The sequence below is a fragment of the Tripterygium wilfordii genome, chromosome 9 (assembly GCF_013401445.1).
Source record: "Tripterygium wilfordii isolate XIE 37 chromosome 9, ASM1340144v1, whole genome shotgun sequence".
Lineage (NCBI taxonomy): Eukaryota > Viridiplantae > Streptophyta > Magnoliopsida > Celastrales > Celastraceae > Tripterygium > Tripterygium wilfordii.
In genome coordinates, this window is record NC_052240.1 from 10,144,812 (window position 1) to 10,205,759 (window position 60,948).

At 36.2% G+C, this 60,948-nt stretch overlaps 2 protein-coding genes across 9 annotated transcripts; one reads left to right on the plus strand and one right to left on the minus strand.

Annotated features, from left to right (window-relative positions):
• The first annotated feature begins 24,202 nt into the window (after nt 1-24,202).
• On the plus strand, nt 24,203-45,317 carry LOC120005737 (stromal processing peptidase, chloroplastic-like). 4 transcript variants are annotated; one of them, XM_038855535.1, is made up of 26 exons: nt 24,203-24,393; nt 24,633-24,826; nt 25,575-25,818; nt 27,316-27,551; nt 28,020-28,218; nt 29,688-29,732; nt 31,344-31,451; nt 31,591-31,779; nt 31,861-32,160; nt 33,402-33,503; nt 34,344-34,478; nt 34,684-34,908; nt 35,886-36,089; nt 36,212-36,382; nt 36,871-37,020; nt 37,959-38,096; nt 38,266-38,493; nt 38,582-38,734; nt 38,885-39,011; nt 40,455-40,587; nt 41,184-41,304; nt 41,390-41,470; nt 41,900-42,001; nt 42,157-42,307; nt 42,660-42,810; nt 44,876-45,317. In XM_038855535.1, exons 2-25 carry the CDS (start codon nt 24,639-24,641, stop codon nt 42,749-42,751), a joined length of 3,822 nt encoding a protein of 1,273 aa, XP_038711463.1. In that variant the 5' UTR covers nt 24,203-24,393; nt 24,633-24,638; the 3' UTR covers nt 42,752-42,810; nt 44,876-45,317. The 4 variants fall into 4 exon arrangements, with proteins under 4 accessions (XP_038711463.1, XP_038711462.1, XP_038711461.1 ...); XM_038855534.1 differs by having other exon boundaries at nt 24,204-24,393; nt 42,157-42,319; nt 44,887-45,317; XM_038855533.1 differs by having other exon boundaries at nt 24,205-24,393; nt 42,157-42,319.
• A 323-nt stretch (nt 45,318-45,640) lies between these two features.
• Nucleotides 45,641-59,908, minus strand: LOC120005854 (BAG-associated GRAM protein 1-like). Of its 5 annotated transcripts, none has more exons than XM_038855708.1 (18): nt 59,560-59,908; nt 58,456-58,506; nt 58,189-58,286; nt 56,868-56,943; nt 56,348-56,476; nt 56,205-56,251; nt 55,257-55,377; nt 55,017-55,133; nt 52,999-53,028; nt 52,775-52,874; nt 52,103-52,209; nt 50,428-50,571; nt 50,242-50,346; nt 49,597-49,743; nt 49,383-49,436; nt 48,574-48,637; nt 46,225-46,286; nt 45,641-46,090 (listed from the first exon to the last, which is right to left on the minus strand). In XM_038855708.1, exons 1-18 carry the CDS (start codon nt 59,758-59,760, stop codon nt 45,971-45,973), a joined length of 1,773 nt encoding a protein of 590 aa, XP_038711636.1. In that variant the 5' UTR covers nt 59,761-59,908; the 3' UTR covers nt 45,641-45,970. The 5 variants fall into 5 exon arrangements, 4 of the variants coding, with proteins under 4 accessions (XP_038711636.1, XP_038711638.1, XP_038711640.1 ...); XM_038855710.1 differs by having other exon boundaries at nt 58,456-58,525; nt 59,560-59,695; XR_005469923.1 differs by lacking the exons at nt 45,641-46,090; nt 46,225-46,286 and adding exons at nt 46,295-47,313; nt 47,446-47,639.
• Between the last annotated feature and the right edge of the window lie 1,040 nt (nt 59,909-60,948).

Below are 60,948 nucleotides of genomic sequence, written 5' to 3' on the forward strand. Positions count from 1 at the left end.
GTCCCAAAATGAAGTAATTTGGGGGGAATGGATTACTAATTAAGTTAGTTAGAAGTTTAAAACATATGCTACAATTGTTCGCTATATGTATCAAACAATTATAGCTCCTCTACATATATTTTATTATTACTGTTCGTTTGTTTTTCGGAGTGGGGTGATTGGAGGTGGTTGATGTAGAATATGAGGCCCGTATAGGAGCCCAATATATTGGATTACGATGGATTATACAATAAACAGGGTACGTATCTATAGACCGTCTGAGATGAGGTGCATCACAGGGGACGCTCTCTGGTGTAGGCTATGCTATCTGGATATCCGATCCTCATCCAGTTTCGGTGTGGACCTAGACTGGGAGACACCCTACGGGGATTAGGGTGGGTCCAGGGGTGGATTATGGATCACAGATTATGGATTATGGATTTTGGTGTACGGATTATGGATTTTCGGAGGCTGGGGTTTGTGGTTACGGTACTGTATAGCTTTATCGGTTACCATGTTACTTGATTGGGTTGCCAATGATTGTATATTTATTGTACTACATATTTTGCATCATATTCCTGGATTTCTTATTTTTTTGGATATCGGTGTTTCCTTTCTACGCTCTACTGACCTTTGTGGCTCACCCCTCTTCTTTATTCCCTTTCAGGTGAGTTTGGTGTGGGTGATGGTGGTCAGGGACGGGTTGCATGAGCTGATGTGTAGCCTCGAGCCGACTATTCTAGCAGGGCATGGATTTTGGTATTGTATTTTGTGTGTATTACACGGTTTGGTATCGAGTAGATATATTCTGCTGATCTGTTGTTGTATATTTACTCCGGTGGTTTAGGTGGTTATTACTATTATTATTACATATGTTTATTGGGTTTAATTATCGGTTTGAGAATTGGTTCGGGGGATGGGGTGTCCCCTGCCGGTCACGTCTCTGTGGGTATAGTTACACTTCAGTATACCTTAAGAGAGAGGGGTGTGACAAAACCCTTGAGAAGGAACATCCAATTTCAGATTCTGACGACTCTGATGATAGTCCTAGTAGTGAATCTGGCAGTTCTGAGTCTGCAAGCCATGCTTCAAAGTCTAGTGGTACGCCAATCTGTACCAAAGATAACACTCCACTTATTGAATTGATATCATCCGGTGAAACAATTGCCAACAGACATGAGGAGAGAAAAAAGAAGTTAGTTGAAGCCTAACTAAAAAAAGGCTCAAGACTTAAACCACATTAAATTTAATGAGATTAAAAGGTGATTTTGAAAAATTGAGGGGCTAAATTCAAATTTTGTAAAACCTAAAAAACAACGTGTAAATCAACTTGCTATTCTCTCTCACAAAACAATAATTTTCTCAATCCCCGATAGCAGCCGCTCAATTTGACTATCCCAAAAGCACCCAAAGGTGACAAGGAGATTGTTGAAATTATGGATTAACCTGGAAACACCGCCTCAAAAGAGGAAAAACTAGGTGAAATGTTACGATCGAGAGCCGGAATCATGGAGCAATCCAGCATCACTACAAATCATTGTTGGAGTCATGAGGAACATGGGTGTTGTGAGCTTCTCTATACTCTCTCTCTAACCGACACGATAGCCAAGACAGTGGCTATGTTGTTCTACTATATAAGTAACCGCGTGGGGGAAAGGTGGTGATTGAAACTAACCCAAGCGATACCCAACCTAGTGGCTTGATTGTGCATGTAATCTTGCAAATGTTTGGCCTAAATTGACACACTATATCAATTGAGATAATTCACCCTAACGACGGGAATGGACACATTTTGACATTTATCTATTGTCCAATGGCGACTCCTTGAGAAACATGGGAGTTTGCGCTTGTCCCAAACTTGACATTTGATCATAATTTGGTTTTTGACCTAATTAATTATTTCGGCCCTGACCTGCTTAAATTATCTTGGCGCAATAATAAAATTTCATTATCCTGAATTTTTATTCAACAAAAAGATAAGGTTTAGTAGCCCATTTCTTTCGGCTCGAATAAGGACCCAAAGGGCAAGTCTTACACGGACTAAGTTTCATTCAGTTTATTCATTTGACTTAGTGTAATATTGATAGTGTAACATATCATGTAGATAGGTTGGGATAGGAACATGAATAAGTCAAAATGATAATTTTATTAAATAGAAGACTTACCACAAGACTCATTCAAAGACCCACCAAAAGACAAACATCCTAGCCTACACTCCAATAATTCTTCTTCCGACACCCTTTAGTACTGTTTGGACGTGGAGTGGTGTTGCTATGAACCCGATCAAACATACCCATTGATGTAAGATTTTGAACCACTAATATTATAGGAATTCCAAAGTCAATTTATACTCACAAGTCCATGAATCAATACTAGTACCGCATAGCAAATACGAGTATCATACTCATGGGGATTGAATATTAGTCTATTCTTATTCAAAAATTCACTACAATTATCATCGAAATAAAAGACTAAAAAATTTACGGTTATCAAGTTTTGAAATTCAAAGAATAAATTTAAGGAAAATTATGAAAAAAATTTGAAACCACAAAGCGGAAAGAGTTGTAGGAGAAAATGAAACTGATTGAAGTACTAGGGTTATGATTTCACGATCTTTATTGTATTTAAATTACTTTGTTGTCAATTATCAATTCCTTCATATGTGTCAAAGATCAAGTCCCCTGATTCATGTAGTAGTCATGGCATCTAACATACTACGTCTCTTCTTAATTTATAATTATCCATTGTGTCTAGACCGAGTTTAGCAAATAAGAACGCAATTACATTAATGGCAACCTATATAGTGATCACGTGAATCATAGCATATTGCGTCTATGTCTACGCAGTCATGGTATTAAAATTGTAAGATGCTCTTCCGAATTTGAGCATGACATATATAAATATGCTTATGACATTGTATTACTATTACAAGTTTTATTCAAATTATCATCATAAAAATTAAACTTAGGACATTAGACTTTCGTTTAATTATCAATGAAAATGAACATATACGTGGTCTGGTAAGTTATGATGTTCTGTTTTTCTGATGTTATTGAAGAGTTTAAAGCAGTGTCAAAACAATTTCTTGAGAGTTTAAAAATAGTTTGTCAAGGTTGTTTTCACAAATCAAGCATATCATTAATTTGACTGCACCAGCTATTAAGTTGAAAAGCGTAACAACATCAATCACGAAGAAACATGTTCAGCATTAAAGGGTTAGAGGATAAGAAATTTAATAAATAAAACAAAAAACTCGAATATAAATATTTCAGTCATATGTGACATATATATTTCCACAAACCGAGTTCTTTTATCGATTTATTCGAAGCATATAAGCTTACATGCATGTGTGTAGCATGTATATGGAATTTTTTCCAATATCAAACTTTATATTTACATACGCACTCAACAAATGGCCTTTTGTCGTAATCACATAACCCTTCGCCACTGTATTTTTGGTTACAATCAGTTTGACACTTGTTGAGGCAAATGTCGTAGTCGTTGTAAAGCCAACTTGCATATTTTTCTTTGGTCGCGAATATTACCTTTTTGTCTGCAAAATTTATCAATGCGTATCGCAAAGTTAAAAAAAATAAATTCACACATATAGTGATTGATAGTAGGAAAAAAAATAATACTTATCAATAAAAATTTAACAAGCTAAATTATTTTAAAGATTTATTAGATCATGTTATTCACCATATATTACAAAAAAAAAAAGTAATCTCACATACCAAGTGCAACCAACAAAATGAGTAGAACAAATATGGTAGCAGTGAATTTGGTCATATTTTCAATTTTTTCTAATCACTTTATGTTTTCAAGTATGTAATTTGAAAGGAGTTTGTTTTGCTCTATATATACGAGGCATATACATCTATACGAGACAAAATAATTAAATAATTTTAGATACTTACTTTATTGAGTGAAATACATGCATAGATATATCAATCAAATTAACAAATTCAATTTAACTACTTACCTTATTATGTGAGATAAAATTTGACTTCACAAACAAATTTTGACTATATAAAATTAATAAAGTCAATAAAATAGTTACCTTATTAGTGATAAAAAATTTGACTTTATAGACCTACTTTGACTATATATATATATATATATCTATATATATATATAAAAGTTCAAACCTTTTTATTTTTTTTAAATCTCCAAGCTATTTGTTCGTCTGTGTATATATTTATATATAATAACTAAATGGGTATATTTTCTATTTTGTTGGAAGATTTACTCTGTCAATCATGTCATACATTAATGTATTATTGTTATTAGAAATCTTTTATGAATAAAATGTTTGTTCTTTTCATATCAATCTATAATTAGCATTTTTATATATAAATATTAATATACCTTATTCAAGTTAATTACATTAAAAATAAGTAAAATTATAATATTAACATGTGTGTATATAAATAATATAAATAGCTTGTCTTTTCGCATTAGTAACACTTTGTCCGCTAGGGCCAGCTCATATTGGCCCATATGACTTTTTCCTTCAGGCCCAATACCATCTCATACTATCTTGAAATTCGAAAAACAAATTGTTATTAGTCTCGAAATTCCACATGTTATATTATTCACTTTGCTTCTCTCTATGTGAATTGAGATTTAGAGTTTTGTCCTTGTGCCCTCACAAAGGCTCACGTCCTTACGAGTTCCACACAGTGAGCACTATGACCTTGACTTTGATATTAAATGTAACAACACATCTCTTCTTACTAGTTATGTGAGATCTTGATTTTTCATGGTACAATTAAATCTAAGACGCAATTTGAAAAAACTAAAATAAGGCTTAAGACTTAAACCACATTAAATTTAATGAGATTAAAAGGTTCTTTTGAAAAATAAAGGGGCTAAATTTGAATTTTGTAAAACCTAAAAAAAATGTGTAAAACAACTTGCTATTCTCTCTCACAAAACAATAATTTTCTCAATCCCTGATAGCAGTCACTCGATTTGATTATCCCAAAAGCACCCAAAGGTGACAAGAAGATTATTGAAATTATGGAGCAACTTGGAAACACCGTCTCAAAAGAGGAAAAACTGGGCGAAACGTTACGATGGAGAGCTGGAATAATGGAGCAATCTAGCATCATTGCAAATCATTGTTGGAGTCATGAGGAACATGGGTGTTGTAAGCTTCTCTATACTCTCTCTCTAACCGACACGATAGCCAAGACAATGGCTTTGTTGTTCTATTATAGAAGTAACCGCGTGACGGAAAGGTGGTGATTGAGTCTAACCCAAGCGATAGCCAACCTAGTGGTTTGATTGTGCGTGTAATCTTGCAAATCTTTGGCCTAAATTGACAAACTACGTCAATTGAGATAATTCACCCTAATGACGGGAATGGACACATTTTGGCGTTGATCCACTGTCCAATGGTGACTCCTTGAGAAACATGGGAGTTTGCGCTTGTCGCAAAGTTGACATTTGATCATAATGTGGCTTTTGACCCAATTAAGTATTTCGGCCCTGACTTGCTTAAATTATCTTGGCGCAATAATAAAATTTCATTATCCTGAATTTTCATCATCCTGAATTTTTATTTTGGCCCTGACCTGCTTAAATTATCTTGGCGCAATAATAAAATTGACTTAGAAATTCCTGGGTCTACATATGGAACCCCTCCAAAATGTGTTGGTACAAACAATTATGGAAATTTATTGGCTTGATTTTTAGTGTAATAGAGGTGTAACTAAGTATTGATTTTTGTGTAGTTGTGAGTGTGATATAAGTGGGGCCCATGTGTTGGAGCCAACATGGAGGCCACCCTTGTTCTCTTCTCTCATGTTGTTTCCATGAAAATTGGGGCAATAAAATTGCATTGTTATGCTCACAATTGATGGCTCAAATGAGCCTACTGAAGTCCCTGCAGTAGATTTTCTACTGCAGGGACCCCCATTTGCATTGCAAGTGCTCTTCGGATTTTGAATAGGTTAAAGTTTAGAATTTTTCGACTTAAAGTAGTCACTACTTCATATTTAAATAGGTTAAAGTTTAGAATTTTCCCACAAGCTAAACATTTAATTATTGACAAAAAATATTTAGAGAAATGATGTCTATGGACTTACTGTATAGGATTACCCAATAAATGTAAATAAAAACTTGATGGGGCCTATAAAGTTGTGGATGCTATTAGATGGTAAGATGTGTGTTGATTTTCCATAACTAAAGAGGTTACGAGTTCTAACTCTGAGAAAGGCGAGAAAATAATTATATTTTCTAGATAAAACTGTGAGGGGAGGGTAAGAAAACCCACATCGTACCCCCATAGCGGACAATACCTAGATGTCGGAAATAGCATCCACAAAGTTATATACAACCTGATTCAGAAAAACCATTCAATTTGAGGTAGAACCGTCTTACTATCTTCATTGAACTCTATGCAAGAAAATGTATCGTGATAAATAGATGCTAGAGATTCACATACTAGGAGTCCGACGAATTTTTTAGTGCATCCATTAATAAATGTCCTATTCAAAGTCTAGTGATGTATCAACACAAAGTAATAAATCTACAATTCACGTAGACCAAGTTATAGTGAAAATAAATTAAATATTGATGCTCAACACAGTATTTTGTCACTATCATGAAATATGTGTTTTCCCCCCTTTTTCCACCACTTGGAGAAGAAAGGCGAGCAGAGAGAGTAAATTCAGAAACAAAAGATTACAACAACTCAGAAGATCAAATCAACCACCAGGTTAGATAGCTGAAGCATGGTTAACCTTTTCCCGCATGAATTGCAGTATGTGCTCGCATTTCCAATTATCAATTATGCAAAGTGGAAATGGAAGCACTACACATCCATAATATAAACATTCATAAACTTACATAAACATGTGGCATGCCAAGTAGACTTTCCAACAGGACAATTTCAAATTTTAAAACAAATCAAAAACCCTTTTAGACCCATTCTCTCTCTGTATCCCTCCTCTCATATCTCTCTCTCATCTCACGATTCTCTCTCTCTATTCCTCCTCTCATCTTTGTCTCTCTCATCTCACCATTCTCACTCTGTATTCCTCCTTTCTCTCTCTCTCTCTCTCATCTCACCATTCTCTCTCCATTCTCCTTACTCTTAGTCTTGCCACAGCGCCAAAGGATGCCAGCGTCAATGGTGATTCCGGTTATTCTTCGTTCGTCAGCTTCGTTTTGTGTTTCGATCTATGTTCTTCAACTTTGCTGATGGCGTGCGACTCTGGTTCTTTGTTGCAACTCATGTCTATCATGAATCTGTCTAGTTTTTTGCCCTACTGTTAAAATTTTGGAAGAATCTAGAAATCCAATTGTATAGGAACCATTTGTATTGATTTGTAGTTTATGACAGTGTATTTATATTGAATAATGTAATTAAATTGTGTGTGGGACAATGTAATTAGGTTTTGTAACTCATTTGCTGAACAACATGTGACTTGAATATTTTATTGCTTCATAACTAGTTGTTAACGTAATGTAAATAATAAGTTAGACCTATTTAAATTTGGCAGCACTACAACAAAAATAACCTATAGCTGCGGTTAAAACTGTAGCTATACGTACACAAAACCGCGGGCAAAGACTTTACCCGTGGTAGACCTTCCGCAGCCTAAGCGTGCTCGCAAGGTAAGGACCCGTGGATTCTACGATCGCGGGTAAAACATATGGTACCGCAGCTGTAGAGAAAACAATACCAGTGTCACGCCTCTCTCTCCTAAGGTATACCGAAGTGTACCTATATCCATAAGAACATGACCGGCAGGGGACCCCATCCCCCGAACCAACCCTTAATCCAATATGTAAATTATATAAAATGGTAACAACTCCTGAAACATAATGTGGAAACAGTCTCTCCAAAATACCACCTATATACACCCACCCAAAACAGTCGGAGTATCTATACAACAGCGGAAATAAGAAAACATATTTACCCAATATCAGACTGAGTAAATAAGTAACACATATACAAATACAATACCCAAAATCCTCTAAACTCGCTAAAGAAACAGCTTGAGACTATACACCAGCTCATGCGTCCTGCCGCTGACCAGCATCACCTAAATCCAACTCACCTAAAAGGGAAACAAGAAGAGGGGTGAGCCAAGAAGCTCAGTAGGGCATAGAAAGGGAACACCGATATCCAGAAATAAGAAATCCAGGAATATGACGCATAATATGCAGCGCAATAAATATACAATCATTGGCAATTCAGCCACGTAATATGGTAGCCGATAAGGCTATACAACACCGTAACCACAAACACCAGTCTCTGGTAATCCATAATCCATAATCCACCCTTGGACCCACTCTAATCCCCGTAGGGTGTCTCCCAGTCCAGGTCCACACTGAAACTGGATGGGGATCAGATATCTCAATAGCATAGCCTACACCAGAGAGCGTCCCCTGTGATGCACATCACCACAGACGGTCTACAGGTACGCACCCGATTGATTGTATAATCCATAATAATCCGATATATTGGGCTCCTATATGGGCCCCACCGTTTACATCAACCACCTCCGATCACCTCACTCTTAAAAGCATGCCAATAATGATAATCAACATAAAATACGTATAAAACATACAAACAGGTTGAATTTCCACCCCTAAAAACCGACAGAACCACAATATAGTAAGAGTCCATGAAATCGGAACCCTAGAATCACACACGAGAGACACGGAAACCCCTACCTGGAAATCAGGATGCAAATATCAATCACGCGTCCCTGATTAGCGCCTGACTCCGAATCTCAACCGGGATCACCATCTATACCGAAAAACACGATATACGAAAATACAGTTAAAATACGGTCGATCAACTATGGTCAAAACCAGGTCAAATTGTCAAAACCGGGTCAAACTAGGTGCAATAGGTCAAAACCGAGTTAAACCGGTCAAATTGGTCAAACCGGGTTAAATGGGTTAAACCGGTCAACACATCAGTCAACCGAGTCAACTCGGCCTGACTCGGTCAACTCGGCCGAAACCCACTCAACGTCAACGCCAGCGATCCGGCTACCCAAACCTGCCAAATCTTATATCAAATTGAAGAGCTCGATGAAATTAACTCATAGATACCTGAATCAAACCAAACCAAACCGTCGCGGGAATCTACCGGATCGACCAAAGAAAGTTTACGGTGGCCGGAACTTCAATCTCAGATTTCTCCCAAACTGGAGCTCCGTTCGACGTGATTCAAGTTGGGTTACACTCGTCTCGTCAATACGCTTCTTTTGGTACCAACCACGACCACCACCGTCGCCGGAATCAAGAAATCACCGTTGAACTTGTTTTAGAGAGAGAAAGAGGAGAGAGAGAAGAAATCGTGAGAGAAGAGGGTATTTTTGAAATAATTTTTTTATTTTTTTAATTATTTTAATTTTTCTTTTATACAATATTTTACTTATAAAAACACTCATCTTTCAAAAACACCCCTAAACCAATTGTTCCAATTAACTTCAAAAATTCATAACAAATCCAATTTAAATCCGATTTAAGTAATTCTTGTGCCAATAATTTCCTTTTAAAATCCTCTATTTATTAAAAATATTTTGATAGTTTGATCTTGATTTAATTTTTATTCTCCCAAAATCCCGATTCACGATTACCGAGGTTCACTCCACCTCGATCAGCGTGTCAAAATACTATGAGTAGCGTATAATCGGATCAGGATATTACAACCAGCGCTTTTTCTACTGTAGATCATTATTACCTGCGTTTTCGTAACCGTTGTTATGATAAAAAACATAGCAGGTAGTTTTTTTTTACTGCAATTTTGAAAACCGTAGCTAAACTATACCTGCGGCTAAACACTGTGGCTAAAATATTAAACCGCAGCAACAACTGGGTAGTGTGCATATTTGTTGATATTAAACCGCGGCTAAAAATTCGAAAACCGTAGGTATAAGTAACATTGAGCGAAGGTAAATGATTGATAATTTCTGCATTCCACTGGTTTTTGTGATTCCTCTTTGCATATAACAAGCTATATACCATTACACTTCCACAAAATATTCATATACGAAATATACTCCAAAATGCGATCCAAAACCTCCAAAATAGTTTACTAGAATAATCCAAATTAAGCATCCCAAATTTGTCCACTACAACAATCCAAAATTAGTCAACTCCAAAATGAGTAACATGAAGTACTTCAACTTCCTTAACATTAGTTCTCAAAATAAAGTTAACCAACAAGATTTAATAAGGATGACCTGCATTAAGAAAATTCTTTATCAGCTTTAAAAAATATATGTAATTAGTTGACATTGCATAATAAAAATGCATATTTGGCTTACTTACGTCGGTCACTAGACATCGGAGGATCATGGCTTGAAGAGGACGAGCATTGATGAGGATTCAGTGTCTTCGAGACATTATGATGGTCACTAGGTGATGAATGTGCCTATTTGTCACCAGAACACGTCCACATATATTAAATCCTCATATATTATATCATAGGTCAAGTAAAAATATATAGACATAACATAAGTAATTACCTCTCTATTCCCAGATCCACGAATATGTGCCAACAAAGTGCTCATTTGAGATTGCAACGTCGATGGCTGGACATTGTATTGAGCAATCTACATCTTGAACTCCTCCACCTCTTCATCTCTATTGTTTAACCCATTATCAGCCATTGCAAGGCCTTGAAATTGTCGAGGTACACTTTGTGTTGTCTTTTGAGAGGGAGTTGGGCCACTGCCCACACCTCAAGCACGACTATATCTATCCGGGCCAAACACTTCCGTATAGACATCATTGTTACTCCATCCAATGTCCTCATCCATAGAGATGACACTATTTGGGTTTTCTATCATCTTCTCTTGGAGCACTCCCTATTAATATAAAACGATCATGTAATTAATTTGTGATGTTCACTATGTACATATGCTAAGATAATATATTAGAAAAAACTTACAATTTTATCTTGTACGTCAGTATTGATGTAAGTCCCATCTTTCCTTATATGAGTGTTAATGTATAACTTGCCACGACTTGGTGCAACCCATCTTCCTTTGCCTATAAGAATGAAGTAATTATCTTAAATTTTTCATTATACTATATATGTAATCATTGATAAAGAATACTAACAATCTCTGCTGCCACTCTTGCAAAGCTTTTGGTCCAGGTAGTATGAACCATCCTCCATTTCTGACGATTGGCCTTATTTATTTCACTCATGCGTTGTCATAATAAATTTAGGTCATTTTCAAACATCAAATTCAGGTCTTATTTATTTATTTCATAGCAAATCTAAGGTTGTACTACAATAATGACAGCCACCTCCACTAACAGCGCCTACCTCCTCTGATATATATGTACTTACCACTTCCAGCCATCATGATAGGGAACGAGATAGATTTTCAACAGGCTAAACTGAGCAAAGAACAAGATTTTCGAGACAAAACAACTTGATTAGTGATACAAAATATAATCATTACTAACATAAACAAGAGTTAAAGCAATTAATCATCAGTTATCAATGAAACTAGTTTTTTAATTTAAAGACATATAGGCTTCATAAGCATTTACCATACTAAGACTAATATCTCATTGTTTCATTCAAATGTTCTCAAGATTTATTTTCAATGAAGAATAAATTCTCAAAAGCTTATATATGGTGGAAGCATATAAGTTTTAGGATGATGAGAAAAAATTATAGAACTTTAGAAAAATCATGAGCGCACAATTCTCATAATATAAGAAATGGCAAGGAATGCAGAGGACTATAGTAAGAGAAGAACTAAGGCTCGCATATATATTTTGGCCATGGAGGTGATAAGTTGAAGGAAAACAATCAATTAGGTAAGGAAAGGAAACGTGAAGGATGTTTCCTCTTGAAACATCATTTAAAATGATGTCTTTAGTCCACTGATACACTAAGCAGAGGGACATCTAAGTCACAATAAATTCAGGTCATTTTCAAACATGAATGATAGAGCAATTGATAAAATTACAAGTACCTGACTATCCGTAGAGCACTAATGAGTGATAACACTACTCCACTGATCCTTGTTCACTCTTCGAGGGACCAATGCAACCATTTCTTCTTCGGTCATGGCTTCAGGAATATAATGACGTCTTCGAAGATGGGACTTAAAAGCTCTTCATTTCTGCCCAAAGATTTTTAAAGTCCAGTTCTTTATGGTACACTCTCTCTCAGGTGGAATTGTGAATTGTTTCTGTGAACATGTAAAATTTAAGAAAATGTAAAGATGAAATCCATAGTTTTTCAAATAAAAAAGGCAATTAGAATCTTTTTTCCTAGCTTAGGAAGATCCCAAATTTCCTTCATTAAAGAGTAACCACGCCCTTGTTTTGGTTCCTCCGATGCATCATCTAGCAAAGACAAAACACATGCATTATCACATCAAACCAAATCATAACAAATAATATTAAAAATATTTCACATTTACCACTCAAAGGAATTTCTTCATCCTCCACATCTTCATCAATTCTTTGTGAGCTCGATCCTCTACGTGGTTGTGTGCTAGATGAACCATGCGGTCCTCCTTCACTTCTCCTCGAAGTCATTTTAAATACAAACTGCAATGGTAAAGATACAATATGTAGAAAACTAATTGAATTAATGCTAAGTTTAGTATATGTAAAGGCATACAATCTATACATAATTAAAGTTGAACAATACTACCATTGTCTTGATAATTCCAACAAACCATTATCTTGATTTATAATTTTACATTTGTATCAACTAATATTCCTTCAATATTGTCCCTAACATATTGAATATCTCCCATTTCAATGTCAATAATTGACTCTGTCTCTATAAAGCGTGATTCTTCCCCAACGTCAAATAAGTCACGTGGTTTTGTTTTGACAACCACGTGCCATCCTTTACTCAATCCGTCTTCAACATAGGACACTTGTTGCACTTCAGATGCAAATACATATGGGTCATCACTATCACGTTTGCCCGTGGGGACAAGCCTTGAAAGGTTAACGCATGTAAATCCAAATTCATCTCCCTTACATCCCCTCTTATCATGAACATCAACCCAATCACACTTGAACAATACTACCTTGCTATCATCAAAATAAGACAATTCAATGATATTTGTTAACACGCCATAGTGCGGTGCATCTCCCTCTACATCAACATAGATTCCACTATTTTGTGTTTTACGATTCTTTTCACTATCTTTGGTGTGGAATCACATTCCATTAATTATGTATCCAGAATATCATTTTACAATGTTATCAGGGCCTTGAGCAAGGGATTTTATTCTTTCTGATACAATATTTTCATCAGCTTCTTCCATCCTTCCAACCTAACACATATACATATAGTTAGGAACCACATATTAGCTCTATAACCCTCAATGTCAAAAATAAAATTTCAAACACTTATATAAATGTGAAACCGTCGAATAAATTCTTTACTTATAATTTTCTGGATCTTGTGCTCAAGCAGCCGACGACCACGAGTTCTTCTTATTATCTCCTTATGTTTCCTAAGTAATTTTCGATAAGCACAAGGATGCTAAGATTGAATCAACCACTTCTAAGTTCCTCAAAAAAATCGAAACATATTAAAAACGTATAGGATATTAGGGTTGACTTCCTCATAATTGAATAAGACATATCGATGAACCATCATATATGTTCTATTATCCAACTCTATGTGGTAAACCTAAATGGTGTCCTCGCATTAACAAATTGGAATTTTCCTCACAATGGTTATTTTGTAGCGGTCGATTAAACCTTGTCTCCACATCATAAGTATTGTGAACACAAAGTCATATATTCATTTGCAACATATGCTTCTGCAATTGAACCTTCTAGGCAAACTTTGTTGCCTATATAAGACTTTAATGTGTGGAGATACCTGAAAAGTTTTCTAAATTAAAGATTTTGGAAGATTTCACATGATTAAGAAGAATTACATAATGACACAAGATATTTACCTCTCAATAGGATACATCCTTCTATAGTGCATTGGTCCACAAAGTCTTGCCTCGGTGGCTAAATGGATGATCAAATGGATCATAATTATTAAGAAAGATAGTGGAAATAATCTCTCTAGATCACATAATATAAAGACAATTTGTTTCTCAATTTTCTCCAGCTCCGTGGTATTCAAAACTTTTGAACAAACCATGCGAAAGTAGTTGCAAACTTGGATCAAAGTCATGCATACATTACGAGGAAGGACACCTTGTAATGCTATGCCAAACAGCTCTTGAATTAAAATGTGTCCATCGTGGCTTTTTAACCCCATAATTTTGCATTGATTAGGTTGTACAGATCGTGAGATGTTAGATGAATAACCATTAGGAACTTTCAAATTTTTTAGCACATTGCAAAAGTTTTCTCTCTTTAGAACTCATCGTGTAACATGTCAGTGACAAATACATCCGACCTGAACCTTTTTCTAGTGGATGGAGCTCTTTTCTGATATTCATTTGTACAAGATCTAATCGAGCATCTAAGTGATCTTTTGACTTTCCATCAATATTCAGTAACTTACCTTAGATATTGTCACAAACATTTTTTTTCTATATGCATTACATCCAGATTATGTCTTACGCACAAATGTTACCAATATGGTAATTCAAAGAATATACTTTTCTTCTTCCACTGTTTCTTACCACGGTCACAATCAGTCTTCTTTCTCTTTTTACCAATCTCAACACCATTATCTAGCAATTGTTTCAATAAATCCATTCCGAAAAGGGTTGGAGGACAAGGTCTAAGTTCTTGTTCACCATCAAATGTTTTTTTATCATAGCGGAACTTTTCATTTTCATCAATGAACCTACGAGAGCCCATATAACACCATTTTTTACTGTATTCCAACCATCTAGATGTGGTCTCATAATTACATGTTGGGCATGCAAACTCTCCCTTAGAACTCCATCCAGACAAATTAGCATACGCTGGAAAATCGTTAATGGTCCACAATAACGCTGCACGTAGCTTAAATGTCTCACCAGAAAAACAATCAAAAGTATCCACTCCAACTTCCCACAACTCCTTCAATTCCTCAATCAATGGTTGCAAGTAGATATCAATCTTGTTTCTCGGTTGTTCTTTGCTTGGGATTAGCAAGGACAACATAAATGATGTTTGTTTCATGCACATCCACGATGGTAAGTTGTACGACATCAAAATCACAGGCCACATACTATAGTTAACATTCATATTTTCAAACGGATTAAACCCACCAACAGCTAACCCTAGACTTACATTGTGAGGGTCCAAAGAAAAATCAAGGTACATACTGTCAAAGTGTTCCCAAGATAAAGAGTCAGCTGAATGCCTCAATATATCATCTTTTTACGCTCATTATTATGCCACCTCGTAGACTGTGCAGTCTTGGAAGACATAAAGAGTTTTTGAAGTCTTTCTTTCAAAGGAAACCAACGTAGTACCTTTACGGGTCTTCTACATTTACATTTCATTGAATTTCCAACAACCGACGATGTTGAGGTACCTTGGACAACAATTTCACCATCATTTGATAGCCATCTAGAAGCCCCACACACATCTTTATCTGCATTTGATATGGTAAGTCTCAACGCTACTCGTATAGAATCGCATTTGTTCATGATCCCATCAGACCCCACTTTCTCGCCACCAAAAACAAGACGTAAGAACTCATCTCTTTTGCTGGCACAACTAAACTTTTTTTTTGATTTCGATTAATACATAAAATCATGAAAATAGATATGTATAGATCAACTTAAAAGGCCTTCATTCTCTTTCACCATTGTTACAGATCTAGAGAGAACTATAGAAGAAGAAAGGTAATAGATTTTGATCAAGAAAATTGATAAAAATAGATCAACCCAGAATCCCTTTCACCACTATGTTTCTCGTGAAATACATATTTGTCAATAGGAAGAAAGAGATATAATGATGGAGAGAGGAAAAAATGAGAGGTGAAATTTTATAGGAGAGAGAATTGGGAAGAAGGGGAGAGAATGATGGAGACAGAAGAAAGATAGATGAAAATTATTAAAGGAGAGAAAAATGTACCTGCCATGGTTTTTTTCATGAAGTTTTTTTTTATTAATCTACGTGGCTTGCCACATAGATTATGTAAGTTTATGAACGAGAAAATTATGGACATATATCATTTTGGTTATTATAATACAAAAAATACATTTGATGGAGCTAGAATTCTATACAAAAGAGGGGAAAAATCATAAATAATTTAATAACTTTATGTGATATGATTACTGTGGAGTTATTCGGTTTGTTGTGCAACATGACATACATATTATATCGGCAAAAAGTTTATCCAAATCCTTAAAACTATCACATTTTTCTCGATTCTATCTTTAAACTACAAAAATTCTTGTATCTGTCCTTAAAGTATCATTTTGTGCATCGTTTATGTCCCGAGTCAACATTTCAGTGCTAACTCCAATTTGTAGAGAACAAGTATGTTGAAAGATCAACACGAAGAACACCATAAAAAGAGAATAGAAATGGGTAATCTGAGGCTTGCAAAAAACAATGTCCTAAAGACAAACTTGCACTCTGGTCTCAAGATTGCTTAGCAGTTTCAATGGTGATTGTCTGGTAGGATACAATAGATTCTTGATTAAAATAGAAACAATCTCAACTCTTTTAATCCTTGTGAATCATTGTGTCTCTCTCAAAAGAACACTTTATTTCTCTAATCATTGTATAGACATGACTTTCTCTAAAACAATCAAATTGATAAAAACCACTCGAAACTGTCTCTCACACGAGACAATCGTTCAAAACTACACGAGTTATGCACGGTTTCACTTGGTTTTAATAATTGTGCATGCACTTTTTCAATTTGATTTAATAATTGTACACATGACTATAACACAAACAAAAGAGATTGAAGCAATAGTATGAATCCAACTTAACTTTCAATATAGTACAATACAAGATATATATGATTGAAGGATGTGGGCCCACATTACACAAATATTATACAAATACTGAATAGTACATTATACTATATCAATACGCCCCCTCAATTTGGAAGTAAGGAAATCACAGACAAATTGTTACGAAGAAATTGAAATCTTGGTGAAGAGATCTGTAAGTTGATTATGAGACAAAACAAATCGAACAATGATGTCCCTTCACAAAGCTCGTTCACGAACAAAATGGTAATCAACATCTATATGCTTTATGCGCTCATGGAGAATTGGATTTGCAGTTAAATATGTGGCACTCACATTGTCACATAATATCTTCACTGGATGAGGTAGGTAGACTCTAAGATCTTTGAGAAGCTGCGTTAACCACACAGATTCAGGCACAACATATGCTACAACACGATATTTAGATTCAGTTGAGGATCTAGAAATAGTGGGTTGTTTCTTTGCTCTCCAGGATATAAGGTTTGAGCCAAGAAAAATGGCATAACTTGTTGTGGAACGACAAGTATAGCGACAACCCGCCTAGTTAGCATCAGTGTAAACAGTGAGTGTGCAATCAGATTGAGCACGCAAATAGAGGCCATAAGTTTGAGTGCCTTTCAAACAACGGAAAATGCGCTTGACAGCTTGTAAATGGGCAGTGCATGGAACATGCATAAATTGCGAAACAACATCGATAGAGTGAGCTATATCAGGGCGTGTCACAGTCAAATATTTGAGATCACCAGCCCTACTCCGATAGGATGAGGAGTCAGAAAGCAAATCACCACTCAGAAGAGACAAGAAGACTTTGCTAACACTAGGTGTCTTAACACTATTAGCTGAAGTGAAAGAAAAATGATGGAGAAGATCTACCAAGTATTTTTGTTGGCTTAAGAATAGTCATGTAGGAGTACGAGTAGCTTGGATGCCAACAAAATAAAGATCCCCAAGGTCTTTCATGGCAAAATTAGTGGAGAGGATAGAAATGAAGTGTTTAACATGAAAAGGATTATCACCAGTGAGAATGATATCATCAACATACAAAAGCAACATAATAATGCCAAGGGTGGAGTGATGAACAAACATGGAGGAATCAAAGGAACTACAATGGAAACCTTGGGTTAGTAAGAAGGAACTAAAATGAGTGAACCAGGCTTGTGGGGCTTGTTTGAGCTCATAGATGGCCTTACGAAGTTTGCATACATAAGTGGGAAACTTGGAGTTGACAAACCCTGGAGGTTGTTTCATGTAAACATCCTTGGTAAGATGACCACGTAAAAATGCATTTTTGACATCCAATTGACGAATAAACCAATTTGAACTAATGGCAAGGTATAAGACAAGATGAATGGTAATGGATTTGACGACGGGACTGAAAATTTGATGAAAGTCAATACCTGGACGTTGATGAAAACCTTGAGCTACAAGGCGAGCCCTGTAACGGTCCAAGGAACCATCAGATTTGTACTTGATACGATAGATCCACTTACAACCAATTAAATTTGTACTTGCATTCAATGGAACAATATCCCAAGTGTCATTAGCTAATAAGGCATTGAATTCATCAGCCATATCCAATTGTCATTTGGAATCCTTAGTTGTGGAGACTAAAGACAAAATCTTGCGAGGTTTTTGTTTTCCAGCTTTAGACCTGGTGACCATGGAATGAGCATTAGAAGTGGATAATTGGGAGGAGGAAGTAATAGTGGAGGTCGATGTCAAAGGAGGTGAACTAGAAGGAATAAGAGGTGAGTTAGAAAGGTAGGAATTGTTGAAGATGACAAGATGGGAAGAACAGGCGCGGTATAAGAGATGGTGTTGAATGTTAGGAAGATGTGGTAGTATGTGATGGAATGGATAAGGGGCTGGAATGAGACAAAGATATGGTATGGAAGAGAAAAGAGAGAAATAGTGGGCTTGCTGAGTGACTGGGGAAGGAACTGTTGTTGGTGTAGAAGAAACAATGATATGGTATGGAAAAAGATTTTCGTGAAAGATAACATGACGACTAATGTAGACTCTTCTAGTGACAGGATCAAAGCACTTGTACCCCTTATAATTAGAGGCATAGCCAATAAAAATACAATGAACAAAGCGTGGAGTGAGTTTGTGAGGGACAATGGCACTAAGATTATGGAAGCATTCACAACCAAAAAGGTCTAAGATTGTCATAAGAGGGAATTTTTTGAAATAGTTTCTGAAAGGGTGAACAACCTTGTAGGATAGGAGTTGAGAGCCTATTAATAATAAAAGTGAGGTATAGACAACGTCAGCCCAAAAGGACAATGGAAGAGAGGAGTCGATCAATAATGTGCGAGTCATGTCAATGAGATGACGATGTTTGCACTCCGCAACTCCATTTTGTTGTGGAGTATGTGGGCAGGACTTGCGAAAGACAATTCCACAGGTAGTAAAATGTTTAGTTAAGGCAAGATTATCAAATTCTTTGCCACCATCGCTTTGAAAAGTTTTGATTTTACGATTGAACATATTTTCAACAAGACATTGAAAATTGAGAGAGTGATGATGAACTTCAGACTTAAACCTCATGAAAAAGAGTCAAGAATATCTTGCGTAGTCATCCACAAATAGAAAGTAGCGAAAGCCAGTATTTGACAAAACAGGTGACTGCCATACATCAGAATGAATAAGTTACAAAGGTTCAATAGTACAATAGTGACAACTCGAAAAGGCAATTGACAAGATTTGTCAAGCCTACAATGACTACAGTTAACAAAAGATGGAAAAATTCCTAACGCAGGACACAACCGACGTATGGTTTGCAGGACAAAAGCACTGACATGACCAAGACAACAATGCCAAACATCTGTAGAGGAAGTGAGAGCAACCAGAGCTGAAGTAGAACAGCTGAAAAAAGGTATGAGGAATAGGGTAGAGATCTCCGCTACTGTTGAATTTGAGAAGAGTGGTCCCCTTGATCTTGTCCTTAAGACAAAAAGAATTACTATAAAAAATGACAATACAGTTATTATCACGATAGAGTCGTTTGATGGACAGTAAATTATGGGACAAAGCAAGAACATGATAGACATTGGAAAGATGAAGAGGGCGAGACGGGGTGTGTAGCATAGCAGAACCAGTTTTGTTAATCTCAAGTAATTGTCTATTTCCAACAAGGACGCGATTTTTACCCAAGTAGGGGGAAGAGGAGGAGAGATTACCTTTATATGGTGTCATATGGGTGGATGCACCAGAGTCAGGGTATTAGGAAAGATCACTTGGTTCACCAAAAAACATAGCAGTAAAGGATCTAGGAAGGTCGGTAGGGGTACAGGCAGCATTGTAGCGTTGGTAGCATTGTATTGCACGATGACCTGGAATTTCACAGATTTGACAAACCTCAATGGTAGGGAGGGACCCAAAATGCCACTGTATGCCGGACTAGGAGTGGACTGCGTTGATAGATTGTAAGGAGCACGACCAATACCACGAGGAGCATGGTAGAAAGGAGGATTTGATTGACAATCACCATAACCTGAGTTGTATGAACCATCACCACGACCAAAATAATTTCCACGACCACGATGCCCTCTGCCACAGTGTCCATAACCACGACCTCTATGAGGAGAATCAGAGTTCGACATAGAGTCAGTGGTGACAACTAATGCTTTCTGGTCATTTGTAGTAGGAGAAATGGCCTCCATATGAGTGCGACGATCCTCATAAGCAACCAGACGTTAGCAAAATTTTCAAAGCTAATGGAGCCCTTCAGATTAGCAATCATTGTAATCCAAATCAAGGCCAGCCAAGGCCTGAGCAATAAGGTCAGTGTCAGTAATGGTGATGTCAAGGTCTCGAAGTTGATTAGCAAGGGCCTTGATTTCACTACAGTAGACTAGAGCATATTGAGAAGTCTTATGAAAGGTGTGGAATTTTTGGCAGAGCTTGAGTTGATGGGCCATGGAGACATCCCAAAACCTCTTATGAAGAGTAATCCAGAGATCACGAGTAGTTGGAAGAATATGAACATCAGCAAGGACAGATCTAGACAAAGTAACGTGAATCCAATTTCGAATAGTTTGGTTCGTGCGGAGCCATATAGAATAAGAGGGATTAGAGACGGTTTGGTTGGTGACAAATAGCAGAGCCTGAGGGGGGCAGGGAACAGTACCTTCAATGAAACCCAATAGATCATGTTGAATTAAAAGGCCAGGAATTTGGCTTCTCCAGAGAGAGTAGTCATCAGAGGAATCTAACTGAGTAGAAATAAGGTTGGTGATATTAGGAGCAGCTAATGTAGGAATATAGTAGGGAAGATGAAGAGAAGAGTCATACGAGTGAGAAATAGTTGGAGGCAAGATAAATGGCACAGAACGAAAACTATCAGGGGAGGGAAAAATTGGGGCATAATAAGGGTTTGTAAGAGGAGGGGGAAAGGAAAAACCATAAGATGAGGTTGAGGGAAAGGGTAAGGGTGAAGTTGTCGAAAAAGGTAAAGGTGAGATTATAGAGGAGGGTAAAGGTGAGGGTGTAGAAAAAAGTAAAATGGTGGAGGATCTCACAATGGAGAGAGGGGAAGAAGAATTGAGAGAGACATTTGGTTTAGAGGAGATCGTAGGTAAAGGGGAGGAGGGTGGGGATGCCATAGCTGAAGAAGAGGCGGTGACATTGAGTTTTAGACAACAAAGAAAAAACCCTAAGAGAAGGGGACTGAAACCACTTCGATACCATGAAGAAATAGTAAGAATCCAACTTAACTTTTAATACAGTACAATACAAGATATATCTGACTGAAGGATGTGTGCCCACATTACACAAATATTATACAAATACTGAATAGTACGCTATACTATATCAATAGAGACACTATGTAGGACATGCATAATTCAATTCATGCACAAATAATACATGTGAATAACTACTCAAATATGACAATCACAAACTAAAGCAATTTCATAGGTAGTATACTTAATTCACTGTAGCACATAGTTTAGAACTACTCGGACACACACTAGCTACCACATATGTACACTTCCATTCACTAATACAAATAAACTCCAACATATTTCGCGTGCATTGTGGAAATTATGAAAGATCAAGTCTTTTAATTGCAACTTAGAATTAATCTCTCCAAACCCACCATGATGCACGCATCATCATCCTTATCAAGTTTTCAATTTCAAAGATCAAGTCTAAGGGCCGATAGTCTTAGTGAGGCTAGTAACATGGTCGTCACTCCTATTCGTTATTCCGACACCAAATTGCTACTTCTCTGTGGACTTTGCCTTAATCCTTGGCTATGGATTGCTGGCCGCTAGCGGATCTGACTAGTGGTTCAGATCTAAATACTAAGTCTTGAAAATCGGAGACTCAAGAGTAAAATAGTTCCGGTACCAATGGAGTTGCCCATCTCCTTCTCCTTCTCTATCTATATCTCTATCTCTTCTCTGTCACTGCTTGTCCCCTCACAACTCTCATCGTCTCTTACAGGTCAATTAAAATTTAACTTCCTTCATAAAATCCTTTGTACTAAAGGTGTGAAATCGGGAATGCTTGTTGAGGCGTGAAAGAGAATGTGATTTCGGTTTGGATATTTCAAAAGTGAAAAAACATTGCATTCCAAGAGCTCATGTTCCGGGTATCCAATCATTATGAATGACTATGTTCTTGGTATTCTTCGTGAACAATTTGTTAGAAAGTTAGGATTGGGGCTGAGGTTTATTAATAAATTGCAATTTCAAGAGGACAGTGTTCTTGGTGTTCTCGTTTTCTATAGTGTTCTTGGTTTTAAGATTTAATTTGTCTATTTTTTTAAAATTTTATTTCAATTTCTACATCCAAATTCGAGTGTCAAATTTTATTTCAATTTTATATCCACGTGGATGCCACATCAATATTTTTGTCCGAGTCAACACCGGAATGTTGACTTGGGACAGAAGTGATACACAAATTGATACTTTAAGTATAGAAAGGAGAAATTTTATAGTTTAAGGATAGAATTAAGAAAAGTGTGAGAGTTTAAGGATATAGATAAATATTTTAGCCTTTATATGGCAAATCGACCAAATCTGTTCCTCGTTTCAATTTTATTTCGAGTTTTTAATTGGGAAAATGCCAAGCCAGTACCCATTATAGTATTTTTGGACATTTAGATCTAACAAAGAAAAAACATGAACATAAAAGTACCATTGAATGTCCAATTACCTTTATACCCCTTATCACTCTTTCTCCCTAAAATCTCACGCGTCTCTTTCTTCTTTCTCCAATATCTTTTGTTTCTTTCTTTTCTTCTTCTTCATCTCCTCCTTTCTTCTTTGTTTCTTTCTTCTTGTTCTTCTTTCTCCTTTCTTATTTGTCTTTGTTGAATCTAAAATATATATGCACAAAGTGATTTCTTCTCCTCTCGCTAGATCAGTGTTTTTTTTCACAATTTAAAGCTTAAAAAAATTTAGATCAGTTTTTTTTTATTCTTCCTCACTTTAATTTAAGTGTAGATATTGGGTACATGATTTTCGTTCAAAATTTTCTTGAGTTTATGAGTGTTAGATCTAAAACAATCTGCTTAGTTTTGTCAAATCTTTCAGACATGTTTATGTTACTCTCTAAAATAGTAACATAATAAACAAAAACCTTGTTATCTTTTTTACCGGAGCAAATGACTTTATAAAAAAATACTCGATCTATAGTACATGGCTCTGCATCACAATGCCAATACATTAACATGATAATGTATGTAAATATTAGTCTAATATTAATTTTTGCAACCGTAACACTATGATGTTACTGTTTCAAACAGTAACATTGAAATAGTAACATACAATCTCAGATCTTATATTACAATTCAGATCTAATAAGATGAAGATGAAGACTAATAAAAATAAGAAGAAGAGTAAGAATATGGAAATGAAGAAAATGTTTGTGGAGGTGCGACGGTGGTGGTGGAGGAGCGACGATGGCGATGTCGGTGGTGGAGAAGGAGACAGACAATGGCAATGGGGAGATGGAGGCAAACGTGGCAATGGTGGAGATGGAGAGTAGGTGTATGAGATTTAAGTAATTTTTAGATCCATGCCTATTGAAGAAGAAGGACAAATGTGAAATTATGTAATTATTAATTTTTAAAAGAGGTATTTATGTGGAAAATAAGTACTCATATGAAAATTTAGTTGGACCTATATGTCCAACATTTGTGAAGTAGGTATTAAAATGACATTTTTTCGTTTTTAATTTCGTGTGGGAAGACTTGGGCCGAGTCGCCGAGAGAGGTGAGTGTGAGTGGGCTTAGAGAGCTGATAGGCTGGAGTTTTTGTCCGTTCAAGCCCGGCCACATAACATGACTACCGTCAGTCCACGTTACGTGTCGATATTTTTGCCAAACTCTTGGTGGTGAATGACTGAGAGAAAGCCTTGAGAACCAAAAAAAAAAAAAAACCCCTTAATTCAGTTTAAGAAGTAAGCTTTTATTCATTTTAATTTTCTTGTACGCCTACCAAGTACCAAGCCTACGCCGCTGTCCTTCATCTTATCTTTGTCAAGTTCTCACTCTCATCTTCTGCCCCTGCTCACCGGAATTAAGGTACGTAAACGATCGAATTTGTTCAGCTCAAAGTTCTTGGAATTCTAATTTCATTTACTTCTAATGTTGTGTCTATGCCAACATTAAGTATCAAGTAAGTAAGAAGATGAGGTTGGATTTGATTGAGTTGAATTTTACTTTGTTCCGAGCATCGGGGTCTTCGTTGCTGTTCGAAATTGAATTAGCCTAATTAGCAAATGTAACCGATTTATATTTGCTTTGGATCATAATTGGTGCAGTTTTTAATGGCGTCAAATGCCATGGCTGGTTCAAGCTCTCTTGTGAGTACGATGATTGAAACTCATATCCCCAAGTCCTTGGGCCTAAGAGACGACACATATTTTAGAAGCAGCCAGGTGAAGCCAACACCTTCACGTTACACCCCTTTAACCTCATTTCATGTCAAGCCTCGCTCCATTCATTCTTCAATAAGGTAACTTCTTCTCTCACATTAATGTATCTATGTTTTCTTTCACTCTATTCGCCATTCTTAATAAAGTTGATAATTGTTCTTAGGTTTTTGTTTTAGTAGCCATTTCAAAGCTGGTGAACTTGTTGAAATTTCATTTAGCATTAGTTTTGCCAGTGATGCCATTTTTACCCCTTTTGAATGACTAATGTTATATTCAGTGTCCATTGTGAATTTGCTCTCTCTTGTGAATTTGGCATATGACTAATAATTGTTTCTGAATAGATGCGCCTGCCAGTTAGAAGATGAAAATATTTCACGTCAATGTTGTGTTTGTGGAATTTTCAGTTGCCTGATCTTTTGAAAATTAGAATATTCTATGCCCCATAAGTGATGAATCAAAGTTTTTCATTTATTCTACTCTTCGATCCTGACTTCCAATTGATTTTGGGTTTCAAAATATTTCATAGAATTCCTGCTTCGTGTTTATGAAATTTTGAGTTTTTATTAGCTGCCGGCTATTGTCGTAAGACACCCCCACCAATCTTTCTTTTGTTGTTTTGGACCTTCTTTTGTTTCTCATAATAGTCTATTATATGTATTGTTGCAATCATTTATGCATGGTATTTCTAAATGATCCACATGGCTGACCTCAAAACAAAAAATATAGTAATAAGGCTTTGATGATGGTGATGTTGCTGGTGGAATATCTTCTTCTTCTTGTTTTTTTTTTTATAATTTATTTGCTCTTTTGACTTTCTCTGTGTTAAAGGTGGCCATATGAAGTTGGAAACGGTGGATTAGGATCCTGTAGAAAGAAGAGCCTTACTCTGAAACGGCATAGTTCCTTGCTTGGTGGAAGAGTGTTTGAGGGTACTTTTCCAGAACTAGAAAATTGTATTTCTTGCTCTTTGAATAGGCGCAGCTATCAAACCTGCATTAAAAGGCCTATACCAAGACCCTTTTCAGACAAATCTGCTTTTCATCTAACAAGACATTCACTTGATGCTGTTTCTGTAAGTAAGCTCCCATGACTTGCTTCTTATAGTAGCCAAGTCTTCTGTATTACTGATATAGCACTCTCAGTTTCCTCTGTTTGCATTTGTTTCAATAACATGGAGCCGACCTTAGTTGAAGTTTAATGGAAATGGAATTAACATTCCCATAGTGAAGCCTCAGAAAGCATCGCTACATAATCTCTGAAAGAGGAACTTTAAAAGTAATAGTTATATAGTTAAAGAATAGTGATGAAATTTTGTTGGGTTACATTTAAAATTTAAATTGTTCCACTTGTTTAATTGGTTTAGCACTTACCATCATCTCTATATTCCACTTTAAACGAAAAGAAACTGAAAACAATTCAAATTTCTCCAATCAGCAATTCTCATCATGCATTTACTTTGTTTTAAACCTATTTTTCAACTTGATTCAGGTGCCAAAAATACCTTTAATACATCTACAAGGCATTTTAAGTACTGTTGCTCATAACTGAGAACTTTTGATGAGAGAGAAGAAAAAAGCTTGGGGATATTTAAAATGAAGTATTGGCAACATGAAGGGAGAAGCCTGTGGCCCGTTAAGATTGCCTTTTAATTGGAATCTTACCATGATTTATGAACCATCTTCCCCATATTTTTTATGAATTTTTTTTATGTGTTCCAGGCTTCCTTCTCTTTCACCATACTGCCTCTGAACTTTTGCCAGAAATTCCAAAAGGAAAATTAGATCATCGTCATGACTAGAAGCTGAAAATAGGCAAATGAGTCATTTTCTTAGTCTGTGGAAGGTTGTCTCAATGAATCAAGCTTCGAGGATAATGAACTTGTATATTGATTATTGAATTGGATTCAGTTTTAAATTGTGCTGGATGGAGGCATATTTGAAAATGGCTGAACTATAAAGTAGAATTATGCAAATTAGTATGTGGTGAAAATAAACTGAAAGTGAGTTGCCAAATCTGCTCAGGTTGATTTACAGTTACCCCATGAATGGTAGTATGGTTGTTTCATGATTTGAGGTGATAGGATTCGCTGGTTGATGTAGGATTGGCCAATGAATTGTTTTTATGGTGGCTATAACTTTCAAAAGTATAATGAAATGAGGCGACATGATTTATATGTTTCTCTATGACTCTCCTCTCCCATCGAACAGCAGACCTTGTACGTTTACCTTCACAAATTGTGGTGCACATTCATTACACATTTCTTTTCTCTCAAATTATATTCAACATTGTGCTAAAAACTGTGCACGGTGACTCACTCTGTGATGTTGTTGCATTTGGAATGGCGGTCATATGATGTGGAAAACTGAAAAAGGAAATGTTCGTGTCATGTTAAATTAGATGTTTCTTCTTATCATTTTTGAAGATTTAGTGTAATTTTGTAGCATTTATGAAATGTATTATGTTGCCATCTTGTTGAAGGGTGTTTAGAGTGACTTCAATTCATCATATCTTGTTTCTCCTTCCTCTCCAGACAGTTACTAATTGTAATCTGTATATTTTCCATGCAAAGCGGGCCCGCATTCCATATGCCACTGTTGGTCCAAATGAGCCACATGCAGCAAGTACAGCCTCCCCAGATGGTATTCTTGAGAGGCAAGATTTGGATGTATTGTACCCCCAACTAAATCAACAAGAATTAGTTGGGTTCTTAAATTCAAAACTTCCATCTCATCCGAAGTTATATCGAGGAAAACTGAAAAATGGGATGCGTTACCTTATTTTACCAAATAAAGTTCCACCAAACAGGTATTTTTCTTCAACTGTGGGATTTTGCATTTGAGTTTGCTGGTGTTAATGGGCGCTTTCAATGTGTTACATTCACATTGGGTAGATGGGGCTACTGGGTAACAGAAGTGAATACTTTGGCACTGCTTGTCTACACCATATCAATTCTTATTCCCCCTCCCCGTTGCAGCAAGGAGAAAAAAATTATCATGGGAATGGTACCTTGCTTATGCCAGGCCATGATTGGCTGCATTTTTTATTTTATGCATCCATCCTTTTGTTTTTGGCCTTAATGCACCTTCCGATGGTATTTAGGAAGATATTTTGATAGATACCATTGTGGACGCTATTATATGTTTCTGCGCCATGTGGAATGTGGCAAGAATAAAAAAACTGTGGAGTGCTTACATGTATGTGTGTTTGTGTCTTTAAGAAATCTCTCTCTCTCTATGTGCGCGTAGTTCATGCACCAACTCTTTGGAGTTTCAGGTTTGAAGCACACATGGAAGTTCATGCTGGATCAATTGATGAAGAAGATGATGAGCAAGGAATTGCTCATATGATTGAGCATGTTGCATTCCTTGGAAGTAAAAAACGCGAGAAACTTCTTGGCACAGGTGCCCGGTCTAATGCTTACACTGATTTCCACCACACAGTGTTCCACATCCATTCGCCAACTTGTACAAAGGTTAGTTATTATATTGTTCCTTGATTTTTATTTTTTTCCTTTTGGCGGAGCTTGTTAATGGCCATTGAAATGTACATTCATATTTTTCTTGAAAATCTAATTTCTTTACCTATTTTCATTCTCTGTGATGCTATTTCATCTGATTTGATCTGCAACTTTACAGTGGCTTTTTTCATGGAGTCAATCTTAGAAAAAAATGAAAAGCTTAACGAGTAAAGTATTCATAATTATTAATATAATGGTGTTTGTTAAATGAGAACTAATCCAATATCATAAAATTTGGATACCAAAGAAATAATTAATATATGGTGTGGAGATTCAAATACGACAGTGCTTGGAAATTAGAACACCAATTAGTGAGATCTAACTTTTTACTATAATTGCTTGCCTTTTACATACATAGAAAAAGTTGTATTTTATGTCTCAAAAGTTTTCCCAATGTACCTCACAAACTATGTAAGAAGTATTCGATATGCTCAAATGGTTAAAGGTAAAAAGTTATAATTTGGCTTTTTTTTTGCGCGGTAAAAGCTACATGGCGAAGAATCTTGACCATTTACAATCTTCCGAAAGAGAACTTTGATGACAAAGAAATGCTTGTGGTGCAAAAAGGAGCAAGATTTGGTAAATTAGATCCTACTTCTTGGTAATTTGATGAGGAAGCTTTGGGAAATGTTTGTCAGTTTCATGGAATGACATGGGTGGTTGATGGAACCTTAGAAATGGAGCTTAATCTCGAACCTTCAATAGCAAAACAATAGACTGGAAGGGCATCACAGACTAGTCCCGTTGATGACTTTTTGGCAATTGGAGGGAAAAGAATGTACGTCTGTAAGAAGAAACACCAATAAGAGTTGTTAAGATATTGTAATGTTGAAGAAAACCTTCCTTTTGATGTGATTCAGTTAGTCTCATGTAGATAAGTTCCTACAATTGTATTTGGCTGGCACCCTCTTAGTGCCTTTTCAAAACAATTATTTTGTTTGCTTATAAAAAGAAAAAAAAGTTTTAAAGATATGTGGTTAACCTCTTTATTTCTGGATTCCTATGGATTTGATTTTAATATGCAATGTGCTAAAAAAATATTGTAAACGTTTTTTTTAATTAGGTTTTTTGTAATGGGCCATGGCCCTTTGGTCCCTTGCCTTAATTTTGAGAGGTGACATCCTTGAAAGGTATTGTACATTTGGAGTACACAAGAAAATCAACATCTAAGTTAGACAAGGTACAACTGATACGTGATACAAGCATTCAAGTTGGCTGGATTAAGGGCATTTAAGAAGAGCACATGTTTTATATTCATTGTAAACTATAACTGCTACGCTTGAACTCAATTACTTAACGTAAAATTTTGAAATTTCTCCTAAGGTCAAGTTTCTTTATGTTTTACATGTGTTTAGCAGTTCTATTTGTCATTTGAGCTCAAATTCAATAGTTGCTATATTTACAATAGTGGAATGTGTTTTCAGGACTCTGATGACTTGCTTCCGCTTGTGTTGGATGCCTTGAATGAGGTACTGACGATTGTGGTCTGCTATATGCTTTTAGATACATGCATTGAATAAAAAATATCACCATTATTAATTAGGGAGAAAGATGACTTACCTTCCTGGTAGAGTAAATAGCTATTATTTTTTATTTTTTTTATTGAAACCTCCTTGTTGATTACGCTTCTGGTATTTCGGAATCCAACAAGTACGTTGCTTCCACCCAACAATCGGGGAGTATGGAGTAGCACCAACACATTTTTACCCTTTTCAAATTATGAATACGGAATAAATGATGTTATTTTTGGATATTCTGTACTCCAGAAACCTGCACTGCATAGTCTGTGGGATACTGCCCAAAACATCATCAATACTTAAATTGCCAATCAACATCAAAAGAAAATTTATTTTTCTTAGAAAGTGAAGATTTATCTGAAGATGTGAAGTTTATCTCCCATCAATCTCTGTACCAAAGAAGGGGGGGGGGGGGGGGGGGGGGAAGAAGAAAAGAGGAAAAGTTACCAATGAAGTTTACAAATATGCTCATTTGATGCAACTACCTTCCATGAGCATGGCACCTGGATTTTCCAAACTGGCCATCTCTACACAAGACGAAGTTGATAGGTTGTCACCAAAGGTTTTTATACCAGAGAGATCCTAGAGCTGAAATCAGTTTATGGCTTTAAGCAAACAGAAATCTTGGGTTTCCAAAGGATTAATGACCAAAACTGTTAGATCCTTCATAGTCCATTCCTTGGTTGTTGAAATTCAGAGGTAGAAAGAATTATGTTGTTAAGCTCACAGTATGTAAGACTACGGGGCCATGCTTTGGTTGAAGGAAGTTTGTGCACCAGACTATAAGAATCGAGTGTTCTGGCTGATGAGAATGGGAATTTTAGTGAAGAAGATCTTGAATGTAAGGAGTTATGAGTGTAGGGTAAATTAACTGGGTATTTCTTTTCTTGTGTTGTGTATTGTTAGGTAAACTTTCAGTTAATTGAAGGCGGTTTTATGTACATTATATTGAACCTCAGGAGAAGCAAGTAGTTTTATTAAAACTATAGGAGGTGTGTCTTTTGCGAAACCTCTGGGGTGGTTACTATATTTTGCCAATATCAGTAGCAATAGCACTGGCAGTACCAGGAGCAATAGCTATAGCACTAGTAGTACCAGGAGCAATAGCAATAGCAATAGCAGCTATGGTGATGATGATGATAATGGTAACTGTAGCAAATATGATGAATGTTATGATGATTTACTGGAAAAGTTTCTGTTACAATAGGTTTGCAGTTTTTATTTGCTGTACTGATACTTGAGCTTAGTGGATCAAGTGTCAGCCTCTTTTTTGATGGAGCTAAATCAAGAATGTAGTGGAAAATAGGTAGATATGCTTTGGATGATGTAATTACTATAAGCTAAATAGTTTTGGCTTAGTGTTCTTGCAATAACTGGTTGAACTTGCTTCCAGTCTCTCTATAGATTCATCGGCTAGCCAATTAATTTCTGCTGTTGTTTTTAGATGCCAGTTTGAGCTTGCTTCTTCTTTTTCTTCTTCATTCCCCCCTCTCTCCTTCATTTTCTTTTATTATGTAATAGTTTTTTGTAGTCTGTACTCATATGCTTTTTAGCTGCCCACAGATAGCTTTTCACCCTAACTTCCTTGCTTCTCGAGTTGAGAAAGAACGTCGTGCCATACTGTCAGAGTTACAGATGATGAACACAATTGAATATCGTGTTGATTGCCAGGTATGAATGAGGATTTTCTTGACTAGTTGCTTTTTCCAGTCAGTCACTTTCTTTGAGCTCGTCTAGTTTTTATTTTACTTTATTTTCAGTCAGTTTATCTTGGTTGTTTTGAAAACCATTCCTTTACTTTTGGCTGCAGTTGTTACAGCATTTACATTCAGAGAACAAGCTGAGCAAAAGGTTCCCAATTGGATTGGAAGAGCAGATCAAGAAGTGGGATGCTGATAAGATTAGGAAATTCCATGAGCGTTGGTACTTCCCAGCAAATGCAACTTTGTACATAGTGGGAGACATAGATAACATTTCGAAGACAGTTCACCAGATGGAAGTATGTCAAAAATAATTCAATCATTTTGTTAAACTTTTCATTTCTGTGACCAGGCAACTACAATTTTTTATTCCTATGCAGGCTGTCTTTGGACAAAATGTTCTTGAAAGTGAGAAAAGTGTTACACCTACTCCTAGTGCATTTGGTGCAATGGCTAATTTTCTTGTTCCTAAATTCTCTGTTGGACTGTCTGGAGCTTTACCTCATGAACGACCATTAAATTCTGTTGATCAGTCAAAAGTCATGAAAAGGGAAAGACATGCAGTTCGTCCTCCTGTGAAGCACGATTGGTCTCTCCCTGGAAGCATTACAGACGTCAAACCACCTCAGATTTTTCAACATGAGATGCTTCAGAACTTCGCAATCAACATGTTCTGTAAGGTGGAGATTTAATGTTCTCTAGGCATCTTGTTGTGTTTATTTCGGATACTGCAAGTCTGTTCCATGCTGGTGTCTACGTTCTCCTTTTATTCATAGTAGGTTTTTAAGACACCTAGAAAATTTTGTTAATGACAAAGTCCCATTTAAAAACTCATTCTCTCTAGCTGCAGAGCATCTCTCTCTAAATAAATTCTTCACCTCGTTGCTGTTTGGGGCAGAGGAGGGGACATCTGTCCCTCCTCCTCCTCCCTCATCTCCAATCTACTTTCTATACTAGTTTTTAGTTTTTTTTTTCAAGTTGCTGCAAACTTGCACGTAAAATCTTGCAGCGGAGCTCTCCCAGCATCCTCTTCGCAAGGTGGTCTTTTGTTCTTGGGTGGTTGGAGTGGCGGTCCGGCGACGGTCTTCCAATCCACCCATGTTTAAGTTTTTTGAGGCATTGTTTTTATGGATATGGCTCCATTCCTTTTGTTTGGATTCAACACTTGGGATAATCTTGGGTCTAAGATCTGATGTGGGATTTCTGGTGTTTTTTATTTTCCTTTTCTTGTGCCGACCACTGGAGTTGCTCCGAATGGTTTAGTCTGATGGGTTGCACTCTGCAGAGCTGTATCCCCAGCATGTGTGTGTTGAGTTAGATTTTGGATCTAGATTGGTATGTGCAGGTATCTTTTATGAACAGATTGTAACTCTTTCCCCTATTGTACCTGCTTTCTTGGTACTTGATTTCAAGTCCAACACCCCCCTCCCCCCAAAAAAAGAACCTTTTTGAGTTTGAGCCCAAAAAGAATTTGAGAATGAGAGTAATTGTACATAATTTTTAAAACGTTTTAGGTTCTTAAAATAGAGTTGCGTTGAACTTAATATCATCTGATTATTCTTAAGACTGCTACAGTCTCTCTCTCTCCCTCTCTTTCGCTGCAACTCTTGATTTTGCCCCCATTTTGCTACTGTAAAAGAAGTTTCTCATGTTTTTCCATTCTGAAGTACATATGGTTATCTAGATATATGCATGCCATTTGTTCATGTTATTTTAATTTCAGAATCCTGAGGTTCTTGATGATCCTGAGTCAATGCCCCTCATCAATTGTTTATTTATCATTTTCACTTGTACTCCATGGAACATAGGTCATATCAGCCCTTAAGTTTTATTCTCCTGTTATGTTTTTTAGTCTTAACTGGTGCAAAGTTTGGAGTGTGTTTAATTGGCTTCTTTTTCATGCTGTATCGAATTTGTGCAGATTGAAGTTAACAAGGTTCAAACATATGGTGACCTGCGTAATGTACTGATGAAGAGAATATTTCTATCTGCACTACATTTCAGGATTAACACTAGATATAAGGTACGTTTCTGATGTTTCGTTTATCATTTCAGTAATTGTTGGTAGATTTAATTGTGAGCTCTGTGATTTCCCAAAAACAATTAATTTCAAGTTTGGGGTTCTTATCAAAAAGTTATTTACCTGATTTTTCTTAAAATGTATGTTTTGATTTTCATTGCAGTGCCTTGCCTTTTCATTTCATTTTGCAATGTTTCATTGAATTTTCAGTGCAAGGTTCTCTCTCTTGAGTGACAAGTATGTGATGGTTTTATTAAAAGCTAAAAATGGTTTGAATCGCTGTGGGTGCATATGATGTTGACCTCAGGGAAAAAAAGCAAGGTGTAACCGTTTGTATTGGTAAAAAAAAGGTAAAAAAAACGCCCGTACAAGGCTTCCGCAGTGGGGTAGGGGAGGATGTACGCAAACGTTATCTCCACATAATACGGGGAGAGGCAATTTCCAGAAATTGTACATGTCACTCACCTCTCGATTGCACCCTTACAACTCTACCACTGGGTCACATGCTCATCTGTAACTGCTTGTATTGATATCAAAAAAAGAGAGAAAGAAAAGAAGCAAGATTAAGACCATAAATCTTCTTTCCACAAGTGCCATTTTAGTACATGACTATAAGAACTATGAATCAAAGTAGGAACTTCACTCTGTCTTCTTTTGTAGGATATTGGACATTGTTCATTCCCATGGTTTATGTATTTGCTTATTTCTCTAGTACAAGGAACAAGTGGGTTGAAGCAATCCTTTGTGTGTTAGTTTGTAACCTTGTGCCCAATTTTTTTTTAAAGTTTTACATTGAAATTATGAAACCATTCAGAAGCTTGGCTAATCCACAGCTGTTTTCAGAGTTCAAATCCACCATTCACCTCTATTGAATTGGATCATAGTGATTCTGGGAGGGAAGGATGCACTGTCACAACTCTTACAGTAACTGCAGAGCCCAAGAACTGGCAAAACGCAATCAAAGTTGCTGTTCATGAGGTTTGTACTCTATCCTTTCCGTGTTTTCCATGATTCTATCAATTTATATTCTGTTCTCTTCGAAGTTTTGATTTCCTTAGCTGCACTGGATTTATTCTCACTATGCTGTTGAATGTATATGGGGGTGTTGTTTGTTTACATGGTGTTAAAAGCTACATATATATGATCCTGAGTTATCTAGTCTTAATTATTTTGCCTGGTGCAGGTCCGACGACTTAAAGAATTTGGTGTCACAGAGGGTGAATTAACTCGCTACATGGATGCTTTATTAAAGGATAGTGAGCATCTGGCAGCTATGATTGACAATGTATCATCAGTTGACAATCTAGAATTTATCATGGAGAGTGATGCACTGGGTCATACGGTAATGGATCAGATACAAGGCCATGAGAGTTTGGTTGCTATTGCTGGAACAGTTACTCTTGAAGAAGTAATTCCCACGCTCAACTTTCCTAACCATAAGCGCTGTTGTGCATCTACTTCTTTTTTCCCCCTTATATGTGATGCATATATGTTTTATTTTCTGTATATGGCTAACAAAAACATAAATTATTGTTCTAATTGTTTCTACCAATATAATTATCATATTCTAGGGTCGTGCAACCTCATGCTAGTTTGATTATCCAATATTTTATCTCCTTAAAGTTTCATATAGTCCCTGATTTTTTAGTAGAAGAAGCCTAGGTTTCAATGTCATATGATACGGAGGAAAAATTCATGTGAGTCTGATTTTGGTATTTTGTATGTTTAAAATTTTTTACATTCTCATTGATGTTTATCCTTAAAAGCCTAGGGTTAAATCTTTAGTGATTCTCATATTGTCATACGACCTGAAGTCCGGTAAACATCTCATACTTTCATGGCCTTGAGGTTCTTTCTAAAAGTTTACTTCATTCCTTTCAAATATTGAAGGTTCTCTATGGCTTTTGGTTAAGGGTCTTAAGTCAAGTTTAATTCCATCATAATGCGTATCCTATAATTATGGTGGGCATGTTTTGACATCATCATTCTACTTGCGGTATGCATATTGTCATGTATGGAGATCTGAGTTCATCATGCCAGAAGTTTCTAGGAAAAAGCTAGTGGTTTCACCAACACTCATGACTTGGAAAACTACCTTCTCAGTATGCCTATGACAAACAATCATTACCCTACTGTGTGCAGGGGTTTTGGGTTTTTTATTTTTTTATAATAGAATTACTACGTGTTACTGGTTGAACATATTGCTGGATGGGCAATATCATCAAGAGTTCAAGACCATGAGAAGTGCTTCGTTGAATTATTCCATTGCTGAATTACAATTAAGTTTATCCCTGTTTTACTTTTGTTGTTCTTTGTATTGTGTTCGTCTTTTTTCATTGTTGATGTTTTTCTTACTCCTTTGTATGCCAACCTTTTGTTATGTAGGTAAATTCCACGGGTGCAAAGGTGTTAGAATTTATTTCTGACTTTGGAAAACATACTGCACCCCTTCCTGCAGCAATTGTTGCATGCGTCCCAAAGAAAATGCATGTTGATGGAGTTGGTGAAACCGAGTTCAAGATATCTGCAAGTGAGATTATTGCGGCAGTAAAATCTGGATTGGAGGAGCCCATTGAGGCTGAGCCAGAGGTTTCTTTAGAAACTTCCCCTGCTTACGTCTCTGAACACCAATTCTTTGGCGTTTTCATGTAAAAAGCATAATTGAAGTAAATTATTTGCTGATTTTTTTTTGTCTTGAATAATTTATGCAGCTTGAAGTGCCAAAAGAGTTGATTTCTTCATCACAGTTAGAGGAATTGAAATTGCAGCAGAGGCCATCCTTTGTTCCTTTAAGTCCTGAAGCAAATGTCACGAAAATGCTTGATGAGGACACAGGGATCATGCAATGTCGCCTTTCTAATGGAATTCCTATCAATTACAGGGTATGCTAAACGTATATATTTGTCTTCAGTTGCTTGCACAAATTTTTTTCGAAGTTTATACTGTTTTATGCTTAAGATTGTGCCTCTATTTGTCTCATCGTATTTATGTACGTGCTTGTTAATGCATAGAAGAGTGGAACTCTTGATTCTATTGGAATGTTACATGTTGTACGGTAACCTGCTGTTGTCCTCGCCGGAAGAGGTCCTCATTTTATACCTCACCTCCTTGTTGATTTGTGTTTTCTCTCACTGGAAAGTAGCCAAAGAGGGTGGTTTGGATTAAAGTGCAACCCTTCTGACCAACCTCACGAATTTCTTTGTTCTCTCACCATTTGATAAATGGCCGAGTATTATGAGTTTTTGGTTTGGTGACATGTCAAAGTGTTTGGCAGTAATCATTTGTAGCAACTAGATATTTTTGATCCATGAGAATATCTGCATTAAGAATGATTTATACTTCGCCGCATTAATATTCTTTGTGTGTGTAGATTTCGAAAAGTGAAGCCCAGGGAGGTGTTATGCGGCTAATTGTTAGTGGGGGACGAGCGGTCGAAAGTGCTGCTTCAAGAGGAGCTGTTGTTGTTGGCGTTCGAACTCTTAGTGAGGGAGGCCGTGTTGGCAACTTTTCAAGGGAACAGGTCAAAATAGATATACTTTTTAACTATATTTTCTTCTCTTTTCATGCTTCTATATTTTTTATTACTGGCCCTTGATCTCCCAGAGTGTCTCTTTTTCTATTTCTGATTCATGTTTAAGCTTAAAAGCTTAAACTTCATCTCTTCTGTAAGACTATAGAAACTTTGAGGATTATGTAAATTATAAGATGGCAACACGAATTTTACCTTTAGTTTTGGTGAAATGATTTTTTTTGTTCTGTGAAATCGAGGGCGTTTGTTTGATTGAGTATGGTACTTAACTAGGTAGTAACTGGCATATTCAGTCTTTCACTCAGGCATCACTCATCAGTCACACCACGTTTATTTTGGCATGTGCTAGTGTTCCCCCAATCAACATGATGTTATTTGGACTAGCAGGTTCTAATGGTGACAATAGGACTAAGCACCAGACACTGTTCCCATTTAAATTCTCAAATTCATATAGCTTTTAATAATATGTTGAAATGCTTTGTGATAGGAGTGCCTTTTATGCCTTTAACTGCTTTGCATCTCAGATGTCAGCTTTGTGGGAACTTCTACTAGAACTGGGTCCAATTTACGTTAAAGTTATGCTAATAGAATAGAGAGACTAAGTCATGACAAAGTTTATTCATCAACAACAGCTTTATTCTTTGACACTTACATGATTTTCTCTTCTGAAATTCTGAAAGGAACACACGCTCCTGCACTGCTTTCCCTGTTTGTCAATTTGGCATATTCTCATTATGCATCTCTCTCAAATTAAAATTGACTTTTAATTCCAAAGCAAAGACAGTTTATTATCATGTTCCTTCATGCTTACTATTTCTAGTTGTGAATTGTAATGTGGTTCATCAGCGCCATTTTTACATCTTCCTTCAATACGGAATCCTTCCATAGGCTAATTATCTCACATATGTTCAATGTTTTTCCCCCTCCAGGTAGAACTCTTTTGCGTGAATCATTTAATTAATTGCTCCTTGGAGTCCACTGAGGAATTCATTTGCATGGAGTTTCGTTTTACCCTGAGAGACAATGGGATGCGAGCAGCTTTCCAGTTGCTTCATATGGTGCTTGAGGTAAGAGTGTAATCTTCCACAATCTATGTTCCATGGGTCTTTCTCTTTATTTTGTCCCACACAGTTGGCCATCTTGAATTACTGTGTTTAATAGCTTTGATGCCCATGTTCTGTGAGGTATTGATCATCCGTCACCCCTTTGTTTTCATGTTAATGTTGCAACTTGCAGCACAGTGTTTGGCTTGAGGATGCATTTGATAGAGCAAGACAGTTATATTTGTCATATTACCGGTCCATTCCCAAGAGCTTAGAAAGGTCAACAGCTCACAAGCTCATGTTAGCAATGTTGAATGGAGATGAGCGGTTCGTTGAACCTACTCCAAAATCATTACAAAATTTAACGCTGAAAACAGTTAAAGATGCAGTGATGAATCAGTTTATCGGTGATAACATGGAGGTATGCAATTAAACTCTCAAATTTGCCATTATATCTGCGGATTAAACTTTTTTTTTCCCCTAAAGCACTGCATGCCTTCAAACTTCAGGTAAGTATTGTTGGAGACTTCTCAGAAGAGGAAATTGAATCTTGTATTCTAGATTACCTGGGCACAGTGAGAGCAACAAAAGAATCTCAGAGAGAGCTTGAATTTAGTCCTATAATGTTTCGACCAACTTCATCTGATGTGCATTCTCAACAAGTAAGAATTCAAATATTCTATAGTATGCATTTGTTGACTTGAATATCTGAATGTTTAAAATGCATCCGACTGTTACCTGGTTTATTTTAGCAACACTTTGTTTAGCTTTATGCTTCACCATGCTATGCTTATTAATTTTATTTTAAGCAGGTATTTTTGAAGGATACCGATGAAAGAGCGTGTGCCTATATTGCAGGACCTGCACCCAACCGCTGGGGTTTTGCCGTTGATGGAAAGGACCTCTTTGAGTCAATTCGTAATACATCGACTGTAGATGGTGCGTTAATTTCTCCGTATTGACAAGTTGATATCATGTTTGTTTTTTACCTTTTTAAATTCTCATTCAATTAGACATCTTAAACATAACAGAGCCATGAGAACTTAGTGACAGTTATTAGGCTTTTGCCGTCTCTCTTGGCTACTTATGTTATCCACTTGTTATGCATTAGGAGGTTTAAGGAATTTCTACAATTCCTTTGGACTCTTTATGCTAGATTTGATGTTCATTTTATCCCTTGTATGCTCTGTGGAGTAAAGATTTTGATGGTTTACAATATCTACTAAAAAAACTCCTGTGCACAATACTCCCGCAGTGGCAGGGTCAGGGATTGGGAACAGGTAGGATGTACATAGACTCTATCCTCACATAATATGTTGAGAGGCTATTTCCAGGAATTGAATCTGTGACTTCTAGGTTGCGCCACTGCAACTCTATTATTGGGCTACATGATTGGCTGTTGGTTTACAATATCTACTAGTAAAAATTTTAAAAAAATCTACTTGGTGATTTATGAAGCTGCAACAACCCCTTAGACTGTTCACTAGATTTTGATGTTTTACCCTTTTTTTTTTGAAGTACTTTTTTATGTGGACAGGCAAGCATGTGACCCATTGGTAGAGTTGTGGAGATGCAACTTAGAGGTCACATGTCCAATTCCTGGAAATAGACTCTCCACAAATTATGTGGAGGTAAGGTCTGTGTACATCTTGCCTTTCTTATATTTCTAAAAGGAAAAAAAAGGGAAAAATCCAAGCTATTTACATATTGATATAAGTAGCCCGTTGTCTATTATAGCCGTAACCTTTCACCCTACTTTTGGCTAGACATTGATAAATTTTACAGTGGTGAAATATAGTTGGTTAGCTCACTTGGTATGCTCAACCTTATCCTATGGCTGAACCTCATACTATGGCCCAATTTGAATCCCACCATTCAAGGACCTCCTGTTGAAAATTCCATGTTTGCATCACATTCGTCCTGCAAATAATTGTATTTTATGTTAAGCGTCAAAAATCATTATGCAAAGAAGTTTGTTGTTACAGGGATCTTTGTCCTTGGGCTAAGAAACTTAAATATAAGAAAATACTGGATGTGAAGGTCATAAAAGATGTGCTTCCATTTTCAGAAAGCATATGTCGAATGACGTAAGTCATGGATGTAATTCAGTCATTTAGAAGTAGATTTAAACGTTTTTTTTTTCTGTACAATATCTGTTTGCTCTCATGACAGATATAGGCTCATTGGTCTGCTATTGTAGGGTAGTTTAAAAGATTGGTGCTGCTCATGGAAGAAAACAATTTTGCAAGTAGATGAATTAGAATGAGGGTTCAAGCACTTTATGAGGATGTTGACTTGGCTGTTGCTCATGGCGTCCTTTAAAAATTTGAATAATGAGTATTTTTTTGCTAATAATGTTGTGGCGTGAAATGGGTTTTACAGATACACTGTACAAATCTGAAGGACAGTTAATGGAGGGTGAGATTGTTGACAAGAAATTACAACGAAAACTTCGCAACCATCCACTTTTCTTTGGAATTACAATGGGTTTGCTGGCTGAGATTATAAATTCGAGGTAATTCTTCGTACACGTTTGCCCTTAAGCAAACAAGGGGAGTATAGAAGTGATGCGTGAAAGTGATCTTCCTACGGTTGTTTTATAATTGCTTCTTTGAACAGAACGGGTGTTCGTGGATATTTATTGGGACTCTTCATTTACTATAGAAGACCAATTGCATTAAATACTATTGCTCATAAAACTACAGGGACATTCACTTTGATCCCAACAATGTTTCTATTAGTACCAATTACATGCTGACATGCTGTTAGACAATTATTGTAAAAGTATTTTCAAGAATAGCAAGAAAAACACTAAATCAAGAAGATCAATGCGTCATAGATACCCATGGAGTTAGATTTCGTTATTTATTCTTGTTGTGGATCTCTGTTATGTGGGATCAAAATATTTAGATTAAATATGTTTTGTTATGAACACATGGGTACTAACATCATTGCTGGCAGATGACCCTTTGAGATCCCTTATGTAGTTGCTATTAGTTGTCTGTATTTTTTTGCCAATAGTTTTTATTCCTGTCCTTTCCCTTGAGGTATGTTCTAAATGTTTTTGAACTAATGGAACTGAAAACATGACATATCAATTCCTTCATCCAGGCTATTCACTACGGTCCGAGATTCTCTTGGGTTGACATATGATGTATCATTTGAATTAAACCTATTTGATAGTCTTAAGCTTGGATGGTATGTGATATCTGTGACATCAACCCCAGGCAAGGTATTGGATAACATCCATATATTTCATTTAATTTTGTCCTGTCATCTTGGACCTCCTCTCTAATTCTGGTCTATTGATTGTCCAGGTGCATAAAGCTGTCGATGCATGCAAGAGTGTTCTTAGAGGTTTGCCTGGAAACAAGATTGCACAAAGGGAGTTGGACAGGGTTAGTATGCTACTGTCAGACTGCATTTTATATTGCTGTATTTTATGCAATTTCACTTGAAGCGTAGAGCATTGGTGCAGCTAACATGATTGATGGGAGATCTTAGATTGACTTCCTCCCAAGTCCCAACATGATGCAAGTAGATACAAAGTGTCTCTCACAAGTTTAAGTGGTCAAACACTTTGTCATTATACTTGGTGATTTATAAAGAATCTGTTTATTTTAATTTTCAGCTAACATGGTGACTTATAACGAATCTGTTTATTTTAATTTTCTTTGATAAAAAAATTAAGTTACCCAGTGGGACTTTCAATTTTCTGTATGATTTGCTCAAAATCTTTGCATATGTGTTGCATTAGTAATATAAGTTGAGAAGAATGGGACATCATGTCACTTGAAATGCATATGAAGTAACTTTTATAATTGCAGGCGAGGCGGACTCTTTTGATGAGACATGAAGCTGAGATTAAGTCTAATGCCTATTGGCTTGGATTATTAGCTCACTTGCAAGCTTCTTCTGTGCCGAGGAAGGTAAAATGGATAGATTGATGCGCTTTTTTCTTCTATGCTTGAGTTTACTACTGATTTTACATAGAAACCATACTTAATGTAAATGTACTGAAATTGAAGTTTCGACTTTGCTGTGAACTAATTTTTCCTTTTCTTTTGGCGGCTATGGTTTTCAGGACATTTCATGCATTAAAGATCTTATTTTTCTCTATGAAGCTGCCACTATTGAGGATGTATACCTTGCATATGAACAATTGAAACTAGATGATAATTCCCTATATTCGTGCATTGGGATTGCTGGGTCTCAGGCTGATGACAAAAGTACTGGTGAGGGCATAGGTTAGTATAGCTGGCCAAGTTGCATTCACTTCAATTTTGCTGGTGTTTCTGGTTCCTTATACCTTTGGGTCAATTTAATTGCTACTACTGCAGTTGGAACCGTTTGGATGTATTTAATTTTCCATGGTTTTGGAATGTTAATAATGACTAATTTGAGTTCTTAATAAAACCCAAGACCTCATGACTTTGAAAAAAATTTAATGAGGAGTTATAATTATTGTTCTATCTTTTTGAAATTTATGTCTTCAAATATTTTTGGTTTATTTTGTCCTAGTAGTTTGAAATAAGCTGTTTATTTATTCTGGCTTGCTAACACATTTATCCCTTATTATGCTCCCAGCTTCCTTGGAAGAAGAAGAACTGGATGGAGGTCTCCAAGGAGTAATTCCTGTGGGACGTGGTCTATCTACAATGACACGGCCAACAACATGAACCCCCTAATTCTTACTATCAGTTTCTTTTATAGTGGAAAAGGCTTACAATAATAGGAGGTATGTAACCATTTGGCATGGAAAATATGCATTGTTTTGTGGGAGGTTAGTTTATGGGCCTTATAGTCCTGTGAGTATGTCAATTAAAGCTGCACCTGCATGCCTTAGAGTACTTGTTCTTGATGTAATTGAAGCTGAATGACTAATTGGGATAAAGATATTTAATTGTTATCTGTTCTTCTATTATAATTTATCGTAAAAGCAATTTTTGAAGCCAACTGATCATATATTTTGACTTAATTGCTATTTGAAGTGTTGTAGATAATCCACACAATGAATCCCACAGTTAAAAGTTAAGAGAAGTGAAACTAGTATATAATGCACTAGTTGGACCCTAGCTCATGAGCCATAGGCTTTTGAGCAAGTGTGGGGCCCATTAATATGGGCTAACCCCAATGTCTTTAATCTAACATTAAGCATCATTTATTGTGATATATGTTGCATCAGTGCAAAACGAGAGATCTAGCAAGATTCTTCTGCATATGTTGGCATTTGCGAGAAATTTATAGATCTAGCAAGATGTTTCCGCATATGTTCTTGGTATTTGCGAGAAATTTATTGACTAGTTAGTCAGTCAACGCTCTTAATAGTCATTTTGAATCAAGGAAAGCAGTTGCATTTAAGATCAAATGGTCGTGTTAAGTTGTGAACCATATATAGATCAGTCTATCATTTGCTCTACTCAAAGTTGGTCTGACATTCATAACTCTCGTCACCTAGAGGAATTGCTTACTTGGAAGATCACATTTTAATTGGGAATCTTTTGTTCCGTGAGAGATAAAATCCTTAGAATTTTGGTGGGAAGCAAACAGCAAAATGGTATGGCTTTCTAAGGTGACTTGGTGTTACAATCCAGCGAAACATAACCAGTAACTGGCTTGGAAATTGGAAAGCTAGATTTTTGTTAACTGGTTCCTCTTAATTGTCTCACTATCCGGAGAGGGTTCACATCTATTTTTCTTCCCTTCAGACATTTGTAGATGTGCAGAGCTGTGGGCATGCTGCTGGAATTCAAGGAAATAATTCTATTGGCATCTTTAAAGGGGGTAGACATGACCTAAGGGTAAAACGCAGATTGAGGATTGGTAAAACAAGAACAATAAAATGGGGAGAGTGTGGTGCACATGTAGGGTTTGTATTGAAGCTTTCTAAGTATGGTGTGGGTTGCACTGAATAGTATAGCCTTGGACAGCAGTACAAGAGCACCTCCTGGTGGCTTATAATTTTTGGATCTTTTATCTATGTTAAAAGGTGGAGATATGGCCAGCTTCGCTGTATTGAAAGACGCTGAAAATGTTTGACTTTACTTCTAATTGACTTTTAATCATAGTCAGTTAATTAAGTGTAAGATTTTGAGAGCAGCCAAAAATGAAAAATAAATAAATGTGAAGGCTAAGCCTGAGGGATCCCATTGTATTTTTAAGGTTCAGCATATTCAAATTGTTTCCATTGGGAAGTGTTGAATGATCTCTATTCTTGGCTTGTGAGGGGGAAGAACAAAGGTTCAAGCTTTTCCATTGTTTAAACATTGCACCCCTTTGTCCAGTGGAATTTGTGGGGGGAGAGAAATAATGGGGTTTTATGTGGTATGGAAATATTGATTAGTGAGCCGGAATCTTCAGTTTTATGAGGAAGTGCCTTTTGTTTTCGGGGTTGACATTATTTGTAGTCGTTATGTTGTTCTCAACGTTTTTTCAATTTGTTTCATTCTTCTGGCTTTTGGTACTATCCTTATGCTTACTGTGATTGTGGTACTTCTTTTTTCTTTTTTTCTTTTGGCTTTTCTCGTTAAGAAGAAAAAGAAAATAGACTTTCTACATGGGGGAGAAGAGGCAATTTGGGAGGTGTCTTAAGGCTCCATTAGACCTACTTGAGGCTTGCCCACACAAAAGTAATATTTTTTACAGTAACTTGTGGCTCTTCTTGGTTACATCAACATGCATGCTTGACTGTGCTATGTACCATGCCGTCAAGATGTCCCTTGTTTATCTTCATACATTGTTTTGATACTGTCGTTCTAAGCATAAGATATTAGGTTATGAAATGCTAATTGTTTCACTTGTAGGACATCGGCAGTGGCAAGTAAGAGCGTCTGCAGCATAACAACACTTGCCTCTCTCCATCAGCCTCCTGCCTTGATGGTGAATTCTTACTTGATGTAGCCAGCATGGATAGATAAGGAAATAGATGCATATTGATTTTTAAGATTCAAGGCGCCGGGTCTTCCATTTTCCCACCATTACAGGGTCCTGAAGTGCACTCGGAAAGGGCGCTATTGCTAAACAAATTGCGTTCTGGAAAATTGAACTCTGCATAGGTTCGGCACACTACATGTATTTGTCCTTCATTTATTGTCAATAACATTTGCCGTGTACTGTTGCCTTCCCATTTTTGATATTGGTTATGTGGTTTGTTAAATTCTCTGTAAAGATCCCATTTTTCTTGGCGTATGGTTTTTTAATGTCACTGTCATATTCCAGAAGATTGCCGTATTTGTGGTGCTGCTATGATTGTGTTTGGTTCTTCACTTGTGACACTAAGGCAGACTAGTTCCTTAAAGAAGTAAAATGGTTGCTTCGCCTTTTTAATGGAACAAGTCAAAATACATCGAAGTAGTTGGCCTTTTCTGTTGGTTGGACATTTGGCAGGATTGATAATTTAACCAATAACTCTCAACCATGAGTGTTTTTTCTCGGTGTCAATCTTTCAACAGAGGCTGATTTTAAAAAAAAGAGAAGGTATTGATCTCAAGATTGGGATTCCTCCAGGTATAATGATTTTTGACAAGCCTTTCTTAGACTTCTTAGATTAGGGTTTAAATCATGAAAAATAGGGAGTACAGAATTCATTTATTTCTATACAATTAAGTAATTGGCTCCTCAAAATGCCACGATTGGTTACTTTAATTCCTTGTCTGATGAAATGGCAAGGGTATCAAAGAGGAAAGGCATAAATAGTTCAAGGCAACAAGGCCCTACAGGATAAAAAAAATAGACTGCCTCCATGTTTCATCATATTACAGTCAGAAACACACCTCTAACTCTTGCAAGAAAGGGTGAAGTTTGACATCACAACAGCAATCTTTGCTGTTACATGTAAAATGTTAATATATACTGATTAAATGATACAATAAATAACCCAACTTGTTATGCTAAAATTGTTAGCTGATTTCTTGAGCTGCAGAGGGCGAGGACGAGGCCTTTTCGATCCCATCACCGGAAGTATGTGATTTGATATATGACCGGGCAACATCCAACATCAAATCCACCTCTTTTTTGTACTACACAGGATTACCATACAAATTGTGAGACTAGAACAGTAGAAATTCCCAACTGAGTTTAAAAAAGGAATTCTTAGATGTAATCAGAAGGATAAAACCACAAAAGAGTGCACAGTTACCAAAGATGAACCTACCTCATTGATAGCTCCTGACTTGATTTTGGATTGCATCACACACCATTTCTTAAAATGTGCACCTGTATGCAAAATCTCACCTGTTTACTTTGGAACAATCATATAGATAGAATAATCTTGACAAGTTGTAAGTAACAAAATGGACCAGCACTGAATGATCATCATCATTATCTGAGTTTTTTATTTGAAATGTTTGGGGATCGGCTACATGAGTCTACAAGAAAATCAACGGGAATCCATTGTGTTTATTCGTTTTCTCCATTCATTTCTATCTAGGATCATACTTTCTTCGACTCCTATTCAATTCATATGTTTCCTTACTACTTCAAGCAATGTCTTTGGTCTTCCTCTTCGCTTCATACTCTCTCCTATACAATTCTCTCGATTCTCCTCAAAGACACCGCTATTTCTATGTTGAACATGCTCATACAAACACAGAATGATGGAAATTAACTTTAACTCTCAAATCAATAATCATTATTAGAATTTTTATGTTTGGGCCAAAGAGTAGAAGCCAGCAATCCACATGAAAGCAGTGTGATAACACGAACAGATGCAAGAACAATTAAGGAAATCAATCCTATTTAATCAACTTATTTTTCCTGAACAAAACATTGATTATTTTCCCCTCCATGATATCCCTTCCCACTTATTCCACCACTGACAATAGTATCCCTTTTTTTTTTTGGTAAGAATAGTATCCTTTCCTGCAGGTGTTTTATAGTGTGCTGGGACAAAAGATCAGGACATTCAAACTTCGGGGTTTTCGGACTGGTTTCAAATGAGAGCAAGACAGAATTTGGATTCCAAGTTATAAAATGTAATTTTCTAGAAGATATGAGAACAAGATTGTTGAAGTTGTTTAAATGGTAATAGTGAAAAGGCAGGCAGCTTATGTTTTCCTTTGATGGAATAGTAAAGTGGGCAAAGATACCAATGACGGCATGTTGGGAAAGTTCAATTTGGAGAGAAAAAGAACCAAAGCCCAACCGGAGCTCTACCCTATGCGAAGGGTCGTAGCCCGGCATGACTATTTTGGAACATAGATGTGGCGGGGAAGGCTTGGCTCATAAAGTCACTTTCACAAATCTGGAAAGAGAGAAAATTTTAGATCAGGTTATGAAGCTTAGAGATGTCCTAGGAGAGAATAAAGGCAGGGGAAGGAGAATATGGATAATGTGCATCCAAGAAACCGAGTGTGAACAAGAGAAATTTACTCACTTTCATTTCTTGCTTCTATATTTTCTCAATCCTAAAATATCAAATTTTTTCGTGTTCTCTTCTTCTTTTCAGTGCATTTTCTCCTCTGAATCTCACCCCCTCTTTTATCCCTTCTAGCAAATTTCTCTTGTTCATTAACTCCTCCATCCTTAGCTGTCATGTCCCCTTGTCCCTCTTTCCTTTCTGGGTTTGGACTTCGGCCAGAATAGTAAATCAAAACAATAGTGACCGAGATGTTAGTGGTTGTAATAAAGGTAGACAATAGGGGAATTAAAAGCAATAAGGACGATCAGAAATAATATGAAGTTTAGGCTTTCTGGCACTGACAGAATCAAAGAATGATGAGGTGCATATGGCATTGTGATTGGTAATGGCAACTTTTTTTTTAACTGTACCTTTTTCTTTCTTTAGAGGCAAACATGTGGCGCAATGGAAGAGTTGTAAGGGTGCAACCTAGAGGTTACATGTTCAATTCTTGGATACAGCTTCTCCAAATATTATGTGAGGGTAAGGTTTGCCCACTGTGGGAGCCTTGTGCACATGAATAGTTTATCCTTCTTTTACATGTTTTTTTTTTCTCAAGTGGTGCAGGGAGAAACAGAACTGAAGCGAATACATATGAGGAAAAAAAGCACACATATGATACAATTTTCGGTGCCTTTCTACGGAAGACTATGGTCACCCATAGAAAAGAAAATGGAGCAAGTTATAAGCAATGAATCAAATTAGGAAAAAGGGCTATTAGCTTCCATCCACTGGTGTATACAACAAAATTGCGGGAAAAATAAGAAAAATCCAAAGTACATAATCGATTCCAGAACCCTTCGTTTTAAGTTATTATTGAAAAAAATAAGTTCCATGAAAACCACAACACTTCTAAAGGACATGGGAGGCACCAAGTATTAGCAATGGAACCAATGCCATTAAGCAAGTGTCATTTTTTTTTTTGATAAGTAAGAACTTAAGCAAGTGTCATGCTATAATAGATATCTAAAATATAGAATAGACAACCAGATATGAAAGATAAGCAAATGCAAGAGTATATATAGTTGATAGTGTAAGCCTGGCAAGCCATTCATCACTGGCCGAAAATCTAAATGACTGGATAGAAATTATTCCCATACTTACCCACTTTTATATCTATAGTAGATGAATTTTCAGAATTGTCTTCCAAGTGCCACTGACCATGTACCTAATGCAGCACAACACCAAGAAGTCATACATAAAAAAAAAAAAGCAACAGTGCTTTTATTTTTATATGGGATAAACAAAAGCCAAAAAAGGGCACCAATTTTAATATGAAAATCAATAGACACTGGATCCCGAAGTAATGGTTAATCAATATTGCTGATGTCATGGTATCTATCCATCTATAGCTCACAAATAACCATCTAACCAGTGGCTATTGATCGAAAAAATTTTAAAAAAAAAATAGTATCCACAAAAGTTTAAACAAGAAAAGAAAAGTATGTAACGTCTTCAAAATCTGAATAGACTTCTCAATGCGGTAGGCATCACTGTTTCTCTTCCTCCTCAGTTTGACAACATATCTACTTCTTCCAAATTATCTCTTTTCATTTTATTTGATGGCAAATGTTACAAACTCTCTTAATTGAGCACATAACTTTTCTTACTTGTGAAATTTCCCCTTATGGAACAAAAGAACCAATAATCATATATGCTTAAATTATATTCTCAGGTATAATGCTTTTATTTTTCTTTACAGTTCAGAAACAGTTGCTCCAATTAAATGAAAGCTATGGTTTTTGCGCTTAATGTAAAAAATTCTTCGGTACTAGTCTGTGATTACCCTTGATCAGCAAGAAAACTTGAAAATGAAGTTAGCGCTAAAAACTACTTTACTATCTCGTACACTGAGGACAAACTCTCAGCTCTAAAAAAAAACACCATACTAGTCTTGTCCAATTGTTAAATACCTCGAAGTATGAGCCAAATGGGACGTCATGTGCCTGCTGTACAGTCTCAAACACCTAAAAGAAAGGTCATAGTTTTGATTAAAATACAAAAAGAATTAAAGTGCGCAGAAATCCAAAACAGCATCACAAATTAAATGTCATAGAAGTAAACTAACATTTCACCATTAACTATTACTGAGAAAATTAGGAGGATTAGGAGGACGAGAGGGTGTACAAGTATTTTCTTATCTGGAGACAAAACCGAATGCTGCCACTCTGTCATGGCTGTGTCAGGTGGGCACATAGGACTGTTACAGAGGGATCTGAACGTTATCTCTCTCACTTGGCCATCATATTCATCTGCAGTATGCCACTGCCCCAGCTGGACATAGAAAGAAAAAAAATTTGGGAGGCACAAATTATAACTCTAGCCAGTAGCTTGTATTTCGGCTTTCCTTTATACAAGAAGCCAAAAACAATTAACCCACACAATGATTAAAGTGCTATGAAATTTCACTAAATGAGAGGTAAAATTGAAACTCAATATTGATGGCACATGAAAGGTCTTAAGGCACCTCCTTGTTCCATATTTTTATGTTTTCTTGAGCTTCGTGTTGCTTGCATTATAAGGCGCCCCAACCAATGAGCAAAACACTATCATGTCAGCCATAAGCAAACTCTCTTTCTAACAGGCAACTTCTCAATTGCTTCTGAAAAGCCTATCGATATTCATATCTAGATATTAAATTAATTTCTCACACTCACTAATTACTTTTCACACTGATTCCTCACCACCGTAAATGCTTGTAGAATTTCATAGCATATACTGAAAAACATTGAAGTCATTAAATTAATACTACGAGAGTTATGCAGGACTTACCACAAGATTAGTATCCTTTCGCTGTGAACGATATTCATTCGTAAAATTAGAATTATCATTTAATAATATATCAAAAAACTGCTCAGCTGTACATGAGAAAACATCCTGCAATATAAATCGGTGGATTATTCAATGATAATCAGGTTATGAGAAAAACCAATTAGGCAGATGATAGACGAGATATACACTGTATATACCAACAAGGACCTCCTCCTTGATAAATTGTTGATGTTTTTCTGTTTTCAAGACACTGTCTTCAGGAATCTTAGGCTGCCTTCTACTTCCTTTAACAGAGCTACTATGTGCACGCAAGGCTGACTCTGCGCTTTCCTATTTTGGGGAAAAAATCGAACGATAATATTATTCATTAAGTCAAAACATTTCAGAGAAAGGCAGTAAAGGACACACAAAGGAAATAAAGAAAGACCAATATGCAAGAGTCTTGCCAATACAAAAAGAATCAAGAACTTTTCAGCAATTACCAAGTTCAAGAAAATATACATTCTGTTTAGAAGTGCAACAATTGATGGGAGTGTTAAGGGAAAAAGGAGCAAGGGGATGAAAGCTTCATTTCGTTTGGAGATAAAAATTAACAAGATAAAATAAAATAAAGAAGGGAAAAGAAAAAAAAAAAAAACCCAACTCCGATCTCCTAATCAATCCATCCAAATGAAGGACTGAGGAAGTTCTTCCACTTCCATCACACACAAAGAGGTTAAGAGACTCCTTGCTCGTCCATCTTCTTCTCCCTCAATCATACCAATCACTTCCCTCAACTTTTCTATCTTCCAGCCACAAAAAGTAATAATGTATTAAATGAAACACAACTAAAAAATACTTCAACTTAAACTAGCGAGTACATCATTTGCACCAAAACAAGATCTTCTTTTGTTGGACCTGTAATAGCACGCCCCCTCAAGTCCAGTAACACTTTGTCCACTTTGGACCCAACCACACCAGAACTCATAGGCCTGCACGGCTTTGTCTTTCCAGGAGGTCACCCATTCCCAATATTGCTCTAGCACAAGCACGCTTAACTTTGGAGTTCCAATGGGATCTAGTGCAATGCAACTCCTCCAAATAAAACCGGTTGTTATTGATTTGAGAGGTTGACCTATTATATTATGTACTTCCCATCTTCCCCTAGGCGATGTGAGAGTTATGAGATAGTCTAACACTTGGCAGCATGACGGACACTTCGATCCCGCTTGCCCAAGCTTCCAGTGCGGGCCTGTGAGTCCCGGTGTAGTTGGGCCCAAAGCGGACAATGTGTAATTGAACTTGAGGGAGCGGGTTGTTAATGTTTAATTTGAAGGACAATCATCTCCCCATTTTCACATAGCTATTTTAAAAATCGTTCAATTTCAAGAAAGATCATATCTACATAAAGCAATAAAGCATAGCAATAGTCTATCAAAATCAGAAAAGGATTCCAAAAGTTTCAAGGATTAAAAAAGCTTTAATTTTGAGATAACCATTGAGGAGTTTCTTCCTCATCAAAATCTAAGGAACCAACGAACAAACAGGATCATGAAAATGACGACTTTCAGGCCAATACGGGTAAATAAATGTAGGCAATCAACAGGTTAAACAATTCCATGTACAAGGCTCCCACACTGTAGGCAAAAGCAGGCACCAATAAAGAAAAAACTATTTTTTGTACTACATGAAGATCAAATGCTAAAACATGCCCACAATGGCTATGCAGAGCAGTAGGACAATATTTCGAAAAAAGAACATCATTTTACAACATTGAATGACCTCAACTGACTCCACCTAGTAGTAAGGTAGAGTGGTAGACCTAAATTCTAAACTCTTGCAATATTATAGATAGAATTATTCATAAAGACAAGGAAAAAACCTTCTTCTCAGCTTCTAACATTTCATGGTAGTTCTTTGCAAAACGTTGCAATGCCCTGAATGTATGATTCCTGTTCCAAAATGATGCAAACTTATACCTGACTCTACCTGAAGAATGCAAGGGAAAAACATAAATTAAACAAACCCTTATGTCTTAATCCATCCTATGAAAGAATTTCACTCATTCAGGATGGTTTAAATTCAAAGCACCTTCTAACTTAGCTGGCACGCATATAAAATATGTATGAACATGTTATGGAAGGAAACTCTTAAAGTTTAGTGGAAATGTATTTTCATTGGGAAAGGAAAACTAAATGCAAGGGTAAAATTATTAAATCAACATCGAGAATAACATGCCTTAAATAATAATAAAAAAGCAGCTAAACTAACAAGCCACAACTAGATTAGTGAGCAAATTACTGTTAACCTTAGCATGTGGATTGCTTGAACCCAATGACGAAAGAACCAAAGGGGATGTGTAAATGAGAAGCAATGACCCCAAGCTTCTGAGCACTTTTCAGAAGCTTCGTACAACTCAGGCACACCGAGTCTTTCTTATGCTATTTTTTTTTTCTATGAAGATTGAAAAATGCTACATATTCAAGCACAAAATGCATTTCTATTAAAGGTACATGAAAATATTCAAGCATCAAAATAATAGATCCACACTGACCATCAGGACTTCCCAAAGGAGGTACCCCATGCCCACCCGCACCCATTCGAAGGATGATAGTAATGGCAGGATTAATAAATGCATGTTGACTCCTCCGTATCTGCAAAAACCAAACAGAAAAAAGAAAGAAAGTTGCAGATAAGCAATGTTTACCCTTCAACCATGAGGTAAATGAAACCTTTCGAGATGATATCTTTGAGAATAAGATGGAGTGATGGACATACCTCATCTATATCTCCAAATGGTACAATCACCTGCCAAATGTAAACTAAGTGGTTGAGACAAGTAATGTTTACATGAGAGAAATATATGGCATGCCAAAAGCAAAGTAAAAAAGTAATATGAATAAATGGAGGTTGACCACGAATAGAAGTTTTTTTTTTCTTTTTTTTTTCATTTTAAAAAAATAAAATCCAGCAGTTCCCAAGAAGAGCAATTACCTACCTTTCTTAATCATTCACTTTTAGATCAGTAAAAAAGTATGAATAAATGGAGGTTGACCAAGAATAGAAGTTTTCCTTTTCCTTTTCCTTTTTTTTCATTTAATAAAAATAAAATCCCACAGTTCCCAAGAAGAGGAATTACATTAGCCGAATTAGAATTGGCAAATCAAAGTACAAATTACTGAAGTCTTACTGTGTGCATATAGTTGTTTGCTCGTACATCACATAAACCAACTTACCTACCTTTCTTAATCATTCACTTTGAGAGACCTATTTGGCCTCTCTTAGTAGTTGGACTTAGTAATTTACAACTGTGCTCCAAATTCAAAATTCCTAACACCATCTTATCCTGGTTTCCACTGAAAAGTCTTTTGGAAACGAATATAAAGTAGCTACAGGATTTCACCTCAGTATCTTGGCGCTATAGTAACTAGAAAGAACCTCTCTGTTTTCCCCAGTCTTTCATTTAGTTAAAAGTAAGGCTTTGCTTCTTTTATCTACACCATTTTAGCTTGTAGAGAGAGGGATAATGATGTACTTAAAGATTTTATTGACACAGACAGCACAACATTTACATAACAGATGACTAAGACAGACAATTTTATACTCAAAGCCGCCTACAGATGGTGCCTTTTTAAGTGAGCACAGTATTATTAATACAAAGTACAATGGAGGCAGGAGTATTTGGAACAGAATCCGAGCTTGTAGTTCCCTATGGAGCATTTATCAAGGTCAATTTAGACTCCCCCCCCTCCTCCCAAACAACTTTCTATTTTCACCATTGCCCACATCTCTATTCCTGCCATCTATGTCGATTTTTTCCAATTGCCAACCCTGGTTATTGAGATTAGCGATTCCTAGGGGAATGGAATGATCCTATAAACTTCAATTCAACTATGCTTAGAAGGATTCAAGAATACAACTGAAAAATAAAGATAACAAAGTACAAAGCTCAAGGGGCCAGAAAATTATTTTATAATTATTAATCTCAGGAATGAAAGCACAGGTCAAAGGCACTAACAAAGACCAACTATGCCGGCATAAAAAACTTTAACTGCAACTATTTGACAGAAATTGGGACAAGGTATCAAAAGTACACGACGAGAATAGGTCAACAAGCAAGACCCCGGATGTCAAAGTGAATCCTTTGAAAATAGAAGAACCAAAAGAGAAAATCAGTTGGATTGGCAAAAAAAGTAGGCCAATGATCCATTATATCCACTTAAAATAGACAAAGAAACATAAAATAGTCCGTCTAATTAACCCAAACTTCTTGGTGGAAGGTTCTCTCAAGTGTGTTTAAATTTACTAAAGCTCAGATTTTTAGTCATGTCATATACACGGCTTTTGAATAACTCCAATTTGAAATTACTACAACAACCTCTATTCAGCCAAGCAACTGAGTTCTTAAATTGTTTTTATGCATTGTTTCAGCCAAGCAACTGGTCAAAAGATAAAAGAAAAAAAAGGACTAGAGAAACAATGCACAAAAACAATTTCAGAAAAAAAGGAAAGTATTCAACTATAGGAGAACATGACAACTGCCTCGAGCACCATCCAGATTCTAAAGCTTAATTTCCAGAGAATTATTTACTAGTTAATGTAACGATTGCTTTTCTTTTTTCCATTGATTTTTTTTTTTTTGAAAAGGTTGAACATCAGTAAGGTGGACACAACCCTGCAAAATACTTCTAAGATTCAAAATTTAGAATGTCAGCCTCAGAAAGGTCTTGGGAGTAATTAATCTCTGTAGAAATAGGATATCCCTTGTGAATAATGAATAAAAGTGGTTGACTGACCTTCATTTGCTTGGAAAAAACATTAGAATGGAAGCATATGTGCCATGCAGAGACATACATGCGACCATGATACAAGAATGACCTCTCAAGTGCGCATGAATAACTACGTTCAACAACCTGAAAATATATAATGTTAGTTAAGCCTATGGCAGGGGATACAGAAAAGATTGACAAGGATCATATATGAATGAAATATTCTCTACAATGTGAGAAGAAATACAATTTCAATATTCAACTTGCCTCATCGGGAAGAAGGTTGAAAATTGTTTGCAAAGGCCCTGGCTTTTGATGAACCACTGTTGGCCCTTGTTTATCCGATATCCTTCGTCGAGGGTTAGCCCCAGCATAGCCATTCATAACCCTGCCATCAAATTAATTTCAAAAACAGAAACAATATGACAAGTCAAGCAACAACAATGATTTACAGATTTTTACAAATATCTTTGGAAAGAACCATCCGGGAGCTTTGAGCATGATAGAAAATTAATGGAAACAATGTAACCAACATAACCATATTGATTGTTGGGGGAGTTCTATTTTCTAGAATAAGATAAAAGAGGGAATAATATGTGTCCATTAAGGTCAATAGTTTTACAATACAAAATGCTTCAAGGAAAAAGTCTTTTTACTCATCATGCATGCATGAAACGAAACAAACAAGAAGAATTTTATGCCTAAGCATAAGTAGATATCAAGCAGAAACTTAAAAGCAAACCACTCGAAGAGATGGAGTTGGTCAAAATAAAAAACTTAAATACAGATTGCCAAACACACACAAGATCATACATAATCCTCTCAAAGAATAGATATATCCCACCATATGTAATATTCAATTACATCTAATATAAAACCAGGTTACAATTTTAAATACATTTCCTTCAATTTTGAAAATGAACATCTCAAAATGTCAAATCTATAAACCAATAACCTAGACATTAAACCGTTATTCCACTTCCAACATATATTCAGACAGTAGAGTGACAGTAGCAACAATTTGTCAAATTCAGCTCATCACAGTCTTCATCTGTGAGATAATGTAAAACAAGGACAAATCGTATTGAGAATTTTAGAACGAATTACTCGTGGATGAGATCTAATATATAGTTATATACTAATCAGATAGCAAGTATAAAAAATAAGAAAAAGAATTTTAAGAACACCAAAAAAAGAACTAAGCCAGAAGGTTACCTGGAAGAATTTACAGGGAGTTTTATCGTTTTAATATGGAGACAAACCTGGAAAGAAGTAAAAGGTTTAAATGCTTCAAAGGCCAGAATAATAAGTAGAAAATATAACAAAAATAGGGTGAATGATTTCAGAAACAAAAATACCTGCCCAGATGGGCTATCTAATGTATGCCAAACAGCCCCAGTTTGACCTTCATTTTCAACTTTAACAGTCAAAGAACCAAGAACAGTACTTTTCCAAACTATGTCCCAATCATATATTGTCACGTTGATCTGCTAGGGACATAGACACATATCAGTCAAATCGTTATTTTTCTTCAAATAATATTCATATAAAAGGTCACCACAAAAATAGTTATAAAATTGTTCACAATGAGGTTCAAAGAGTACAAATTGATATGATAAATTTTCCACAGCATCTGAGTTAAAGTATCCATCAAGATATATAATTGAAGGATTTCACAACTCTTGGCTGAAAGCTAGAGAAAAGTAAGAAAAATCCACATCAATATATTTACGCAAAATAAGATATAAGGCAAATATCAGATGACTAAAAGAACGTGCGGATATTGGAGACAGCTTTTAGTTTCAGCAAAGAAGCATAACACAAGTACCTTTTAAATACAAATGCAGGCCAATAAATATAAGAAGTCATAGCAGTTACCTCAGCAGGAAGCTCATCAACAGAAAAATTGAACTCCTCTCCCCACATGGGATTTCTGGAGCCTGGGACCATTGAACTGTTGGAAGAACATGCAAAATAGGAGGCACAATAAAGTTACGACACTGCCACAAAAAATCTAAACAAAAGTCATGCTTCAGCAGATAAAGGGCCTACAAAAATGCATGGGAAGTGTATCTTTAATCACTCAGAACTTCAAAAAATTCTTAAAACTGTTACATTTGCTGGTTTTTCAAAGAGAAAAAAATTGTTATTAATTACTCAGCAGTCAGCACCACAATAATCAGGCCAACCGTTTTTTCATTAATGCAAAAGTAGGTATGTCACTAGATTGGACCATTTAATCTCTTCAATGGAATCAACTAACTGTGCAACCTTATCACTTCTTCATTAACATTTTAGAAAAATACAATTGTATCATACTCAGCTCAAAACTCATCATTCCCATCCATTGAGATTGATTAAAGATGTTGGCAAATAATCCTTTCTTACTTTCTTCACCCACAAAAACTTGACCTTCATTCTTTTGACACCCTCAGGGAAATCTCATTTTCTTCCTTTCCTAATATGATTCATCTTAGCCTGACATTGCATTCCCCCTATATGCTTTTGCAAAATCAAAAAAAAAAAAAAATTGAAAGGAAAAAAATATTGCTCCATTAAGATTCTTTTTTGATTGAAAAATTATTTTTTATTATTGAAAAAAGGTAAAGGCGAACATGTGGCCCACTGGTAGAGTTGCAGGGGCTAAGCCTAGAGGCCACAAGTTCAACTCCTAGAAATAGCATCTCCACATATTATGTGGGGGTAAGGTCTGCATACATCCTGCATGTCCGTGACCCCGCCCACTAGAGCCTTGTACATGAGAGTTGTTTACCTTTAACACACGAATATGTGACCCAGTGATAGAGTTGTAGTGGTGCAACCTAAAGGTCACAGGTTCAATTTTTGAGAACAGCCTCTCTACATATTATGTGAGGGTAAGGTGTGCATACATCTTGTCTGTCTCTGACCCTGCCCAATGCAGTAGCCTTGTGCACGTGAGTTGTTTATTTTATTACAAAAGGGCGGGAGGCATGAAACACGGGGACTTCCTAGGAGGTAATGCATTTTAGTATTACTCTAGCCCAACAACGTTGAATAGCGGCATTTAATAGGATCAAGTGCATTAATGCTCCATCAAGCTTCTAACATTGACATCCAATGCAAATATGCATTGAGATCTCGCCCTCCAATGAAAAGTTAAATCCCCACATATAAGGTTCCTAAGCTTACCACACTAGTGTAATCTATATCAACTAACCTGAATCGCTTCTCCAAACCACAAGTAATTATAGCATAAGGATCTGAAGTGCCATTTAAGTTTGCACCAATAAGATTTTTTGCTGCCAACAATTCCACCTGAAATATAAAGTACATGCCCTCTCATTGTCAACAAACAATGGCAAAGGAGCAGCTATCATGTGAAGCTAAGATATAGCATTAAAGGCAAAAGAAACTCCTCATATGCCAGTCTTAATGTTCCGTAAATGCGTGCATGCGAATCAAGCATGTTAAAATATCCAAATACCTTGATTATATATGGAGAATTGGATTGGGTATCTCCTTTCAACTGGGCCATCTACAAAATAAGTGTAGAACTGCATGTCAAAGAAGTGCAAAATTACTCCATGAAACCAGTAGCATGCATATCAAAACCAATCTAGATTAGTGGTTCTGAAGTTCATGTCAAAGACAGCATATGACCTAGTGACTTCTGTATTTTAGATTGCGCAACCACGCACAATTTGTTGAGAACATTTATCGATGACAGTCTCCAGTTTTAAAATTCTCTCTTTTTTCACTCTGTAAATTTTTACAACTAAGGAGAGTTCCTTTCTCTTGTCATCATGGATTCATGTAGCCAACCCCAAGTAATTGGCATTAAGGTTTAGATGATGAAGATGATGTTGTTCGTTAAAAATATTAGTTATAATAAAATTCAAGTCAACAAAGTAAATAACCGTGCATCTATTATAAGAATCAGTCCATTATAAAACCCATGGGAACCAAGAATATCAAATTTAAAAATTTAAAAAAAAAAAAAAAAACACTTCTGGTGAAGAAGAGAAGGTAGTTCATATTAAATCTGGTTTGTCATCTAAAAAGTTCACTCAAGACACCCTTCATCGTCAAGGCCAATTATATGAAAACAATCAGAAATGTCATATGGCTTATGCAAATCCTGTAAGAAAATCAAAATTTTAAAAAAAAAAAAAAAAGGAAAAGAAGAGGAAAACCCAACAAAAAAGATGTGCTTGGATTAGAAGTAAAAGTACTTGAAATATGACTCCAACTCGTCCCATGGAAAAAGACCCCCAAATTTCACTGCATGAACGCATTACCAATGAAGCCAAGAGACCCAATTCTCATGAAAACAAAACGATGATGATCACTCACGTAAAACCGTAAGAAATTTGAATTATTGGAAAAAAATAGTAGAAGCACCGCAAGCATTAGAAAATAACTCATAAACCCAATTGTCACGTTAATCTTCTAAAACAAAACTTCACTGTAGAAACCACATTATTCATAAAGTCAACGATCAAGAAATGACCAAATAAAGTGAAACAAAAAGAAATTCGAATAGAAAACTTAAAAGAAATCAAGCACAAATAGAAGACAGAGAATTGACCTTGTACTTATCATCGATTACATCCACGGAATTCCCAGAACCATCACCGAGTTGCTGCAACCGTTCGCCATTTCCACCTCGTCCTCCCCCTCCAGCGTAAACGAAGAACCAATAAGCCCCAACTACAAAAACAGACGCCGCCACCGTGACCTCGATCTCCCACCACGACGGGATCAGAAACTCCGCCGAATCAATCACCATTACGCGTCGTCTATCGGCCAATATTAGTTAAATTTCGACGACTTTCTTATGGTTTTCTATGGAGAATTGGGACGGTGAAAAGCCATTAGAGAGAGTCAGAGAGAGGGGGCGGTCAACAGTTGAACCGGTTGGAGGGAGAGAGAGATTATTGAAGGGAAAATGGAATTTGTATTTTAAATGAAAAAAGTCGTTATCGATTTCAAAATTTTCTTACATAAATGCCCTTGAAGTAAATGGAGGGTCTCACAGCCTCTCAGGGTGGTTTACGGTACAGAAATTAAAAATTCGGGCATGAAAAATCGTAGTCATTAAATGTGACATAAATGCCCCCAAGCTTTCAATAGAATTACAGAGACGCCTTTTTCTCTTTTTAAATTAGAGAAAGATGGAGATTTCGGGCTAGGCCTATAAACGGGTCGGATACGGACTGAATAAGGGTTTTTTTTTGAGTTTGGATTCGGTTACGGACCACCTAGGGTTTTTTCGAATTCAGATCAGTTAAGGAAGTAAAAGAATCCGAATCTATTGGATACTAAGTTTAGTAAACCATATCTGAATCTGAAAAACGGTTATCAAATATGATTACTAGACCTGAAAATTTTGTTTTGATTTAACAAATTTATAACACCTTTTAAGAAAGAATTCTCACATGCTCACCAATTTTTCGCACTCGAAATCCAATGACTCCAAAAGCACAACAAAAGTGAGGACAACATATTTACTTTGAGACCCGCTGAATCTATGATTGAAAACAAATACGTAAAGTTGATGCGCATATGAGAAACCATCACCTTTTAAGATTACTAAATTGCTAAACATAATTTAAATGGCTATATAGGCAACAACTTCTTCTTGGATTTCATACAATGATACAAGTTAGAAGTTTTAGTAGAATGTGGATGGTTGCCCTAGATATTGGGCATTAATGTAGAAGATCAGTGGTAAAGATAATATTAGATATTTTATTGTAACATAAACCAATAGGTTACATTTTTATATCTATACAATATTATAATAAACCGGAAACTAAGAGAAAGTATATTCAATTTTTGGTGGAGCCAAGTACGCAGTTTTGGTTCTTTCAAATAGAACAAGTTCTCAAGTAAGGATTCTACTAGCTCTCATAATATATTTTACAAGAACCAGCCATTGCAATCTATAGGGAACTTGAGTATTGATTCAACAATT

Coding starts and splice junctions, on each gene's coding strand:
- LOC120005737 (XM_038855534.1), top strand. CDS start 24,639: ATGGCGTCAAATGCCATGGCTGGTTCAAGCTCTCTTGTGAGTACGATG. Junction 33,504..34,343: donor GGATTAACACTAGATATAAG/GTACGTTTCTGA, acceptor AGCTGTTTTCAG/AGTTCAAATCCACCATTCAC. Junction 38,494..38,581: donor TTATCGGTGATAACATGGAG/GTATGCAATTAA, acceptor TTCAAACTTCAG/GTAAGTATTGTTGGAGACTT.
- LOC120005854 (XM_038855708.1), bottom strand. CDS start 59,760: ATGGTGATTGATTCGGCGGAGTTTCTGATCCCGTCGTGGTGGGAGATC. Junction 53,029..55,016: donor TTTTTTCCAAGCAAATGAAG/GTCAGTCAACCA, acceptor TACATTTGGCAG/GTGATTGTACCATTTGGAGA. Junction 52,210..52,774: donor TCCTTTGGGAAGTCCTGATG/GTCAGTGTGGAT, acceptor TGCATTCTTCAG/GTAGAGTCAGGTATAAGTTT.